The 69,381-nt window shown below is 52.4% G+C and overlaps 1 protein-coding gene and 1 pseudogene across 2 annotated transcripts in view; both read left to right on the top strand.

The window, feature by feature from the left end:
- Positions 1 to 13,080, top strand: part of LOC115136988 (bleomycin hydrolase-like) — a 24,270-nt gene extending 11,190 nt beyond the window's left edge. The window contains exons 5-12 of one of the 2 annotated variants that reach the window (XM_029672945.2): positions 767 to 855; positions 1,138 to 1,230; positions 7,825 to 7,980; positions 8,200 to 8,358; positions 8,486 to 8,553; positions 8,872 to 8,989; positions 9,481 to 9,550; positions 12,768 to 13,080. In XM_029672945.2, the coding sequence (XP_029528805.1) occupies positions 767 to 855; positions 1,138 to 1,230; positions 7,825 to 7,980; positions 8,200 to 8,358; positions 8,486 to 8,553; positions 8,872 to 8,989; positions 9,481 to 9,550; positions 12,768 to 12,919 (905 nt within the window). In that variant the 3' untranslated portion in view covers positions 12,920 to 13,080. Of the gene's footprint in view, positions 1 to 766; positions 856 to 1,137; positions 1,231 to 7,824; positions 7,981 to 8,199; positions 8,359 to 8,485; positions 8,554 to 8,871; positions 8,990 to 9,477; positions 9,551 to 12,767 lie in introns of both variants that reach the window. The other variant, XM_029672944.2, reaches the window with a different exon arrangement.
- Positions 13,081 to 27,162: 14,082 nt separating this feature from the next.
- On the top strand, positions 27,163 to 67,704 carry LOC115137813 (sodium-dependent serotonin transporter-like; annotated as a pseudogene).
- The last annotated feature ends 1,677 nt before the right edge of the window (positions 67,705 to 69,381 follow it).

Raw genomic sequence — 69,381 nt, 5'->3', positions numbered from 1 at the left:
TTAGACATTCTATGTAACTGTGTAATTCTCTGTAATTAGACATTCTATGTAACTGTGTAATTCTCTGTAATTAGACATTCTTTGTAACTGTGTAATTCTCTGTAATTAGACATTCTATGTAACTGTGTAATTCTTTGTAATTAGACATTCTATGTAACTGTGTAATTCTCTGTAATTAGACATTCTATGTAACTGTGTAATTCTCTGTAATTAGACATTCTATGTAACTGTGTAATTCTCTGTAATTAGACATTCTATGTAACTGTGTAATTCTCTGTAATTAGACATTCTATGTAACTGTGTAATTCTCTGTAATTAGACATTCTATGTAACTGTGTAATTCTCTGTAATTAGACATTCTATGTAACTGTGCAATTCTCTGTAATTAGACATTCTATGTAATTGCATGCTATATGTGCCACTTTACGTAATGTGCTTGCTCTTCCCCTTCCACTGTTTTAATGAGTCAGGTTAGTGGTTCAGATCAAGTCTGTGTCCCAACTAGCATCATCTTCCCTATATAGTGCATTACTTTTGACCAGAGCCAATGGGCAAAGCTTTAACGTTGTGGTCCTCTGTGGCTCAGTTGGTAGAGCATGGCGCTTGGAACTCCAGGGTCGTGGGTGCGATTCCCGCTGGGGCCTCCCATATGTAAAATGTATATACGCATGACTGCAAGTCGCTTTTGGATAAAAACGTCTGCTAAATGGTGTGTGTGTGTGTGTATATATTTATCTATTTATTATTATCTTTCCCTGATCATCAGAAAAGTACGGAGTTATCCCAAAGAAATGCTTCCCAGAGTCTCACAGCTCCGAGGCCTCACGGAGAATGAATGACATCCTCAATCACAAGGTAGGTTTACTCACATTTTTACAACATTCTGATTCATAAAGATGTCTTGTGTGGTAATACAACACCGAAACCAAGTCCTCCTGTTTCATACCAAGGCAGTGCGAGCATATACACTCTACTGAAACACCACGGAAAGAGCGCGGAATCCACCTTTTATTTAGGTGTCGTCTGTTTTCTTATAGAAGCCCCAGATAACTAACCCTAACCCGACATGCGCCGCAATGTCACGAGGTAATGAAGTTCCCTGTGCAGTATGTCATGCCAATGTTCCCTGGCTTTCAGCTGAGAGAGTACTGTCTAAGACTGCGGAACATGGTGGCCAGTGATTCCACTAAAGCCGAGCTGTCTGACGCCATGGACACCATGATTGAGGAGGTAAGCGCATGTTAGGGAAAGAGACACACAGCGCACCACACACACACACACTGTTTTCCTCAGTACTTCAATAATGTTGTAGGACTGCATCATTTTCTCCAGGGGGGGCTGTGTAACAGCACATAGATCTGTGCTCCATCCAGGGAGGAAATAGGTCACAAGCTGTAACACGCCTGTATGTATTTAACACGGCAGGTACTGGGTAGGCAAGGACAATAACCATTACAGCTCCAGTTATTATTAGGCAATATTTGATTTCAGATTAGATTTTGGCCATTCAATTCAAATCTTGGCCATTCAAGTCTATCTGTCGCCTGTTGTAGCAGCACACAGAGGGCTACAGGTTGATTCAAAAGGTGTGTGTGTGTGTGTGTGCGTGTGTGTGTAAATAGTACACTACCCAATCTAATACCGTTGACTTGATATTGTATTGACTTTCAGCACACCACTGATTCCTCGATCAAGTCTAAAGTGGGACTGTCAGACAGTTGGGTCGACCCTCCTCTGTTCAGATTGATATCTAGGCCTGATAGTTACATACCACCGCTGTTGGAATTGGTTGTAGCTATATTTCCCCTAATTAGTTTTCTACCTCCAATCAGGATGACATAAGTAGGCTTAGAAATGGAACCGCTTATAAATGTCCAAATAGCGATGACCTTTTTTTTTGTTAAACTGCTTTATCGGTAGTAATGAATTAGGACTATAATCACAGCCCCTCCCAGTGCTGGATAACATTGCGTAACCCAACTCTTACACAGTTAGCAACAATGGCTGTAGTGATAGGGTCTGTACTGTTAATAATCCACTGGTGACGGCATGTGATTCTATACTTCTGGCAGCAAAAGAGAGTGTGTGTGTGTGTGTGTGTGTGTGTGTGTGTGTGTGTGTGTGTGTGTCCACGTGCACTCACACACGCCTCACGGACCTGGTGGCAGAATGTTCCGTAAACAAGATCTTTATCACAACGCTCCTGACATTAAATGGCGTAAGGCAATTTCACTGTGAGAGGAAGTCATAATGTCTCAACATTCCCAGCACCACTTAAGACAGAGGAGCGTGTGTGCGAGCGTGTGTGTGTGCGAGCGTGTGTGTGTGCGAGCGTGTGGCCAGTCAGTCAATATCACACAGCCAAAGAGAGAACATTACATAAAGGATGTATGTAGCTTTTGTGTGGAGTGGTTTTGTTTGCCCCTGACTGCTTGTTTAAATAGATTCTGTGTCTACCTCCCTTACTGCTCTGAATGCCCTACGCTAGCTACAGTCCGCTAGCTACAGTCCGCTAGCTACAGTCCGCTAGCTACAGTACGCTAGCTACAGTCTGCTAGCTACAGTCTGCTAGCTACAGTACGCTAGCTACAGTACGCTAGCTACAGTCTGCTAGCTACAGTACGCTAGCTACAGTACGCTAGCTACAGTACGCTAGCTACAGTCTGTTAGCTACAGTCTGCTAGCTACAGTCCGCTAGCTACAGTCTTCTAGCTACAGTCTGCTAGCTACAGTACGCTAGCTACAGTCTGCTAGCTACAGTCTGCTAGCTACAGTACGCTAGCTACAGTCTGCTAGCTACAGTCTGCTAGCTACAGTACGCTAGCTACAGTCCGCTAGCTACAGTACGCTAGCTACAGTCCGCTAGCTACAGTCTGCTAGCTACAGTCCGCTAGCTACAGTCCGCTAGCTACAGTCCGCTAGCTACAGTCCGCTAGCTACAGTCCGCTAGCTACAGTCTGCTAGCTACAGTCCGCTAGCTACAGTCCGTTCTGATTGTGCAACACTCCCAGCTCTCCATCGTTGCAGTTCTTCTATGACCAAGAGATGTTTTTTTATTTTTTTGTTAAAGTGTTTGTCCACCTGGTAGTAGTTTGTTTAGTGTAACGCAGCTCTGACAGCCAGGGGGAGTGTGGAGAGAGAGAAAGGGGGGATGTTGACCCGGGAGGGTGAGGGGTAACCAGTGCCTCTCGTCCCGTGGGCGTCCGTACAGAGGAGGGCGCGTTGACTGCGCTTCCGGGCTTCTATTTATGCTTGGCATCTTTTGCGACAAGTGAAACATCACTGTTGTGCCGTGATTTAGATTAGCTACTAGCTAGCGAGCCAACAAATTAGCCATAATTAATTAGGCTGGAATACACACTGTCGGCTGTGATCAGTTAGTCGGGTCCTTTTTCATTAATTAACGTCTCTGTGTGCTCGTCACTCAGCATGTTGTGTTGACACAGTAGGCTTGCGTCCCAAATAGCTCCCTATTCCCTTCATAGTGCACTATTTAGGGAAGAGGGTGACATTTGGCACCCGGGTCATTTAAAACATGTCATGTTCAATTACAGAGTATTGCAGTCCTTTTCGGAGTGTTGCATGTGCCTTCTATAGAACTGTCACACATTGCAGTGTTCTGGGTTCATACGACTGCACACACAAACCATGTAAACACCAAGTATGAGAGGTTGTGGGTTTTTGTGTGTTGGTGTGTACTTGCACATGTGTGTGTTTCAATGTATGCTTAGAAGTGGTGCGTGTGTATATTCAGAAGTGGTGTGTGTCTGTGGTTACATTTAAGGTGTGTGTGTGTGTGTGTGTGTGTGTGTGTGTGTGTGTGTGTGTGTGTGTGTGTGAGAGAGCTGATCAAAGCCCCCAGACCCGGCCCTCATTAAGCCAGGGGATGTCAGGCCTACTTTAGGTGGGGAGGGTCTGAGATTGTGCACGCTCCCTGTGTGACGGTGGGCTGGAGACCATCACTCTCTCCCATCCAGGCTCCACATGACAGGCCTGAGAACCAGAGAGGCAAGGCTGCACCACCATGCTACACGCCAGCTTCAAAGACCCGTGGCCTCCCTTTTAATGTCCTGTTCTCTGCAGAAGCACAGGCATATGTACACCGTCACAGGCGTGCAGGAGAGCACAACACAGGGAGACTGTTACAAGTTCACACACATGTACACATGTAAACCACCTCCGACTGCTAGCACACGACCACACGTACTTTGTTACACACACACACACACACACACGTTCCTCACATCCTCTGCTCATTCGGTCCGGTACATGTGGCACTGCGTCATGCAGACGGAATCGTAAACAGTCCTATGCTGCTTCTACTGTATAGAACGTGGCTATCTGGGCGTCGGACATTCTGAATAGAAATTCTCCTTCAGGCACATGTGACTGTGTTCAATATGAGTGCTGTGTTTGTAGATTGTAAGGAGTAATTGATTGGACAGTGAGTTGAGTGACATGATACATTTTAGAGTGGCTATGTACATCCCAAATGGGAACCTATTCCCTATGTAGTGCACTACTGTTGACCAGGACAGAGGGCTCTGGTCAGAAGTAGTGCACTATAAAGGGAATAGGTTCCCATTTGGGACGTAGCCAAGTGTGTTGGCTCAGCGTTGGCTGAAGCAGCAGGTCGCTGTGGGTGGGTTTGTTATTGTGTGGGCTCGTTTGCCAGCGCTGAAAAGCTGCCTGCCACACTTCATAAACTCATATTTCTTAATTTAACAACATTGTTACAATCTGTAATGACCCCATGTGTTTTCTGTTTACAAGGCCAGAAAGTCTCAATCAACCCCAGTCCGATTCTTCTACCCCAGCTGCTCTCTCGAACGGGTCACTTGCATTACAGTTTCATCTAGGCTCTGTGTCCCAGGGCTTTGACTCGAAAGCAGCCGGCCCGTAGTCACAAAGCGTGCGTGAGTTGGAGAGCTGATCCAGGATCAGGTCCATCCTTTTTATTCATTGTGATTCGGAAGGAAAAAACTGATCTTAGTTCAGCACTCCTGCTCTGAGACGCTTTGTACTGGCCTTGGCAGGTTCCGCCCTTCACAGTTACCAGCACAAGGTGTTTTAGTGTGGCGTGCTGTTGTTTTGTTTGTTTATTTCTCTCCTAACGAGCTGATTTCCCTCTGTTTGGGCAACGGGAGGTAAATCAACAAGCAAACAGGCATGCGTGAGCCGAGGAGGAAAGGATGGAGCGAGTGTGTTGCTTTAGCATTGATGCTAACTGGCTGTCGTGCTGCAGGTGCTCCAGTGTTTACTGCCAAGCATGCAAACACATGTTACGTAGGTACGCTCAAAGGCTAGCATGATCCGCTGAGACAGGCCCTATTACAGGCCCTATTACCCACACCTGGGCTTCATCCATGTCACATGACACAAGAATATGATCTGCGGGGGGCTGGCTGTGGATCTAGAAGATCTTCCAAAATCTATTAATTGCTGAGACTGTTCAAATTAAATGGGTTTGCAGGGCTTTTCTGTAGATTATGAGTACAGGGTCTTGTTCATTAGGCACCAAATGGATAAAAACGGGCAGGAAGTGGAATATCTTCAACCTTAAACTTGTCTAATAAGAACGAGCCAGGTCTTAGACTACTGTTAATCCGTCCCGTGTTACTGTCTGGTTTGGCCTTTACGAAGACGGACACTTTCTTATTACAAAGTGTGGTTTAATGTTTATCCCAGGCTATTAATGTCCTCTGGTGCAGGCGGTGCAATTTCCCACTACAAACACGGGTCACTCCGGTTTCCTGTCAATAACAGGGGTTCCCAGCCGCCATCTCAGCTAAGGCCCTAATTCAACCCTGGCCAGGCAGAAAATCAGAAGACGGGTGGCCTTGAAGATGCCCGTCTGCGCTCAGAAACTAAACGGCTTACAAACCCTCAGCAACCAGTCCCCGACAGGCTGCAGGCGTGGGATTCTTTCTGTTGTGTTTTGCGTTCATTCACCAGCTCCGCCCACCCACTGAAGCAGTGTTTTGGAGTGGGAGGGAGAGGAGTTACGTAGTGTACGTCAGAAGATATACTGACAGTGACACAGACATTAAAAAGAAGGCAAGCAGTCTCTAAAGAATCTGGTCTAACATGGTCCAGCAGTCGTAAATCGCCCCTCTCCCCCTTCCATCCTAAATGCAGTGTGTCTGTCCTCAGTGGAAGGGCCAGGGTAGGGTGGCAGGAAGGGAGGGTGGGCCGTCTGCTCCCCACACATGGCCCTATCGGCCTCTGCTTGTCCATGCTGATGGATGGCTCTCTGTGTCCTGAGAGGGAGAGAGCCAACAGGATTGGTTGGATGTCTGTAAGAGATTCGGTAGCCTAGTAGTGAGGAGGACTGTACTAGTGCTGAGAAATGAACCGTGGGTGAACACCGTGAAGGAATACAATGGAAAAAGTCCACTCATAATCAACATTTTAGCGGGTACAGGACAGAAGAGACAGTACCCAGAGTCTTGGCGGTAGTGCTATATACATGATTCTAATGGAGACGTGCCCAGCCCACCCAGTGTCTCGTGCTCATCTTCGCCTGTCTGTTTTGGAGGCAGGTGATTCAATATTGACTCACTGAGGGCTGTGCTACTGCAGCCTGCTGACGTCAGTGGGGCTCTGGCTCATTGTTTTGTGAAGAGCCTCGTTTCACCGGGTCTACATGGGTGCTCTGTTGTGTTTGGACGGGCAGGGGCGTTTATTTAACGAGACGGGGATGTGAGGTGGGACAGGGGCCGAGGGCACGGGGTGAAGGGGCCTGTTTGTGTGTTCGGAGCATCTGGGGCCCGTGCCGGTTAAATTCAGGGCAGGGATGGGCACCGCTGGCATTTAGTCTGCGCCGTGGGGCAACGGGACAGTGAAAACAAACCTGGAGTCTTCAAGGCGCTGTCTTGTCTGTGTGTTGGGAAAGGTGAGGGTCTGGGAATGTGACCTGGTGTGCTGTCTTGTTGAAAATATTTGTATTTATTTAACCTTTATTTAACCAGTTGAGTCAGTCAAATATCACATTCTTAATTTACAACAAGGGCCTGTGTGGGAATAGTTGACTACGATCACCCTGAACACAGGAATGCTATTAGTAGTTAATGTAGTTGACACAGTGGAAAAGTGCAGCAGCAACGGCCCCTGAGTGTCTCTGCTTTGGTGAAGAGCAAAAATAATTCCCCAGCTCTATTTTCACCCTATGAGGAGTTTAATTTGTCTGGACTTTTTTTGTTGCTGAAAATAGTGGGAGTCAATGGGAAGTCCTTGTAAATATATAGAAGTGCGTGTCTGTGTGTATTGTATATGTGTGCTCGTATACTCGCGGTCGGACTTCCTACGTGCCAGTTTGGGAGTTAGCGTGCTATTTTTAAGCCTGTTTGTGATCGGCAGCCTGCCGCAGCATTATCAAAGACAGAAAATGCAGGGGTTTCTCAGACCACCAGAACACCCGGTTAGATAATAGACATAGGATGGCAAGTCCTCCTTAGAGGGACATTCCTGAGATTTGCTGTATCAAGCTTATTCTGAGAACCCTGTCAAAACAGACTGATGAGGCCAGAGGTACACCAGGGGAACACAGTCAGAAGCCACAACGACAGGAAGAACGAGCCCTATAGCCAGGCAGAGTAAGAGGGAATGGGCTTTGGCAGGGTGGATATCCTCCTCACACTACTGTTAAGCTCTTTTTGGTCCCCGAGTTCGAGTTTTACAATGGTGCTTTTTGAGACTATGTGAGGGATATCAATGTGCTGTCTGTGTCTTATAGTGGTAATGTATGACTAACCTAAGTATTTAAAAAAAAAAAAATCTGGTCTGTTTTTCAGTTTTTCTTTCGTGTGTGTGTGCTGCGTACAGGTCTTCCGGGTGGCGAGTGTGTGTCTGGGCAGCCCTCCTGACTCCGTTTGTTGGGAATACAGAGACAAGGACAAGAACTTCCACCGCATGGGCCCCCTGTCCCCTCAGCAGTTCTACAAGGAGCTGGTCAAGCCCCTCTACAACATCCAGGACAAGGTCAACTTTATTGATTCATTTGAATCAAATATCAATATAGGCTTTGTGTCATGCAGACCGGAGTTGATCATAATTCATTATTCCGACTCAGGAAAAACACGGCGCCCCGTTTGTCTCTATTAGACCAGGAACAACAACCTCTCTATGATCATACCCTCTCTCCCTGTGGTACTTGATGAGCTGAGTCTGACCCCTGGTCTCGCTCCCCCGCCACCACAGGTCTGTCTGGTGAATGACCCGCGGCCTCAGAACCCCTATGAGAAGCTGTATAGCGTTGAGTTCCTGGGCAACATGGTGGGAGGACGCAACACTCTGTACAACAACCAGCCCATCCAGCTACTCAAAAAGGCCGCCGCGGACTCCATCAAAGAGGGAGAGGTACTGTGTGGGGGGGTGGGGTGTGTGAACGTGTCCGGGAAGTTAGACGAAGGCTGTGTTTGAGAACTGAGTGAGTATGCAGGGAGACTGCCTGTAACGTCTGTTTCTCTCTCTCTCTCTCTCGTAGGCTGTGTGGTTTGGTTGTGACGTGGGCAAGCATTTCCATGGCAAACTGGGCATCAATGACATGAATGTGTGAGTATTAAGAGAGAGAAGCATACTGCCCTACCAAGCAAAAAGGGCAGTAACTGCTCATTTGTCATTTTTGCTACGGTAAATACATGCCTAATTATGTGGACAAATCCTGCCTCGTATTGTGTTTTTGAGAAAATGGGAGTCATATTAGCAGTAACTGCACTAGGTTACTATGAAACCAAGGTAAATAGCAGTTACTGCCTTTTTTGCTTGGTAGGGCAGTATAATTGCAGCAACATCATATGTATAAGTCACTATCAATCAGATGTGTGTGTGTGTGATCTCATCCTGTCTCTCCCCGTGTTCCCCGTCTCTCAGGTTCAACCATGAGTTGGTGTTCGGGGTGTCCGTAAAGAACCTGTCCAAGGCAGAGAGGCTGATCTTCGGAGACTCCCTCATGACACACGCCATGATCCTCACCGCTGTCACCGACAAGGTAGCACACACACTACACATGCACCGCATTTGAGTGTTTCCCAGTGACTCTGCACCAAAGGCATCCAGTGTGTGTTTACAGTCGTATGAATCGGTTGCAGGATTTAAAATGGCTGTAAATCCCCCCGTAAGTGACCCCAGCTGTCTCCTCCTTCCCCTCAGAACAGCTGGACAGTATTTGGGCCCTAGGCTACACAGCATAGGAGTTACCAGTCCTGCACCCCACTGGGGATCCTGCACTCTTCTCTTATTGATGAACATATTGTATAATCTTCTGTATATATCATCATGTACCATGTACTCCATGAATGACAGGCGTAAAGCAGAAAACAGACTTGTTTGGACTTGTTCTCCATTTGTTTGGTGCATCCCGCCTCCTTATCGGGTAGTACAAAATTGTACACCTTTTGATTTCTCTCTTCTGTCTCTCTCCCTCTCTCTCTCTCTTCATCCCTCTCCCTCTCTCTCTCTCTTCATCCCTCTCTCTAGCAGGAGGAAAAGGATGGAGGTTATGAGAAGTGGAGGGTGGAGAACTCCTGGGGGGACGACCGTGGGAATAAAGGTGAGAGCGCTGAGTTGGCCAGAGGTCAGAGGAGGAGAGGGCCCGTTCTCACGCAGTCTTGTGACGCCTCTCGCAACACGAGAGCCCCTCTAGGTCCGCCTGAGCTGAGCTATGTGAAAGCCCAGACCCCTCGTCTCTCTTCCCTCTCTCACACCACAGGGCTTAGTGTACAATCACAGGGACAGTTGAATTTCCTGTCAGGTCAATTGAATTTGAAGTAGGATTAGGGAAAAAATGCTCCCTCCCCACCCGCCTGGCGTTGTTATGAATTTATAATTGACTTCTGGTGTGCAGGGCTGGTTTTGGTTTGGGGTTAGTTTTGCGGCATCCTCTCATGTCTGGCCCCCTACCGTAGCTTTGTCTGTTAAGGCTATGAACCCAGGAGGAGAGAAAGCGCATCAACGGGGCTTTTTCCCCTACTCAGACAACGGCCCTTTGTCCCTCTCACAACACCGCAGTGCGCCATTTTGTTTCAACCTCCAGACTTCCTCTGTGTGGAAGACTCCGACACTGTCAAACCACAGGCATGGGTTCAGATAGTATTTTTCTTCCATCAAGCGCCGCTAAAACATTTGAAAGGAAACAAATACTGAACCCACCTTACGTTGGGACTGCATGGCTTTTTAATCAAAATATGTAATTACCCCCCCCCCCCCCCTCCGTCTCTCTCTCCCTCCTCCCCCACTCTCTCTTCTCTGTCTCCATCCCTCTACATTCCAGTGCAGATTATTCGGGTTTCTGTTATGTAGTAACAACATTCGGGTCAACGACTTCATGTCATCTGCATATTGAGACTATAAAAAAGTCCTACCACCAAAGCCTCTTCAAATCAACTGTATTTCACGCATATCCCATTCCATAAACATCCAGATGGGCGAAAGCCTTCATATCCGCTCTCGTTTCCCTCGGATGTATTAATAAAGTTATTGAAAACAAACGATATGGAGGGCGGCGGTGGAGAGCACTGTTTGTTTGACAGCTAGAGACTGGGGGGGCTTGTCAACGCCACGACGGACGGAGAAAATGTGTGTTTGTAAGGTTTCGAGGGTTAACATCCCTCCATTTGCCTGTAATATTTTGTTTCCCTCAAGAGGATCCTGCCTAATTAGGTTAACACCGTGGTGCCTGGTACAAACTGCCCAACCCCTTCAAACACCAGGGCTTTTCTCAAGATAGATTATGTTGGCCTTCGAGTGCACTATTTGTATTTTTACACGGTATTATACAAATATGGGAAATGTGGGCCAATCTGACTTGATATTCCCTTGTGACAGATTGTTTATAGGCTAGAGATGCCCTCTTCAACGCACCTCTGGGATTCTGCACCACTCCTATTACAACTACTTCGGTATAGTGAGAAACAACATTTGTCCTGGCTATTGCGATCCCCTTGTTAACATACTCTTTCTATCTGCTATTACAATCTGCTATTACATGTGGGATGGTGACGTCATCGCAGATAGGTTTTGGAAAATAATTGTCTCATTCTCGCGAACTAAGGAGACGATGGAAACGGCCTGTGTTGTTGACGACATTTCAGCTGTACTGTTCTATCTTAGGCAGGACAGCTCATCTGAATTAAACTCCATCCACAGCTCTCCCTGTAAGACGGTGTAGGACACATCTGCAGTCCCCAGTAAGACAAATAATGACGCTATACGAAACCACCACCCGACACACACACACACGCACACGTCTTTCCTGGAAAGGAAGAAGACGCAGATTGAACACACAGAATCAGGGGTGTTGTTTTGAGCTCAGGCACGTTTTTACGTGGTCCTCGTGACGTCATCGACAACTCAACTTTTCAGCGGGGGAGTGATGCGCTCTGAATACTCTGCCTGGGTCCAGAGATGAGAGGAAAGTCAAACAACAGTCACAACCTGGTCTAGTGCCCAGCTCTGACCGTTACACAGTCCTGCATGACCACAGGACTATAGGTTCATTAGGCACCAAACGGAAGAAAACAGTCTGAAACAGGGAGGGACTGCCTGGACTTGTCCAATAAGAAAAGTTTGTTTAAAAAAAAAAGAAATAAAAAAAAATGTTTTCTGCTGCGTGCCAAATTGAACCCGCCCGTGCCTGCTCAAATCCCAAGTCTTCCCCTATCGCCATGTGGACAGATTGGATCTGTTCCTGTCTGTCTGTACTCTGGGTTGTTAGTTTGTTCAGACAGGCCTATTGCCCTTGTAGATAAATTAGAACAATGTATGAGGAATACCCTTTGTCATTAAAAATCCTGCTCTCGCTGGTCTAATCTCTTGACGAAATGTCAAGTGTTTCATATCAAGTGTTTTATATGCTGTTCTTTATGATTTGATGTACTCTCTGTCACCCTTTCTGTGCGAGAGAGGCCATGGCCTGTGTGTGTACGTGTTCTCAGGGCCAAGGTTTGTGATTAGGATCATGTATACTGAAGGTTGTGTTTCTGGGCTTGTTATGAAAATGTATTAGAGCAGGAGGAAGTGGCATTCGAGACATTCTTTAGTCCGTTTTTTTGAGGGGGAGCAGGGTAAAGTGGCCTAATGCTGTGTTAATTAATAAAAGGATGTGTGTGGGACAGTCCCTCCCTTGCAATCTGGAGATTTATCGAGCTGGGGTGTGCGAGTTGACAACTGAAGTGTGGGACAGACTTGGGTTCAAATACTATTCGACATCATTTCAAATACTTTTAGCTTGGCTTACCTGGTGCAATGGAACCAATATAAATGTCCCAAAAGTGCAAACCCAGCCCACCTAGCACTCCATGCAGGCTAAAGCAAACCAGTCCTAGCCATGCATTTGAAAGATTTCAAATCATATTTGAACCCAGGTGTTGTGTGGAACAGACAGACAGGGTGGGGTGGTCCAGGGTGGGGGTCCATCCTTCCCTCCTCCTCTCCCTGTGGAACAATAGGCCGGAGTTCAGGGGTGCTGACGGACGCCCCTCTTATCAGAACTCACACTTCAGAACACTCGCACTCATTGCTTTCAGTATTGGGCAGTCCACTGAAGTACAGAGTGAGTCACTGGTGTAAGCTGTTAGCTAATGGATTTCAGACTGCCTGGTCTTAGAGACGGGTGTTAATCAAGACTAATGATTATTAAAAATAAACTCCAGCAGCTCATAGGTGATCTTGACGCTCCACTGATTGAATGGATCTTATCCCAACATTATCAATACACCTTCATCAGGTCTTTAACTTTATACTTTAACCCAATGTATCTGTGTGTGCAGGTTACCTAATCATGACTGACGAGTGGTTCTCTGAATACGTGTACGAAGTGGTCGTGGACAAGAAGTACCTGGCCCCCGAGGTGCTGGAAGTAATGCAGAAGGAGCCCATCGTCCTTCCTGCCTGGGACCCAATGGGAGCCTTGGCCTTGTAACTATGGAAACAGAGGGTGCCACCCCATCTCACCCGCCTGGTCTCAACCCTGGTCTGTTTGACTCCGCCCCATCTCTCTGGTTTTACTCCTCCATTGACTTCCACCCACCACAGCCTGTTCTCTAGACAAATAATAAAAGTTTGTTTTTTTTACTGGAAAAACACGTCTTCTTTCTGCCATTTTGTTTCGTCCATGTCCTCTTGTACTTCTCTCCGCCACCAGGCACCAGTGGAGTTTATTGCAATTCAGTAGTTTTTTTGTCCCCTCTGGCTTCTTAAATGTTCTGCGGGATGTAGAAAGCTCTGGGGTTGTTTAAAGGTTGTTATGGTCTGTATGTAACATCTCTTTGTTAGGGCTAGTTGAGGGTCACATCCTACGTAAGTTGTCCATCCCAGTCTTTCACCAGAAGACAGACACACACACACACATCCACACCATCAGTCCTAGCTGTATGATTGAGGCCCAGCGTAATGCCGTCCCTTCCTCTCTGCTAGCTTCCCTAGGTCAGAGGTCAACCTAGAGCGGCCAGAGTGAAGTGTGTGAGTTAGGCAGGGGTATCAGGAAGAAGCGTACCAGTCACCAATCCGGAGAGTTATCGTTCACTGACAGCCCCTCTCTGAGAAAGGGACGTGCCGGTTCAGCAAATCAGCGTCCAGGGCTGCATAATAGCACATCTATGACAGGTTCAGTCAGAGTTCAGTGGTGGTGATCAGACTAGTATGTTTTGGTGAGTAAGCAGTAGGGGAATCTCAACTCACACACACTCAGTTGATGTGGATAAAGACATCGGTGATTACGCACAAGCTCCCCCTAGGAACTCGCCGTCTACCCTGCTTTACTGTGAGCTCTGCCTGGAATGAGGGATGACAGACGGGCTGGCTGGAGCTCGAAGGTAAGGTGTCTGGAAGGGTCAGCTCAGTCCCCTGGAACCCAGGCCGTGTGAAGCCTAGCACAGCCCTCCACTCCGACCCCACTATAAAATCATTACAAGTTCCAGAGATCTCCTGAAACGACATGCGGGAACGGCCTGTAATTGAGTTTCCAAGAACCCCGACCCCTGAATTCCAACCCCCCTGAAGTCTTACTTTTCACCAGGTCTCCTCTGTTGGCACATAAAACTTGTTATTGATAATCCCCTTTGGACGACTCATTTTCTATGCTTTGTTAGTTTGGCCCGCTGTTATCTGCAGCATCCATCTTGATGCTTTGTCATAGCTATGAATATTCCAGTGCAGGTTTCTCCTGTCTGCAGGGAGCACTGCATAAGTGGACCACATGGAGGCGAGAACCATACAGGTCTATATTGACAGCCCTCTCACCTTAGGATCATGTCGATGGATCGTCTCAGAGGGGGAGTGCTGATCTCAGATCAGTTTTGCCTTTCAGATCATAGCGACTGGGGACCTGATCCTAGATCAGCACTCCTATTCTGAGATACTTTGTGAGTACCGACCCAGGGCCTGTATTCATGAAGCCTCTCAGAGTAGGAGTGCTGGCAAGAAAAAGTATGGAATTACCTGGATTTCTGCATAAATTGGTCCTAAAATTTGATCTGATCTTAATCTAAGTCACAATAACAGACAAACACAGTCTGCTTAAACTAATAACACACAAATTAATGTATTTTTCTTGTCTATATTGAATACACAATTGAACCATTAACACTGTAGGTTGGGAAAAGAACCCCAAGACTAATGACTTATCCGAAAGCTAATTGGAGTCGGGAGTCTGCTAACCTGGAGTCCAATCAATGAGACAAGATAGGGCAAGGCAGCTCTAACCAACATAACCTATGTAAAACACTCACACATTCTGAGTTTGCTATTCACAAGAAGCATTGCCTGATTACTCGAATAAAAGAGATCTCAGAAGACCTAAGATTAAGAATTGTTGACTTGCATAAAGCTGGAAAGGGTTACCAAGTATTTCTAAAAGCCTTGATGTTCATCAGTCCACGGTAAGACAAATTGTATTTAAATGGAGAAAGTTCAGCACTGTTGCTACTCTCCCTAGGAGTGGCCGTTCTGCAAAGCTGACTGCAAGAACACAGCACAGAATGCTCAATGAGGTTAACAAGAATCCTAAAGCGTCAGCTAAGACTTACAGAAATCTCTAGAACATGCTAACATCTCTGTTGACGAGTCTACAATACGTTAAACACTAAACAAGAATGGTGCTGTTATCCATAAGAAACATTGCCGCACGTCTGAAGTTTGCAAAAGTGCATCTGGATGTTCCACGCCGCTACTGGCAAAATATTCTGTGGACAGATTAAACTACAGTTGAGATGCTTGGAAGGAACACACAACACTATGTGTGGAGAAAAAAAGGCACAGCACACCAACATCAAAACCTCATCCAAACTGTAAAGTATGGTGGAGGGAGCATCATGGTTTGGGGCTGCTTTGCTGCCTCAGGGCCTGGACAGCTTGCTATCATCAATGGAAAAATGAATTCCCAAGTTTATCAAGACATTTAGCTGGAGAATGTAAGGCTATCTGTCAGCCAATTGAAGCTCAACAGAAGTTGGGTGATGCAACAGGACAACGACCCAAAACACAGAAGTAAATCAACAACAGAATGGCTTCAACAGAAGAAAAAACGCCTTCTGGAGTGGCCCAGTCAGAGTCCTGACCTCAACCCGATTGAAATGCTGTAGCATGACCTCAAGAGAGCGGTTCACACCAGACTTCCCAAGAATATTGCTGAACTGAAACAGTTTTGTAAAGTGGAATGGTCCAAAGTTCCTCCTGACCGTTGTGCAGGTCTGATCCGCAGCTACAGAAAACGTTTGGTTCAAATCAATATCAGATGTATTTATATAGCCCTTCGTACATCAGCTGATATCTCAAAGTGCTGTACAGAAACCCAACCTAAAACCCCAAACAGCAAGCACTGGAGGTGTTGAAGTACGTTGGTTAGGAACAACTCCCTAGAAAGGCCAAAACCTAGGAAGAAACCTAGAGAGGAACCAGGCTATGAGGGGTGGCCAGTCCTCTTCTGGCTGTGCCGGGTGGAGATTATAACAGAACATGGCCAAGATGTTCAAATGTTCATAAATGACCAGCATGGTCAAATAATAGGTCTGGGACAGGTAGCACGTCCGGTGAACAGGTCAGGATTCCATAGCCGCAGGCAGAACAGTTCAAACTGGAGCAGCAGCACGGCTGGTTGAGGTTATTGCTGCGAAAGGAGGGTCAACCAGTTATTACATCCAATGTTTCACGGAATTCACGACACAAGCGGTTCACAAAATGTTTCGTGTTAGGCTATAAAAACAGATTTGATCAAACAATAGATCATTCATTGTGTAACAATGACCATTGGAATTGCAAACAGACGAAGATCGTGAAAGGTAAACGATTTATTTTAATGCAGTTTGTGATTATGTTACGCCTGTATTGGTTGAAATGTTTTTTTTTTTATGTGGCTCTATGCTCAGATAATCGCATCTTATTCTTTCGCAGTAAATCCTTTTTTAAATCTGACAACGCAGTTGGATTAGCAAGATTCTAGGCTTTCGATATATGTGAGACACTTGTATTTTTATGAATGTTTAATATGACTATTTAGTATGTAGCGATCACCGTATGTTGCGGAATTTCAGCCCGCTAGCGGGTTCCGTGCTCCGAGGGGTTTAACTGACATGCCTGGTAAAATAAAAAACTTCTCCAAAGAAACCAAATCCCCCAGGATCGAGATACATTTGTTAAATGCAATGTGTCTATCAAAACAAATAGTAGGAGGAGTTAGTCAATCTGGAACATTTCAAGAAATGTGAAAGTATCTTCAGGTGCAGTCGCAAAAACCAAAAAGCGCTATGATGAAACTGGCTCTCATGAGGACCGCCACAGGAAAGGAAGACCCAGAGTTACCTCTGCTGCACATGATAGCTACATTGGAGTTACCAGCCTCAGAAATTGCAGCCCAAATAAATGCCCCACAGAGTTCAAGTAACAGACACATCAACATCAACTGTTCAGAGGAGACTGAATGAATCAAGCCTCCAGGGTCGAATTGCTGCAAAGAAACCACTACTAAAGGACACCAATAAGAAACTTGCTTGGGCCAAGAAACACGAGCAGTGGACATTAGATCAGTGGAAATATGTCCTTTGGTCTGATGAGTCCACATTTGAGATTTTTGGTTCCAACTGCTGTGTCTTTGTGAGACGCAGTAGGTGAACAGATGATCTAGATGAAAATCAGATCAAATTTGATGACCAATTTATGCAAAAATCCAGATATTTCCAAAGGGTTCACATACTTTTTCTTGCCACTGTATACAGTAGACGGGGGACCTGATCCTAGATCAGCCCACCTACTCAGAGGCTTGAATGACTTACACAATAGAGGAGCACCACAGTAAAACTGTCAGATCTCGTTCCATTATTCCTCGGGGAGGTTGACGTTAATCTCTCCGCTGAGTTTGTTCGGTATGTTTAGCGCCGTTGAGTTTGGAGGTGATGGAATGTTTTTTTTTTTTACATAGGGCGCTAGAACCCGTGGCTTTAAGAGTTGAGCGTTACACACACACAGACACACACGCACGCGCGCGCGGTCATGGACACACACAGGCAGAGTTAGTTTCCATGTGAGGGGCTTTGGGGCCAGCTGGGCCCAGGATTGGGATGTAATAGAGAGGCTGTTAAGGGGTTTTTAGGTGCTGTACCTTGTCCTTGGCAGCACTGAGCAGCAAATATGTAGTTTAGCCCCTCCAAGAAATTCCACTTATTTTTTCAGGGCTTTGTTCGATGACTGACCTGATCGTGATGGGAGTCTGGATGGTGAATCTCATTCAACACTTAAATACGTAGCCTTCTTATTCAAGACGAATACTATAATACCATATATTATAATACAATACCCTTCAGTTCTGCTACTTTCCCTGCCTCTTATGGACTGATAGCTGTCCTGACGTCACCACTACCAGGACTTTACGTCACTACCAAGGATTTATCTGGGTTCAAAGTCCTAATGCCTTTGTTTTACAGCAACTTAAAAACCCTTTGTAGAGGACGGATTGCTCCTCTTGATTTATTTCTCAGCCTCGTCTCGTGTGTGTGAGAGACGGGGATTAACCTGCTGCAGCTTGGGAAATAGATTGGAGTGATTCGCACTCGCAGCAGCACCACCACCACCACACTGGTGTTGTGTTCTGTGTCTGACTCTCTCTCTCTCTGTGGTCCTCTAGTGACTGGACTTGAAGTCTCTAACCTGGAGACTTCAGCCTGACACAGGGGGCTTCATTGCACAGACACACAGTGTATGACACAGTCTTATGCAGGTGGTTGTAAGAGGAGTCAGGGATAGCTACACTGCCGCTCAGTTTCTTTCCCCCTTCAGAAATATGCGTCTTGGATTTAGGAGCAAGAGATCCCTGCACTGGCAAAAGCTGTGTGTGTGTGTGTCTAATCAAGGCAAAGTCGAATGTGGCCTTGGGTAAAACCAGCTCTGTCCAGTGTGTATCTGTGCCCTGCCTCTCCTGGATGCTGAGTCGGGACTTGGAGTGAGCTGGATGCCTACGGACAGCAGAGCTGGTCGCTGGTCCCAGCAGCATCCCACTTCACCCCAGGTAAGACACATCTCTCTTTCTCCCTCTCACCCACCACTCTAAGCTATCCTCACCTTGGAACTGACCTATTGTAGGATTGCTTTTTCTCCAATTCCACAGACTTTCAGCAGTCTTAAGATGAACACACATTCATATGGGTTTGTGTACACGGAATAGAATGAAACTGAACATTTTAACTGGGATATAATAAACTCAACAAAAAAAGAAACAGCCCTTTTTCAGGACCCTGTCTTTTCAGAGATAATTCGTCAAATTCAAATAACTTCACAGTTCTTCATTGAAAAGGGTTTTAACCACTGTTTCCCATGCTTGTTCAATGAACCATAAACAATTCATGAACATGCACCTGTGGAACGGTTGTTAAGACACTAACAGCTTACATTCGGTAGACAATTAAGATCACAGAACTTAGGACACTAAAGAGGCCTTTCTACTGACTCTGAAAAATACCAAAAGAAAGATACTCAGGGTCCCTGCTCATCTGCGTGAACGTGCCTTTTGCATGCTGTAAGGAGGCATGAGGACTGCAGATGTGGCCAGGGCAATAAATTGCAATGTCCATACTGTGAGACGCCTAAGACAGCGCTACAGGGAGACAGGACGGACAGCTGATGGTCCTCACAGTGGCAGACCACGTGTAACAACACATACACAGGATCGGTACATCCGAACATCACACCTGCGGGACAGGTACAGGAAGGCATCAACAACTGCCCGAGTTACACCAGGAACACACAATCCCTCCATCAGTGCTCAGACTGTCCGCAATAGGCTGAGAAAGGCTGGACTGAGGGCTTGTAGGCCTGTTGTAAGGCAGGTTCTCACCAGACATCACCGGCAACAAAGTTGCCTATGGGCACAAACCCACCGCCACTGGACCAGACAGGACTGGCAAAAAGTGCTCTACTGACGAGTCGCGGTTTTGTCTCACCAGGGGTGATGGTCAGATTCGCATTTATCGTTGAAGGAATGAGGGTTACACCGAGGACTGTACTCTGGAGGTGGAGGGTCCGTCATGGTCTGGGGTGGTGTGTCACAGCATTATCGGACTGAGCTTGTTGTCATTGCAGGCAATCTCAACGCTGTGCGTTACAGGAAAGACATCCTCCTCCCTCATGTGGTACCCTTCCTGCAGGCTCATCCTGACATGACCTTCCAGCATGACAATGCCACCAGCCATACTGCTCATTCTGTGCGGGATTTCCTGCAAGACAGGAATGTCAGTGTTCTGCCATGGCCAGCGAAGAGCCCGGATCTCAATCCCATTGAGCATGTCTGGGACCTGTTGGTTCGGAGGGTGAGGGATAGAGCCATTCCCCCCAGAAATGTCTGGGAACTTGCAGGTGCCTTGGTGGAAGAGTGGGGTAACATCTCACTGCAAGAGCTGGCAAATCTGGTGCAGTCCATGAGGAGAAGATGCACTGCAGTACTTAATGCAGCTGGTGGCCACACCAGATACTGACTGTTACTTTTGACCCCCCCCCCTTTGTTCAGGGACACATTATTCCATTTCTGTTAGTCACATGTCTGTGAAACTGGTTCAGTTTATGTCTCTGTTGTTGAATCTTGTTATGTTCAGACAAATATTTGTACATGTTAAGTTTGTTTCTTTTTTGAGTTTACATACTGTATGAATACACAACAACATGATATGTTTTTCCCAGCCTCTCATACAGCCATAAAGTAATGGTTCCATATCTATAAATCATCGGTTCTCAAACTTGGATGGTCTTGCTGTTTAGTGTTAGGAAACTCACCAGGGACAATCAATGGAGATTACTGTAGGCCTGTTTGATAGGGTCCAGGTAGTGCTTGTTTGAGCCCTTCACACCTGCTGGGGATTATTGCTGTTAGTTATTCTATTATTCATCCTCTTGCGAATCATATACCATTGTGGTGTATGGCTTGCTATAATGACCGCAATACGTTCTATATGTTTGTCCCAAATTGAACAGAACCCTTAATCCAAGCCCTGTTGTTGTCATGGTGAGACTGAGTGAGTGCAGTTCCTCTGAGCTGTACCAGAGGGAGCTCTTCTCTCCCTGAGCCGGCGTCAGCCGGGACAATCCCAGTCTGTTGTGTCGATGAGAAGTGCTCTGTCTAGACAGACTGAGGGCCTAGAGGGAGAGGAGAGACTGGTAGGGCTGACTGTGGTGCTGAGAAGAGGAGGGTGAGAGGGAAGTGGGAGAGGGTGGAGAGAGCGATTGTGGCGAGGGAGAGTGTCTCAGGGGGTTGGGTTGGGTTGTAAGCAAAAAGACACATTTCCGTTCTCTGGGGAGGGCAGTGACAGGGAGAGAAACGAAATGTGGTCGTTTCAACCCAGCTTTGTTGAATACACTGACTAAGTCATTCTGGATAAGAACTTCTGCTAAATGTAAATGGAGAGGGCAGGGAGAGAGTGAGAGGAGGAGGAGGGCAGGGAGAGAGTGAGAGGGGGAGGAGGGCAGGGAGAGAGTGAGAGGGGGAGGAGGGCAGGGAGAGAGTGAGAGGGGGAGGAGGACAGGGGAGAGTGAGAGGAGGGGGAGGAGGGCAGGGAGAGAGTGAGAGGGGGAGGAGGGCAGGGAGAGAGTGAGAGGGGGAGGAGGGCAGGGAGAGAGTGAGAGGGGGAGGAGGGCAGGGGAGAGTGAGAGGGGGAGGAGGACAGGGAGAGAGTGAGAGGGGGAGGAGGGCAGGGAGAGAGTGAGAGGGGAGGAGGGCAGGGAGAGAGTGAGAGGGGAGGAGGACAGGGAGAGAGTGAGAGGGGGAGGAGGGCAGGGAGAGAGTGAGAGGGGGAGGAGGGCAGGGAGAGAGTGAGAGGGGAGGAGGGCAGGGAGAGAGTGAGAGGGGGAGGAGGGCAGGGAGAGAGTGAGAGGGGAGGAGGGCAGGGAGAGAGTGAGAGGGGAGGAGGGCAGGGAGAGAGTGAGAGGGGGAGGAGGGCAGGGAGAGAGTGAGAGGGGGAGGAGGGCAGGGAGAGAGTGAGAGGAGGAGGAGGGCAGGGAGAGAGTGAGAGGGGAGGAGGGCAGGGAGAGAGTGAGAGGGGAGGAGGGCAGGGAGAGAGTGAGAGGGGGGAGGAGGGCAGGGGAGAGAGTGAGAGGGGAGGAGGGCAGGGAGAGAGTGAGAGGAGGAGGAGGGCAGGGAGAGAGTGAGGGGAGGGGGGAGGGGAGAGGCAGGGAGGGAGAGTGAGAGGGGGAGGAGGGCAGGGAGAGAGTGAGAGGGGGAGGAGGGCAGGGAGAGAGTGAGAGGGGAGGAGGGCAGGGAGAGAGTGAGAGGGGAGGAGGGCAGGGAGAGAGTGAGAGGGGGGGAGGAGGGCAGGGAGAGAGTGAGAGGGGGAGGAGGGCAGGGAGAGAGTGAGAGGGGGAGGAGGGCAGGGAGAGAGTGAGAGGGGGAGGAGGGCAGGGAGAGAGTGAGGGGGAGGAGGGCAGGGAGAGAGGAGAGGGGGAGGAGGGCAGGGAGAGAGTGAGAGGGGGAGGAGGGCAGGGAGAGAGGAGAGGAGGAGGAGGGCAGGGAGAGAGTGAGAGGGGGAGGAGGGCAGGGAGAGAGTGAGAGGGGGAGGAGGGCAGGGAGAGAGTGAGAGGGGGAGGAGGGCAGGGAGAGAGTGAGAGGGGAGGAGGGCAGGGAGAGAGTGAGAGGAGGAGGAGGGCAGGGGGAGAGAGTGAGAGGGGAGGAGGAGGAGGGCAGGGAGAGAGTGAGATGGGGAGGAGGACAGGGAGAGAGTGAGAGGGGGAGGAAGGCAGGGAGAGAGTGAGAGGGAGAGGAGGGCAGGGAGAGAGTGAGATGAAGGGGAGATTAGGATCCTAACTTGCTGATAGAGGGGAGCTGCCAGTGATTGTAATTGAAGAGATGAAATGATCCCATGGCTCCCTCCCTGCCTACAGTATCCACTGCCCTGGTCCTCTTGTGTTTTCTGGCTAATCTTACTCTCTCTATCCATCTCCCTCTCTCTGTCTGTCTCTACCGCCCTCCCTACCTTCCTCTTTCTCTACCTCTTTCTCGCTTTCCTTCTTTCTCTCTGTCTGTCTCTACCGCCCTCCCTACCTTCCTCTGTCTCGCTTTCCTTCGTTCTCTCTGTCTGTCTCTACCGCCCTCCCTACCTTCCTCTTTCTCTACCTCTGTCTCGCTTTCCTTCTTTCTCTCTGTCTGTCTCTACCGCCCTCCCTACCTTCCTCTCTCTCTACCTCTGTCTCGCTTTCCTTCTTTCTCTCTGTCTGTCTCTACCGCCCTCCCTACCTTCCTCTGTCTCGCTTTCCTTCGTTCTCTCTGTCTGTCTCTACCGCCCTCCCTACCTTCCTCTCTCTCTACCTCTGTCTCTCTTTCCTTCTTTCTCTCTGTCTGTCTCTACCGCCCTCTCTACCTTCCTCTGTCTCGCTTTCCTTCTTTCTCTCTGTCTGTCTCTACCGCCCACCCTACCTTCCTCTGTCTCGCTTTCCTTCGTTCTCTCTGTCTGTCTCTACCGCCCTCCCTACCTTCCTCTCTCTCTACCTCTGTCTCTCTTTCCTTCTTTCTCTCTGTCTGTCTCTACCGCCCTCCCTACCTTCCTCTGTCTTGCTTTCCTTCTTTCTCTCTGACTGTCTCTACCGCCCTCCCTACCTTCCTCTGTCTCGCTTTCCTTCTTTCTCTCTGTCTGTCTCTACCGCCCTCCCTACCTTCCTCTCTCTCTACCTCTGTCTCGCTTTCCTTCTTTCTCTCAGTCTGCCTTTCTATTTACCCCTTGATCGCAACACATTTTCCACGCGGCACACGGACAGTTCAGGTGTTAATGAGAGTCAATTTAGTCAGAGGAAACTGCCACACACTTTTGAATAGTTCAAAGGTTAAGATGCGTATCCTCAAGTCAACAGGAGGTCAAGAGGCCCCAGTAACCATACATGAATGGAATCATAATGGATCAATTCCGTTAAGTAGACTTTTTAGATATGAAATGATAGGTAGCAATGCTATCTCCTAGCCAGTAGGGTGAGGTTCGCTATCTGATCTGCCGAGTTCAGACCGGGAGATAGTGGGGAGCATCTCCAACAAAGAGGCAAGGAGAGGGAGTTGACCCTACTTGGCATGTTCCAAACATTTCTTCATCTGGATGTATCCCACCTTACCAAGGAAGTGGGAAACATGCCTATTACTCTGAGGGTTGGGGAGTGGAGACGTGTCAGTTGATTGTGTTTCAGACCGATGCAGCAGAGGCCTTTCAGACTGCTGCTACCTAATGGCTCCCTAAAGGTCTGGCTTTTAGAGTGATCTTGGTTTGCGTTGGTCGGGAGGGGCACGAGGTGGGCACTGGTAAATCACATGGCCAACAGCACCGTAGTTCTTCATATGCTTCTTGTGAGTGCTTGTTTAAATTGTCGTGTGTGTGTTGGTGTGTGTGTGTGTGTGTGGGTGTGTTGGGTGTTGTTGATTTTCCCAGGGGATCAGCACACTATCCTTCCATCTATAGTTCAGTGTATGGGTTCCTGTCGCAGACTACTTCCTACCGCTTGGTGATTGGCTTGTTATTTTTAGTCCGGAGAGCTGAATGAGATTGAAGATGCATTTGGCCTGCTTATCTGTTGCTCTTCTGCGTTGCTGTGTAACGTGCAACGCTGCTCATCCAGCACTTCTAACTAACTCTCCTCATTACATCATGGCATCATTCACTTATTGTTTGCAATATTTTGTTATTTTGAGAGGAAATGCGGAGCCTACAACTCAACTCCTCTTTTTGGCCTGGAGATGTTTGGGAAACCACACAATAATTTTCCCAGGTGGAATGAGACAACCACCGCAAATGGAGGAAGAGGGGGTCAATAGGTCAATGGTGAAGGAGGATACGGTCCGGTTGAGAGTGACAGCTCCTTCAGAGAAACCCTTCACCACTGCCAAATACATCTTGATAAGCTTTTCAGCCGCAAACCACTCATAATGTCACTCTTAGATGTCTCCCTATGTTGTCTTGAAAACCAATTCTCTGGTCAAGCCAACACATACTGCAGTTCTGGGTCAGTCTTAGTTTTGTCGACATGCACTCTCAGGACGTTTTATCCCCTAGCAGCACAGGCTGGCTTTCTGTTTCTGGTTTCTGGACTCTACCTTTTAATGTTCAGGGTCAACCATTACAACGATTCAGTTGACGAGAAACAGCTAAATGATTACCGTTGAACATTTCAGTCTGTAGACTCTGTGGAGCTGCTAGAGCTTTTTCGTCAGGCTGTCTGTGAATGTGTCTGTCTGTGAATGTGTCTGTCTGTGAATGATGTCTGTCTGTGAATGATGTCTGCGAATGATGTCTGTCTGTGAATGATATCTGTCTGTGAATGATGTCTGTCTGTGAATGATATCTGTCTGTGAATGTGTCTGTCTGTGAATGATGTCTGTCTGTGAATAATGTCTGTGAATGATATCTGTCTGTGAATGTGTCTGTCTGCGAATGTGTCTGTCTGTGAATGTGTCTGTCTGCGAATGTGTCTGTCTGTGAATGATGTCTGTCTGTGAATGATGTCTGTCTGTGGATGTGTCTGTCTGTGAATGATGTCTGTCTGTGAATGATGTCTGTCTGTGAATGATATCTGTCTGTGAATGATGTCTGTCTGTGAATGATGTCTGTCTGTGAATGAAATCTGTCTGTGAATGATGTCTGTCTGTGAATGATGTCTGTCTGTGAATGATGTCTGTCTGTGAATGATATCTGTCTGTGAATGATGTCTGTCTGCGAATGTGTCTGTCTGTGAATGTGTCTGTCTGTGAATGTGTCTGTCTGTGAATGTGTCTGTCAGGGAATGTGTCTGTCTGAGAATGAGTCTGTCTGAGAATGAGTCTGTCTGTGAATGAGTCTGTCTGTGAATGAGTCTGTCAGGGAATGTGTCTGTCTGCGAATGTGTCTGTCTGCGAATGAGTCTGTCTGTGAATGAGTCTGTCAGGGAATGTGTCTGTCAGGGAATGATGTCTGCGGGGATTCTCCGGGCTTTGGTCACAGCTAGCCATGAGGACGAGGGGATGCTTTGACTGCTTCATTGTCTTTAATATTCCACAGCTGATTATAGGAGCGTAGATTGCAGTCCGGAGATGACAGGCAGCTAACAGATGTCTGGAACTTTATCTAGGTTGTCATAAAAAATATATATATAAAATAATTCCCACATAGATGTAAAATGGAAGTAAGCAGTAAGAAAATATGATTGTGTATAGGAAAGAGAGAGAAGGAGAAAGAGGGAGGCAGAGAGAGAGAGTGGAGAAAGAGGGAGACGGAGAGAGAGAGCGGAGGAAGAGGGACACAGAGAGAGAGAGAGTGGAGGAAGAGGGACACAGAGAGAGAGAGAGTGGAGGAAGAGGGACACACAGAGAGAGAGTGGAGGAAGAGGGACACAGAGAGAGAGAGAGTGGAGGAAGAGGGAGACAGAGGGAGACAGAGAGAGAGAGAGAGAGGAGAAAGAGGGAGACAGAGAGAGAGAGAGTGGAGAAAGAGGGACACAGAGAGAGAGTGAGAGAGAGAGAGAGAGAGTGGAGGAAGAGGGACACAGAGAGAGAGAGAGAGAGAGTGGAGGAAGAGGGACACAGAGAGAGAGTGGAGGAAGAGGGACACAGAGAGGGAGAGAGAGAGAGAGAGAGAGTGGAGGAAGAGGGACACAGAGAGAGTGGAGAAAGAGAGAGAGAGTGGAGGAAGAGAGACACAGAGAGAGAGAGAGAGAGAGTGGAGGAAGAGGGACACAGAGAGAGAGTGGAGGAAGAGGGACACAGAGAGAGAGAGAGAGAGAGAGAGAGAGAGAGAGAGAGAGTGGAGGAAGAGGGACACAGAGAGAGTGGAGAAAGAGAGACACAGAGAGAGAGAGAGAGAGAGTGGAGGAAGAGGGACACAGAGAGAGAGAGAGAGAGAGTGGAGGAAGAGGGACACAGAGAGAGAGAGAGAGAGAGAGAGAGTGGAGGAAGAGAGAGAGAGTGGAGAAGAGGGAGAGGAGGAAGAGGAGGAAGAGGGACACAGAGAGAGAGAGTGGAGGAAGAGGGACACAGAGAGGAGAGAGAGAGAGAGAGAGAGAGAGTGGAGGAAGAGGGACACAGAGAGAGTGGAGAAAGAGGACACAGAGAGAGTGGAGGAAGAGGGACACAGAGAGAGTAGAGGAAGAGGGACACACAGAGAGTAGAGGAAGAGGGACACAGAGAGAGTGGAGAAAGAGGGAGAGAGAGAGAGTGGAGGAAGAGGGACACAGAGAGAGTGGAGGAAGAGGGACACAGAGAGAGTAGAGGAAGAGGGACACAGAGAGAGTGGAGGAAGAGGGAGACAGAGAGAGAGAGTGGAGGAAGAGGGACACAGAGAGAGTAGAGGAAGAGGGACAGAGAGAGAGTAGAGGAAGAGGGACACAGAGAGAGTAGAGGAAGAGGGACACAGAGAGAGTAGAGGAAGAGGGACACAGAGAGAGTAGAGGAAGAGGGACACAGAGAGAGTAGAGGAAGAGGGACACAGAGAGAGTAGAGGAAGAGGGACACAGAGAGAGTAGAGGAAGAGGGACACAGAGAGAGTAGAGGAAGAGGGACACAGAGAGAGTAGAGGAAGAGGGACACAGAGAGAGTAGAGGAAGAGGGACACAGAGAGAGTGGAGGAAGAGGGACACAGAGAGAATAGAGGAAGAGGGACACGGAGAGAGTAGAGGAAGAGGGACACGGAGAGAGTAGAGGAAGAGGGACACAGAGAGAGTAGAGGAAGAGGGTGTAAGAAAGTCCACCGGGGTGTAGGGGGAGTGTCTGTACGTGTTCTTCAGAGGGACGGTGGTGAGTACCACCCTGACACAGACCCCCACATAACTACGGAACCACTGCACGGTAGGGCTGCATTCTGGACATTGTGTGTGTGTGTGTGTGTGTATGTGTGCGTGTGCGTGTGCGTGTGCGTGTGCTTCTCAATGGTTCTATGCATATATGTGTTTGTGCCAGACCAAACTTCAACGTGTGTATAGTGTTTGAGTGCTCTACTGGGCAAACAGTCTGTCTTGATGTGTTTACGCACGCTTACCATAGCACGTTTACGCAACGGTAGAGCATCATGTAAGTTGTAGATGGAAAAAGTTCCATTGGGTTTTACCTCGTGTGTTACACTCTTTCTACCTCATCATATTTGCTAGTGTGTTCTGTTTACATCCTGTATTTATTTACTTTATTAGTACTTTAACACTCCTAGAAGAATGAAGCAATTCTCACTAGTAATGTGGACTTGCAGTTGAATTATCTGATTTGAAGCGTGTCTGATTTGAAGCGTGTCTGATTTGAAGCGTGTCTGATTTGAAGTAATGTCGACCAAAGAGCATGCACCATAGACACTAGATACGGTGGTGATAGGGATGGAGATCATGTGTTATGTGTTCTGGTTCCTCGTTGTCTTACACGAAAACAAGAACCTTCCCTCGAGAAACCCCCAATTGTGATTTATTTCTATTTTGTCCCAGAGACGGCTTGAGTTGATTCCTTGTCCGCTACTCATTATTTCTGCTAAACATCATTTGTTTGTCTCTGTAACAGAACAATAATGCTCAGAGCTGAATTGTGTTTGTTAATGTAATGTAAAGTGGTCAGTGGCGGACATAGGAAGCCCCCCCCCCTATATTAAAGTCTTTTAATGTCATGTTTTTAATGTCAAGTGTACAGTACAGTGAAATGCCTCTCTTGCAAGCTTACGCTATGATAACCTTGACAAAAGTGCATTTTCTTCATAGCTCCAAATTGCTCCTATTTTCCAAACTTGTCGGATTCTTGTGGGATCTGATCGCAATGATATTCCAGATATGTTGCTCAACGATTTCATCCTCAGCTGGACTTTCTTTGATTAAGAAGCGGTTGTTTGACGTTACTCAGTGACGAGCTGATGTAAGTGCTACACGGCAACCCAGAGAGGAAAAGATACAGAACTTTAGAGCAAGTTTCATTTCCCTGATGAGTTTGAGCTAATTGTTACCCCCAGTATTTCAGCTGCACTTTACCAGGAAGTACCTCTTTGGGGTGTCACACTTTGCACTCTGTCTTCCAGCTGTTCTTGTCTCATCTTCATTTCTGTATATCCATCGAGACTGCATCCACAGTCCTGGATGTCAGTCCAGGTGCCCTATGCGGCTTGGATAGGAGCATTCTGCGTGACTGATAGGGGTATGGACTGGAATTCCATGGAGAATTGCTGGACAATGACTTTTAATCGGGATAAGGGCATTCCATTTGAATGAACTCTTTCCCATTCAATTCCAATTGAAGCAAACGAGTATAAACGAGGCGATTTGCGCAAAAAAAAAAAAAACGTTTTTTTTCCTTCTTCCTTTTTTTCAGTTGAACTAATTTCTTACTCAAATCATGGGACTTCTTAAGCGGGTTATGTGGTCAACGTTTGTCAATAAAAACAAATGGCCAAATGAAAAATGTGAGTCAATGTATTATAGTGCATATTTAATACATGTTCTTTTTTGATTGATGTTCATGGCCGCTGCCAATTTTTACGACGCACAATTATATAGATATTTTTTCTTCCAGTGTGAAATTCAAACATAGACAACGCGGTAGGATTTAGAGCCTCTCAGGAGAGATGTAGAAAATAGCTCCCTAGTAATGTGAATAAATACATTGTAGGAAAAGGAAGGCCCGTAAATAAAAGGATAGCATGTGGTTTCAGTGACAGTTAACCATCATTACACGGAGCTCTCCTAATGTTCCATTATATAAAGTACACGACTTTATTCAATGACCTTATTGTGAGTCTGTACATTACAGCACTATTATTGGACACTAGTACACTACGTTTTCAGTCTACTGCTAGACTTATAGTCTGTCTAACATCTATGTGTATATGGATTAAATGAAAGGTACATGATAATGACCCATGAAGGGTAGTTACAGTGACAATACATGTATTTAAACAAACAGGCAACACAATGGAACTGACTGGAGAAATTCTCCCGTTGGGTACTTCTGCATATAACTGTGGTAAATATCTACTGTGACCACACTGAAAAGTAGTTCAACATACAAATACATTTAAAAAGTAGTTCAACATACAAATTAAAAAGGGGTTAAAAATTCAAAGTAGTTAAATATTTTATTTTCTGTAAAAAAAAAATTGTAAAAAAAATTCTTAATTTGATTTAACCAGTCATTTGAATTTCGTAAATCATGATATCTTGATTATACTCATACTGTCAAAAGGAAAACGAGGACAAAGTGCTGTACAAGAAGAATATGTGGAACGTACATGTTTTCTTGTAGAAAATATGTGTTACCAGGGTATCAAGTAACAATTTTCAGGAAGTCTGTTGGTTTCTGGATGCATTTCCCCCGATCAACTCGTTCCACCCTGCCTTAACACACCGACTGCACGTTGACTTGATCTATCAAACTATGTACTTCTTCTAACTCTGTTTCTCTTCCTTTCAAATCTTGTTGCTGCCTGTATATCCCCCCCCCCCCCCCCCCTTTCGTCTAATGTATGTGGTGAGGTTCAAGTTTGGTATTTTATCTCCAAATGTATAGAGACCCAAGAAATCAGATGTGATTGTAGCTTCGGGCAGTTACAACAATGTCAAGAAAGAAAATAAACCAACGTGTTCTAGCAGAATCCCCTCAGGCCTTATTTGGCAGGGACTTTCACATTTCACATTTCCCCCAGTGTTTCACACTTTTAACCCCATAGTGACGTATTACCAGTCAGTCTCAGTGACTTCACCCATTTGTCTCCGTCTTTCCCCGTGTGAACTAATCACTCAGGATATTCCAGAGAAGCCCAAAGCAAAAAGACCACAAACCATTAGAGGGGAAAAAATACACAGGTAATTCACAATGGTAAATAACACCGGTGATGTTGTGTTTGTGTTGCAGTCTGGTACCGGTTGTGGCCCCGCTGGCGTTTGTCATAAAAGGTGGTGGTGCCAGGCAAAGAGTCCCACCTGGCCCAGTCACACCTGCTCTCTCTCTCTCTCTCTCTCTCTCTCTATCTCTCTCTATGCTACCCCTCATCCCCTGATGGGCACCTCATCACACCGTGCCAAAAAGTCCACTGTCTCTGCTAACAACCACACCACGCCCCTAACCACCGGCCATCGCCATGGAGATGACGCAGTCAATGGTGATGGACAGAGAGAACGAAGGGGGAGAGAAAGAGAAAGGGGAGGAGTCATCGCAGGAGAACGGCAGACTCATGCTGGCTGACGGAGGGGTGGCAGAGAAGGGGGACCCCAAAGTGAACTCTGGTGGGGGGTCAGGAGGGGTGTCCAACGGGTACCCCACGTCCACAGCACAGAGCCCAAAGGAGGGAGCGGAAGGTGTACCCACAGGGGCCCCCAGGACTCTAGTGGTCCAGCAGACCAGTCTGGACCGGCCCCGGGAGACCTGGAGCAAGAAGATGGACTTTCTGTTGTCTGTGATTGGCTACGCCGTGGACCTGGGAAATGTGTGGCGCTTCCCCTACATCTGCTACCAAAACGGCGGAGGTGAGACCTGTTCATTGGAGCACGCTGTTGCAAAAAGCTCAAATAAGCATTTCTTATTGGACAATTCTAGGTACTCCCTCCTTCTTTCAGGCTGTTTTCTTCCGATTGGTGCCTAATGAACACGACCCAGGTTGAGGGAAAATGTAACACTGGAAAGGAAAGAATCTGTAGCTGGGGAAGGGGAGGTTGAGGAAATGGACAGATACAACAAAACCATCTACAGTATACTGGTAACAATAAACATTAATGCAGATTGAAAATAGTTTTTCACCCAACGTCTTTCCACAAATAATCATATAGCTAGACAAAGAACCATAAAACAGGGATAAATCGGACAGAGCGTCTGGAAAATACAGACCATTCAAACCAACCAAAACGTGGATCAAAGTAACATTTACACCTTGGAAAGAAATAGCGCTGGGTAAATATATGTTAAACCTGATGTCTTCTGTAATGAAGACAACCATAAATAAATGTTCCTCTAATGTCCCCAGATGTTTACAAGGGAACTCTGTTGTCCTCCCTGCTTTTCTACAACTCTCCCCCTCACATCAAATACAGGCCTCCGATTCCATTTTATTGAATTTGCAATAACAAAATCTTTGCAATATCCTGTTTCTCTGTTACGAGGGAAAGAGAGAGAGAGAGAGAGATGGGAGACAGGGGGACACTTGATAGAAGCAACACTATTAATTGTTGTTCTTTGTATTTCTCTCTTTCTCTCCCCCTCTCTCTCTCTCTCCTCTCTCTCTCTCCCCCTCTCTCTCTCTCTCTTTCTCTCTCTCTCTCTCTCTCTCTCTCTCTCTCTCTCTCTCTCTGACGCTCTCTCTGGCTCTCTCTCTGACTCTCTCTCTGACTCTCTCTCTCTCTCTCTCTCTGACTCTCTCCCTCTCGCTCTCTCTGACTCTCTCTCTCTTTCATTGCTTAATAACCTGTCTCTTAGCCCCAGCTACTCAATCAACAGTTATCTTTGCTTTCATGTCAACCACACAGATATACATTCCTAATCAAATAGAGAAAGAGACAGGGCTTGTCTGGACTGGAGCCTATCTCCCTGGTAGTCTCCAGGGTTCTGCATGTCTTTTTTCTCTCTCTGACATGTCCAATTCCTCCCCTCACTCCCCTTGGCCTTTAGGGTCAGGTGCAGGTCGGTGTTGAATGTTCCAGATGTTGTTGTCAGATGAGGTGTGTAGACATCCGACAAAGAGTGCAGCTATGAAACATGTGGAGTTTATATTTTTGACTCATGAATGAAAGGATTTTTACTCAATATACTCCAACACCCTCTTTTTTTCTCTCGCTCTCCCCCTACCCCTTTATCTACCCCCCTCTGTCTATCTCCTCATCCCTCTCTCTCCCCACACTCCCCTTCTCCCCTCTGTCTTTTACCTGTTGTCCCAGGTGCCTTCCTGCTGCCCTACATGTTGATGGCGGTATTCGGCGGCGTGCCTCTGTTCTACATGGAGCTGGCTCTGGGGCAGTTCCACCGCAGCGGCTGCATCTCCATCTGGAAACACATCTGCCCCATCTTCAAGGGTAAGAAGAGAGGAGGGGAGAAGAGAGGAGAGGAGGGGAGGGGTGGATTTGACACATTTTGTTAACACAATGACGCTTGGCAAAACTATTTTTATAAGTGTTATGGAGAAGAGATGAGTTAGGGGAGAAGAGATGAGTCGGGGGACAAGGGATGAGTCGGGGGAGAAGGGATGAGTCGGGGGAGAAGGGATGAGTCGGGGGAGAAGAGATGAGTCAGGGAGAAGGGATGAGTCGGGGGAGAAGGGATGAGTCGGGGGAGAAGGGATGAGTCGGGGAGAAGGGATGAGTCGGGGAGAAGAGATGAGTCAGGGGAGAAGGGATGAGTCGGGGGAGAAGGGATGAGTCTCGGGAGAAGAGGTGAGCCGGGGAGAAGAGATGAGCCGGGGGGAGAAGAGAGGAGCCGGGGAGAAGAGAGGAGTCGGGGAGTTGAGGAGTCTGGGGAGGAGAGGCGTCGGGAGGGGGAGGGGAGAGGAGAGGAGTCGGGAGAGCAGAGGAGTCAGGAGGGGAGAGGAGTTGAGAGGGTAGGAGTCATGAGAGGAGAGGAGTGGAGTGGAGTCGGGGAGGAGAGGAGTGGAGTCGGGGGAGGAGAGGAGTGGAGTCGGGGAGGAGTGGTGTCAGGGAGGAGAGGAGTCGGGGGAGGAGAGGAGTCAAGAGAGAAGTCCGGGAGGAGAGGAGTCGCGGGAGAAGTCGGGGGAGAAGTCGGGGAAGGAGAGGAGTCAGGAGAGAAGACGGGGAGGAGAGGAGTCAAGAGAGAAGTTGGGGGAGGATAGGAGTCGGGGAGGAGAGAAGTCAGGAGAGAAGTCGAGGGAGGAGAGGAGTCAAGAGAGAAGTTGGAGGAGGATAGGAGTCGGGAGGAGAGAAGTCAGAGAGAAGTCGAGGGAGGAGAGGAGTCAAGAGAGAAGTTGGAGGAGGAGAGGAGTCGGGAGGAGAGAAGCCAAGAGAGAAGTCGGGGAGGAAAGGAGTCAAGAGAGAAATCCGGGGAGGAGAGGAGTCAAGAGAGAAGTTGGGGGAGGAGAGGAGTCAAGAGAGAAGTTGGGGGAGGAGCAGAGTCGGGAGGAGAGAAGTCAAGAGAGAAGTTGGGGGTGGAGAGGAGTCGGGGAGGAGAGAAGTCAAGAGAGAAGTCGGGAGGAGAGAAGTCAGGAGAGAAGTCGGGGGAGGAGAGGAGTCAAGAGAGAAGTTGGAGGAGGAGAGGAGTCGGGGAGGAGAGAAGTCAAGAGAGAAGTCGGGGAGGAAAGGAGTCAAGAGAGAAATCGGGGAGGAGATGAGTCAAGAGGAGTCCGGGGAGGAGAGGAGTCAAGAGAGAAGTCCGGGGAGGAGAGGAGTCGGGGAGGAGAGAAGTTGGGGGAGGAGAGGGGTCGAGAGAAGTCCGGGAGGAGAGGAGTCGGGAGGAGAGGAGTCGGGGAGGAGAGGAGTGGAGTCGGGGGAGGAGAGGAGTGGAGTCGGAGAGGAGTGGAGTCGGGGAGGAGAGGAGTCGAGAGAAGTCCGGGAGGAGAGGAGTCCAGGGAGGAGAGGAGTCGGGAGGAGAGGAGTCGGGGAGGAGAGGAGTCGAGTCGGGGGAGGAGAGGAGTGGAGTCGGGGAGGAGAGGAGGAGTCTGGGGAGGAGAGGAGTCTGGGGAGGAGAGGAGTGGAGTCGGGGGAGGAGAGGAGTGGAGTCGGGGGAGGAGAAGAGTGGAGGGAGTCGGGGAGGAGAGGAGGGAGTCGGGGAGGAGTGGAGTCGGGAGGAGTCGGGAGGAGAGGAGTCAAGAGAGAAACCGGGGACGAAAGGAGTCCGGGAGGAGAGGAGTCAAGAGAGAAGTTGGGGGATGAGAGGAGTCGAGAGAAGTCCGGGAGGAGAGGAGTCCGGGAGGAGAGGAGTCAAGAGAGAAGTCCGGGGAGGAGAGGAGTCGGGGAGGAGAGGAGTCGAGAGAAGTCCGGGGAGGAGAGAAGTCGGGAGGAGAGGAGTCGGGGAGGAGAGGAGTGGAGTCGGGGAGGAGAGGAGTGGAGTCGGGAGGAGAGGAGTAGGGGAGTCTGGGAGGAGAGAAGTCAGGAGAGAAGTCGGTGGAGGAGAGGAGTCAGGAGAGAAGTCGGGGGAGGAGAGGAGTCGGGAGGAGAGGAGTCGGGGGAGGAGAGGAGTCGAGAGAAATCCGGGAGGAGAGGAGTCCGGGAGGAACGGAGTCAAGAGAGAAGTTGGGGAGGAGAGGAGTCGGGAGGAGAGAAGTCAAGAGAGAAGTTGGGGGAGGAGAGGAGTCAAGAGAGAAGTTGGAGGAGGAGAGGAGTCGGGAGGAGAGAAGTCAGGAGAGAAGTCGGGGAGGAGAGGAGTCAAGAGAGAAGTTGGAGGAGGAGAGGAGTCGGGAGGAGAGAAGTCAAGAGAGAAGTCGGGGAGGAAAGGAGTCAAGAGAGAAATCGGGGGAGGAGATGAGTCAAGAGGAGTCCGGGAGGAGAGGAGTCAAGAGAGAAATCCGGGAGGAGAGGAGTCGGGGAGGAGAGAAGTTGGGGGAGGAGAGGGGTCGAGAGAAGTCGGGAGGAGAGGAGTCGGGAGGAGAGGAGTCGGGGAGGAGAGGAGTCGAGAGAAATCCGGGGAGGAGAGGAGTCCGGGAGGAACGGAGTCAAGAGAGAAGTTGGGGAGGAGAGGATTCGGGAGGAGAGAAGTCAAGAGAAAAGTTGGGGGAGGAGAGGAGTCAAGAGAGAAGTTGGAGGAGGAGAGGAGTCGGGGAGGAGAGAAGTCAGGAGAGAAGTCGGGGGAGGAGAGGAGTCAAGAGAGAAGTTGGAGGAGGAGAGGAGTCGGGGAGGAGAGAAGTCAAGAGAGAAGTCGGGGAGGAAAGGAGTCAAGAGAGAAATTGGGGGAGGAGATGAGTCAAGAGGAGTCCGGAGAGGAGAGGAGTCGAGAGAAGTCCGGGAGGAGAGAAGTCGTGGAGGAGAGGAGTCGGGGAGGAGGAGTGGAGTCGGGGGAGGCGAGGAGTGGAGTCGGGGGAGGAGAGGAGTGGAGTCGGGGAGGAGAGGAGTAGGGGAGTCTGGGAGGAGAGAAGTCAGGAGAGAAGTCGGTGGAGGAGAGGAGTCAGGAGAGAAGTCGGGGAGGAGAGGAGTCGGGAGGAGAGGAGTCGGGGGAGGAGAGGAGTCGAGAGAAATCCGGGAGGAGAGGAGTCCGGGAGGAACGGAGTCAAGAGAGAAGTTGGGGGAGGAGAGGAGTCGGGAGGAGAGAAGTCAAGAGAGAAGTTGGGGGAGGAGAGGAGTCAAGAGAGAAGTTGGAGGAGGAGAGGAGTCGGGAGGAGAGAAGTCAGGAGAGAAGTTGGGGAGGAGAGGAGTCAAGAGAGAAGTTGGAGGAGGAGAGGAGTCGGGAGGAGAGAAGTCAAGAGAGAAGTCGGGGGAGGAGAGGAGTCGGGGGAGGAGAGGAGTCGGGAGGAGAGGAGTCGGGGGAGGAGAGGAGTCGAGAGAAATCCGGGAGGAGAGGAGTCCGCGGAGGAACGGAGTCAAGAGAGAAGTTGGGGGAGGAGAGGAGTCGGGAGGAGAGAAGTCAAGAGAGAAGTTGGGGGAGGAGAGGAGTCAAGAGAGAAGTTGGAGGAGGAGAGGAGTCGGGAGGAGAGAAGTCAGGAGAGAAGTTGGGGGAGGAGAGGAGTCAGAGAGAAGTTGGAGGAGGAGAGGAGTCGGGAGGAGAGGAGTCAAGAGAGAAGTCGGGGGAGGAAAGGAGTCAAGAGAGAAATCGGGGAGGAGATGAGTCAAGAGGAGTCCGGGAGGAGAGGAGTCAAGAGAGAAGTCCGGGGAGGAGAGGAGTCGGGAGGAGAGAAGTTGGGGAGAGAGGGGTCGAGAGAAGTCCGGGAGGAGAGGAGTCCAGGGAGGAGAGGAGTCGGGGAGGAGAGGAGTTGAGTCGTGGGAGGAGAGGAGTGGAGTCGGGGAGGAGAGGAGTCGAGAGAAGTCCGGGAGGAGAGGAGTCCAGGGAGGAGAGGAGTCGGGGAGGAGAGGAGTTGAGTCGTGGGAGGAGAGGAGTGGAGTCGGGAGGAGAGGAGTCTGGGGAGGAGAGGAGTCTGGGGAGGAGAGGAGAGGAGTCGGGGGAGTAGAGGAGTAGAGTCGGGGAGGAGAGGAGTGGAGTCGGGGGAGGGGAGGAGGAGACCGGAGAGGAGTGGAGTCGGGGGTGAGGAGAAGAGTGGAGTCGGGGAGGAGAGGAGTCGAGAGAAGTCCGGGAGGAGAGGAGTCCAGGGAGGAGAGGAGTCGGGGAGGAGAGGAGTTGAGTCGGGGGAGGAGAGGAGTGGAGTCGGGGATGAGAGGAGTCTGGGGAGGAGAGGAGTCTGGGGAGGAGAGGAGAGGAGTCGGGGAGTAGAGGAGTAGAGTCGGGGAGGAGAGGAGTGGAGTCGGGGGAGGGGAGGAGTGGAGACCGGAGAGGAGTGGAGTCGGGGTGAGGAGAAGAGTGGAGTGGTCGGGGAGGAGAGGAGGGAGTCGGGGAGGAGTGGAGTCGGGAGGAGTCCGGGAGGAAAGGAGTCAAGAGAGAAACTGGGACGAAAGGAGTCCGGGAGGAGAGGAGTCAAGAGAGAAGTTGGGGGATGAGAGGAGTCGAGAGAAGTCCGGGAGGAGGGGAGTCCGGGAGGAGAGGAGTCAAGAGAGAAGTCCGGGAGGAGAGGAGTCGGGAGGAGAGGAGTCGAGAGAAATCCGGGGAGGAGAGGAGTCCGGGAGGAACGGAGTCAAGAGAGAAGTTGGGGGAGGAGAGGAGTCGGGAGGAGAGAAGTCAAGAGAGAAGTTGGGGGAGGAGAGGAGTCAAGAGAGAAGTTGGAGGAGGAGAGGAGTCGGGAGGAGAGAAGTCAGGAGAGAAGTCGGGGGAGGAGAGGAGTCAAGAGAGAAGTTGGAGGAGGAGAGGAGTCGGGGAGGAGAGAAGTCAAGAGAGAAGTCGGGGAGGAAAGGAGTCAAGAGAGAAATCGGGGGAGGAGATGAGTCAAGAGGAGTCCGGGGAGGAGAGGAGTCAAGAGAGAAGTCCGGGGGAGGAGAGGAGTCGGGAGGAGAGAAGTTGGGGGAGGAGAGGGGTCGAGAGAAGTCCGGGAGGAGAGGAGTCGGGAGGAGAGGACTCGGGGAGGAGAGGAGTGGAGTCGGGGTGGGGAGGAGTGGAGTCGGGGGGAGGAGAGGAGTCGAGAGAAGTCCGGGGAGGAGAGGAGTCCAGGGAGGAGAGGAGTCGGGAGGAGAGGAGTCGGGGGAGGAGAGGAGTCGAGTCGGGGGAGGAGAGGAGTGGAGTCGGGAGAGAGGAGTCTGGGGAGGAGAGGAGTCTGGGGAGGAGAGGAGAGGAGTGGAGACCGGAGAGGAGTGGAGTCGGGGTGAGGAGAAGAGTGGAGTGGAGTCGGGAGGAGAGGAGGGAGTCGGGGAGGAGTGGAGTCGGGAGGAGTCCGGGAGGAAAGGAGTCAAGAGAGAAACTGGGACGAAAGGTGTCCGGGAGGAGAGGAGTCAAGAGAGAAGTCCGGGGAGGAGAGGAGTCGCGGAGGAGAGGAGTCGAGAGAAGTCCGGGGAGGAGTCCGGGGAGGAAAGGAGTCAAGAGAGAAGTTGCGGGAGGAGAGGAGTCGAGAGAAGTCCGGGAGGAGAGAAGTCGGGAGGAGAGGAGTAAAGGGGAGGAGAGGAGGGAGTCGGGGGGAGGAGAGGAGTGGAGTCGGGAGAGGGGTTGAGTCGGGTAGGAGAGGAGTGGAGTCAGGTAGGAGAGGAGTGGAGTCGGGAGGAGAGGCATCGGGAGGGGGAGGGGAGTGGAGAGGCGTCAGGAGGGGGAGAGGAGTCAGGAGGGGAGAGGAGAGGAGTCAGGAGGGGAGAGGGGTCGAGAGGGGAGGAGTCAGGAGAGGAGAGGAGTCGGGGGAGGAGAAGAGTGGAGTCGGGAGAGGAGTTGAGTCGGGTAGGAGAGGAGTGGAGTCAGGTAGGAGAGGAGTGGAGTCTGGGAGGAGAGGGATCGGGAGGGGGAGGGGAGTGGAGAGGCGTCAGGAAGGGAGAGGAGTTGAGAGGGAGGAGTCAGGAGAGGAGTGGAGTCGGGGGAGGAGAGGAGTCAGGAGGGGAGAAGAGTCGAGGAGAGGGTAGGAGTCAGGAGAGGAGTGGAGTCGGGAGAGGAGGAGTCGGAGGAGGCGAGGAGTGGAGTCGGGGAGGAGACGAGTGGAGTCGGGAGGAGAGGAGTCTGGAGAGGATTGAAGAGAGGAGTCAGGAGGGGAGAGGAGTCAGAGGGGAGGAGTCAGAAGAGGAGTGGAGTCGGGGGAGGAGAGGAGTGGAGTCAGGGGAGGAGGATTCGGGGAGGAGTGGAGTCGGGTAGGAGAGGAGTGGAGTCAGAGAGGAGTGGAGTCGGGGGAGGAGTGGAGTCAAGTCGGGAGGAGAGGAGTGGAGTCAGGGGAGGAGAGGAGTCGGGGGAGGAGAGGAGTGGAGTCGGGGGAGAGGAGTCAGGGAGGGGAGGAGAGGAGTGGAGTCTGGAGAGGAGTTGAGTGGAGTCGGGAGGAGTTGAGTCGGGGGAGTGGACTCGGGCGGAGTGGAGTCGGGGGAGGAGAGGAGTCAGGGGAGGAGAGGAGTCCGGGAGGAGAGGAGTCAAGAGAGGAGAGGAGTCGGGGGAGGAGAGGAGACAAGAGAGAAGTTGGGGGAGGGGAGGAGTCAAGAGAGTAGTTGGGGGAGGAGAGGAGTCGGGGGAGGAGAGGTGTCAGGGGAGGAGAGGAGTCAAGAGAGAAATCGGGGAGGAGATGAGTCAAGAGGAGTCCGGGAGGAGAGGAGTCAAGAGAGAAGTCCGGGAGGAGAGGAGTCGGGGAGGAGAGAAGTTGGGGGAGGAGAGGGGTCGAGAGAAGTCCGGGAGGAGAGGAGTCGGGAGGAGAGGACTCGGGGGAGGAGAGGAGTGGAGTCGGGGGTGGGGAGGAGTGGAGTCGGGGAGGAGAGGAGTCGAGAGAAGTCCGGGAGGAGAGAGGAGTCCAGGGAGGAGAGGAGTCGGGGAGGAGAGGAGTCGGGGGAGGAGAGGAGTCGAGTCGGGGGAGGAGAGGAGTGGAGTCGGGGAGGAGAGGAGTCTGGGGAGGAGAGGAGTCTGGGGAGGAGAGGAGAGGAGTCGGGGGAGTAGAGGAGTATAGTCGGGGAGGAGAGGAGTGGAGTCGGGGGAGGAGAGGAGGAGACCGGGAGAGGAGTGGAGTCGGGGTGAGGAGAAGAGTGGAGTGGAGTCGGGAGGAGAGGAGGGAGTCGGGGGAGGAGTGGAGTCGGGAGGAGTCCGGGAGGAAAGGAGTCAAGAGAGAAATCCGGGGACGAAAGGTGTCCGGGGAGGAGAGGAGTCAAGAGAGAAGTCCGGGGAGGAGAGGAGTCGCGGAGGAGAGGAGTCGAGAGAAGTCCGGGAGGAGTCCGGGAGGAAAGGAGTCAAGAGAGAAGTTGCGGGAGGAGAGGAGTCGAGAGAAGTCCGGGAGGAGAGAAGTCGTGGAGGAGAGGAGTCGGGGGAGGAGAGGAGGAGTCGGGGAGGAGAGGGAGAGGAGTCGGGAGAGGGGTTGAGTCGGGTAGGAGAGGAGGAGTCAGGTAGGAGAGGAGTGGAGTCGGGGAGGAGAGGCATCGGGAGGGGGAGGGGAGGAGAGGCGTCAGGAGGGGAGAGGAGTCAGGAGGGGAGAGGAGAGGAGTCAGGAGGGGAGAGGGGTCGAGAGGGGAGGAGTCAGGAGAGGAGAGGAGTCGGGGAGGAGAAGAGTGGAGTCGGGAGAGGAGTTGAGTCGGGTAGGAGAGGAGTGGAGTCAGGTAGGAGAGGAGGAGTCTGGGAGGAGAGGGATCGGGGGGGGAGGGGGAGTGGAGAGGCGTCAGGAAGGGAGAGGAGTTGAGAGGGGAGGAGTCAGGAGAGGAGTGGAGTCGGGGAGGAGAGGAGTCAGGAGGGGAGAAGAGTCGAGAGGGTAGGAGTCAGGGAGAGGAGGAGTCGGGAGAGGAGTGGAGTCGGAGGAGGCGAGGAGTGGAGTCGGGGAGGAGACGAGTGGAGTCGGGGAGGAGAGGAGTCTGGAGAGGATTGAAGAGAGGAGTCAGGAGGGGAGAGGAGTCAAGAGGGAGGAGTCAGAAGAGGAGTGGAGTCGGGGGGAGAGAGGAGGAGTCAGGGGAGGAGGATTCGGGAGGAGTGGAGTCGGGTAGGAGAGGAGTGGAGTCAGAGAGGAGTGGAGTCGGGGAGGAGGAGTCAAGTCGGGAGGAGAGGAGGAGTCAGGGGAGGAGAGGAGTCGGGGGAGGAGAGGAGGGAGTCGGGGGAGAGGAGTCAGGGGGGGAGGAGAGGAGTGGAGTCTGGAGAGGAGTTGAGTGGAGTCGGGAGGAGTTGAGTCGGGAGGAGTGGACTCGGGCGGAGTGGAGTCGGGGGAGGAGAGGAGTCAGGGGAGGAGAGGAGTCCGGGAGGAGAGGAGTCAAGAGAGGAGAGGAGTCGGGGGAGGAGAGGAGACAAGAGAGAAGTTGGGGGAGGGAGGAGTCAAGAGAGTAGTTGGGGGAGGAGAGGAGTCGGGGAGGAGAGGTGTCAGGGGAGGAGAGGAGTCGAGAGAAGTCCGGGAGGACAGGAGTCCGGGGAGGAGAGGAGTCAAGAGAGGAGAGGAGTCAAGAGAGAAGTTGGGGGAGGAGAGGAGTCGGGGGAGGAGAGGAGTGGAATTGGGGGAGGAGAGGAGTGGAGTCGGGGGAGGAGGAGTCGAGAGAAGTCCGGGGAGGAGAGGAGTCCGGGGAGGAGAGGAGTCAAGAGAGAAGTACGGTGAGGAGAGAAGTTGGGGGAGGAGAGGAGTCGAGAGAAGTCCGGGGAGGAGAGAAGTCCGGAGAGGAAAGGAGTCAAGAGAGAAGTCGGGGAGGAGAGGAGTCGAGAGAAGTACTGGGAGGAGAGGAGTCGGGGAGGAGAGGAGGGGAGTCGGTGGAGGTGAGAAGTCGGGAGGAGTCGGGGGAGGAGAGGAGGGAGTCGGGGGAGGAGAGGAGGAGTCGGGGGAGGAGAGGAGTGGAGTCAGGGGAGGAGTGGAGTCGGGGGAGGTGTAGAGTCGGGGAGGAGTGGAGTCGGGGAGGAGAGGAGTAGGGGGAGGAGAGGAGTGGAGTCCGGAGAGGAGTGGAGTCGGGGGAGGCGAAGAGTGGAGGGAGTTGGGGGAGAGGAGTGGAGTCGGGAGGATTGGTGTCAGGGAGGAGAGGAGTCGGGGGGAGGAGAGGAGTCAAGAGAGAAGTCCGGGGAGGAGAGGAGTCGCGGGAGAAGTCGGGAAGAAGTCGGGGAAGGAGAGGAGTCAGAGAGAAGACGGGGAGGAGAGGAGTCAAGAGAGAAGTTGGGGGAGGAGAGGAGTCGGGAGGAGAGAAGTCAGGAGAGAAGTCGGTGGAGGAGAGGAGTCAGGAGAGAAGTTGGGGGAGGAGAGGAGTCAAGAGAGAAGTTGGGGGAGGAGAGGAGTCGGGAGGAGAGAAGTCAAGAGAGAAGTCGGGGAGGAGAGGAGTCGAGAGAAGTCCGGGAGGAGAGGAGTCCGGGAGGAGAGGAGTCAAGAGAGAAGTACGGTGAGGAGAGAAGTTGGGGGAGGAGAGGAGTCGAGAGAAGTCCGGGAGGAGAGAAGTCCGGAGAGGAAAGGAGTCAAGAGAGAAGTCGGGGGAGGAGAGGAGTCGAGAGAAGTACGGGGAGGAGAGAAGTCAGGGAGGAGAGGAGTCGGGGGAGGAGAGGAGGGGAGTCGGGGGAGGAAAGAAGTCGGGGAGGAGTCGGGGGAGGAGAGGAGTGGAGTCGGGGGAGGAGAAGAGTGGAGTGGAGTTGGGGGAGAGGAGTGGAGTCGGGGAGGAGTGGTGTCAGGGAGGAGAGGAGTCCGGGAGGAGAGGAGTCGCGGGAGAAGTCGGGGAGAAGTCGGGGAAGGAGAGGAGTCAGGAGAGAAGACGGGGAGGAGAGGAGTCAAGAGAGAAGTTGGGGGAGGAGAGGAGTCGGGAGGAGAGAAGTCAGGAGAGAAGTCGGTGGAGGAGAGGAGTCAGGAGAGAAGTTGGGGGAGGAGAGGAGTCAAGAGAGAAGTTGGGGGAGGAGAGGAGTCGGGAGGAGAGAAGTCAAGAGAGAAGTTGGGGGTGGAGAGGAGTCGGGGAGGAGAGAAGTCAAGAGAGAAGTCGGGAGGAGAGAAGTCAGGAGAGAAGTCGGGAGGAGAGGAGTCAAGAGAGAAGTTGGAGGAGGAGAGGAGTCGGGAGGAGAGAAGTCAAGAGAGAAGTCGGGGGAGGGAAGGAGTCAAGAGAGAAATCGGGGTAGGAGATGAGTCAAGAGAAGTCCGGGAGGAGAGGAGTCAAGAGAGAAGTTGGGGGAGGAGAGGAGTCAAGAGAGAAGTTGGGGGAGGAGAGGAGTCGGGGAGGAGAGAAGTCAAGAGAGAAGTCGGGAGGAGAGAAGTCAGGAGAGAAGTCGGGGAGGAGAGGAGTCAAGAGAGAAGTTGGAGGAGGAGAGGAGTCGGGGGAGGAGAGAAGTCAAGAGAGAAGTTGGGGGTGGAGAGGAGTCAGGGAGGAGAGAAGTCAAGAGAGAAGTCGGGGAGGAGAGAAGTCAGGAGAGAAGTCGGAGGAGGAGAGGAATCAAGAGAGAAGTTGGAGGAGGAGAGGAGTCGGGAGGAGAGAAGTCAAGAGAGAAGTCGGGGAGGTGTAGAGTCGGGGGAGGAGTGGAGTCGGGGAGGAGAGGAGTAGGGGGAGGAGAGGAGTGGAGTCCGGAGAGGAGTGGAGTCGGGGGAGGAGAAGAATGGAGGAGTTGGGGGGAGAGGAGTGGAGTCGGGAGGATTGGTGTCAGGGAGGAGAGGAGTCGGGGAGGCGAGGAGTCAAGAGAGAAGTCCGGGAGGAGAGGAGTCATGGGAGAAGTCGGGAAGAAGTCGGGAAGGAGAGGAGTCAGGAGAGAAGACGGGGAGGAGAGGAGTCAAGAGAGAAGTTGGGGGAGGAGAGGAGTCGGGAGGAGAGAAGTCAGGAGAGAAGTCGGTGGAGGAGAGGAGTCAGGAGAGAAGTTGGGGGAGGAGAGGAGTCAAGAGAGAAGTTGGGGGAGGAGAGGAGTCGGGGACGAGAGAAGTCAAGAGAGAAGTCGGGAGGAGAGGAGTCGAGAGAAGTCCGGGAGGAGAGGAGTCCGGGAGGAGAGGAGTCAAGAGAGAAGTACGGTGAGGAGAGAAGTTGGGGGAGGAGAGGAGTCGAGAGAAGTCCGGGAGGAGAGAAGTCTGGAGAGGAAAGGAGTCAAGAGAGAAGTCGGGGGAGGAGAGGAGTCGAGAGAAGTACGGGGAGGAGAGAAGTCAGGGAGGAGAGGAGTCGGGGGAGGAGAGGAGGGGAGTCGGGGGAGGAGAGAAGTCGGGGAGGAGTCGGGGAGGAGGAGAGGAGGAGTCGGGGGAGGAGAAGAGTGGGTGGAGTTGGGGGAGAGGAGTGGAGTGGGGGGAGGAGTGGTGTCAGGGAGGAGAGGAGTCCGGGGAGGAGAGGAGTCGCGGGAGAAGTCGGGGAGAAGTCGGGGAAGGAGAGGAGTCAGGAGAGAAGACGGGGGAGGAGAGGAGTCAAGAGAGAAGTTGGGGGAGGAGAGGAGTCGGGGAGGAGAGAAGTCAGGAGAGAAGTCGGTGGAGGAGAGGAGTCAGGAGAGAAGTTGGGGGAGGAGAGGAGTCAAGAGAGAAGTTGGGGGAGGAGAGGAGTCGGGGAGGAGAGAAGTCAAGAGAGAAGTTGGGGGTGGAGAGGAGTCGGGGAGGAGAGAAGTCAAGAGAGAAGTCGGGGAGGAGAGAAGTCAGGAGAGAAGTCGGGGAGGAGAGGAGTCAAGAGAGAAGTTGGAGGAGGAGAGGAGTCGGGAGGAGAGAAGTCAAGAGAGAAGTCGGGGAGGAAAGGAGTCAAGAGAGAAATCGGGGTAGGAGATGAGTCAAGAGAAGTCCGGGAGGAGAGGAGTCAAGAGAGAAGTTGGGGGAGGAGAGGAGTCAAGAGAGAAGTTGGGGAGGAGAGGAGTCGGGGGAGGAGAGAAGTCAAGAGAGAAGTCGGGGGAGGAGAGAAGTCAGGAGAGAAGTCGGGGGAGGAGAGGAGTCAAGAGAGAAGTTGGAGGAGGAGAGGAGTCGGGAGGAGAGAAGTCAAGAGAGAAGTTGGGGGTGGAGAGGAGTCAGGGAGGAGAGAAGTCAAGAGAGAAGTCGGGGAGGAGAGAAGTCAGGAGAGAAGTCGGAGGAGGAGAGGAATCAAGAGAGAAGTTGGAGGAGGAGAGGAGTCGGGGAGGAGAGAAGTCAAGAGAGAAGTCGGGGAGGAGAGGAGTCGGGGAGGAGAGAAGTTGGGGGAGGAGAGGGGTCGAGAGAAATCCGGGAGCAGAGGAGTCGGGAGGAGAGGAGTCGGGGAGGAGAGGAGTGGAGTCGGGGGAGGAGAGGAGTCGAGAGAAGTCCGGGAGGAGAGGAGTCCAGGGAGGAGAGGAGTCGGGGAGGAGAGGAGTCGGGGGAGGAGAGGAGTCAAGAGAGAAGTTGGGGGAGGAGAGGAGTCGGGGAGGAGAGAAGTCAAGAGAGAAGTTGGGGGTGGAGAGGAGTCGGGGAGGAGAGAAGTCAAGAGAGAAGTCGGGAGGAGAGAAGTCAGGAGAGAAGTCGGGGGAGGAGAGGAATCAAGAGAGAAGTTGGAGGAGGAGAGGAGTCGGGAGGAGAGAAGTCAAGAGAGAAGTCGGGGAGGAAAGGAGTCAAGAGAGAAATCGGGAGGAGATGAGTCAAGAGGAGTCCGGGAGGAGAGGAGTCAAGAGAGAAGTCCGGGAGGAGAGGAGTCGGGAGGAGAGAAGTTGGGGGAGGAGAGGGGGTCGAGAGAAGTCCGGGAGGAGAGGAGTCGGGAGGAGAGGAGTCGGGGAGGAGAGGAGTGGAGTCGGGGAGGAGAGGAGAGGAGTCGAGAGAAGTCCGGGGAGGAGAGGAGTTGGGGGAGGAGAGGCGTCGAGTCGGGGGAGGAGAGGAGGAGTCGGGGAGGAGAGGAGGAGTCGGGGAGGAGAGGAGTCTGGGGAGGAGAGGAGTCTGGGAGGAGAGGGAGAGTCGGGGGAGGAGAGGAGAGGAGTCGGGGAGGAGAGGAGTGGAGTCGGGGGAGGAGAGGAGTGGAGACCGGAGAGGAGTGGAGTCGGGGAGGAGAAGAGGAGAGGAGTCGGGAGGAGAGGAGGGAGTCGGGGAGAAGTGGAGTCGGGGGGGAGGAGTCTGGGGAGGAGAGGAGTCAAGAGAGAAATCCGGGGACGAAAGGAGTCCGGGGAGGAGAGGAGTCAAGAGAGAAGTTGGGGAATGAGAGGAGTCGAGAGAAGTCCGGGGAGGAGAGGAGTCCGGGGAGGAGAGGAGTCAAGAGAGAAGTCCGGGGAGGAGAGGAGTCGGGGAGGAGAGGAGTCGAGAGAAGTCCGGGGAGGAGAGGAGTCCGGGGAGGAAAGGAGTCAAGAGAGAAGTTGCGGGAGGAGAGGAGTCGAGAGAAGTCCGGGAGGAGAGAAGTCGTGGAGGAGTGGAGTCGGGGAGGAGAGGAGGAGTCGGGAGGAGAGGAGTAGGGGAGTCTGGGAGGAGAGAAGTCAGAGAGAAGTCGGTGGAGGAGAGGAGTCAGGAGAGAAGTCGGGGGAGGAGAGGAGTCAAGAGAGAAGTTGGGGGAGGAGAGGAGTCGGGAGGAGAGAAGTCAAGAAAGAAGGCGGGGAGGAGAGGAGTCGGGAGGAGAGGAGTGGAGTCGGGGAGGAGAAGAGTGGAGTGGAGTTGGGGGGAGAGGAGTGGAGTCGGGAGGAGTGGTGTCAGGGAGGAGAGGAGTCCGGGAGGAGAGGAGTCGTGGAGAAGTCGGGGGAGAAGTCGGGGAAGGAGAGGAGTCAGGAGAGAAGAGGGGGAGGAGAGGAGTCAAGAGAGAAGTTGGGGGGAGGAGAGGAGTCGGGAGGAGAGAAGTCAGGAGAGAAGTCTGGGGAGGAGAGGAGTCAGGAGAGAAGTTGGGGGAGGATAGGAGTCAAGAGAGAAGTTGGGGGAGGAGAGGAGTCGGGAGGAGAGAAGTCAAGAGAGAAGTTGGGGGTGGAGAGGAGTCGGGAGGAGAGAAGTCAAGAGAGAAGTCGGGAGGAGAGAAGTCAGGAGAGAAGTCGGGGAGGAGAGGAGTCAAGAGAGAAGTTGGAGGAGGAGAGGAGTCGGGAGGAGAGAAGTCAAGAGAGAAGTCGGGGAGGAAAGGAGTCAAGAGAGAAATCGGGGTAGGAGATGAGTCAAGAGAAGTCCGGGGGAGGAGAGGAGTCAAGAGAGAAGTTGGGGGAGGAGAGGAGTCAAGAGAGAAGTTGGGGGAGGAGAGGAGTCGGGGGAGGAGAGAAGTCAAGAGAGAAGTCGGGGAGGAGAGAAGTCAGAGAGAAGTCGGGGAGGAGAGGAGTCAAGAGAGAAGTTGGAGGAGGAGAGGAGTCGGGAGGAGAGAAGTCAAGAGAGAAGTTGGGGGTGGAGAGGAGTCAGGGAGGAGAGAAGTCAAGAGAGAAGTCGGGAGGAGAGAAGTCAGGGAGAGAAGTCGGAGGAGGAGAGGAATCAAGAGAGAAGTTGGAGGAGGAGAGGAGTCGGGAGGAGAGAAGTCAAGAGAGAAGTCGGGGGGAGGAGAGGAGTCGGGGAGGAGAGAAGTTGGGGGAGGAGAGGGGTCGAGAGAAGTCCGGGAGCAGAGGAGTCGGGAGGAGAGGAGTCGGGGAGGAGAGGAGGAGTTGGGGGAGGAGAGGAGTCGAGAGAAGTTGGGAGGAGAGGAGTCCAGGGGAGGAGAGGAGTCGGGGAGGAGAGGAGTCGGGGGAGGAGAGGAGTCGAGAGAGAAGTTGGAGGAGGAGAGGAGTCGGGAGGAGAGAAGTCGGGATGAGAGAAGTCAAGAGAGGAGTTGGGGGAGGAGAGGAGTCGGGAGGAGAGAAGTCAAGAGAGAAGTTGGGGGTGGAGAGGAGTCGGGGGAGGAGAGAAGTCAAGAGAGAAGTGGGGGAGGAGAGAAGTCAGGAGAGAAGTCGGGGAGGAGAGGAGTCAAGAGAGAAGTTGGAGGAGGAGAGGAGTCGGGGAGGAGAGAAGTCAAGAGAGAAGTCGGGGAGGAAAGGAGTCAAGAGAGAAATTGGGGGTAGGAGATGAGTCAAGAGAAGTCCGGGAGGAGAGGAGTCAAGAGAGAAGTTGGGGGAGGAGAGGAGTCAAGAGAGAAGTTGGGGGAGGAGAGGAGTCGGGGAGGAGAGAAGTCAAGAGAGAAGTCGGGGAGGAGAGAAGTCAGAGAGAAGTCGGGGAGGAGAGGAGTCAAGAGAGAAGTTGGAGGAGGAGAGGAGTCGGGAGGAGAGAAGTCAAGAGAGAAGTTGGGGGTGGAGAGGAGTCAGGGAGGAGAGAAGTCAAGAGAGAAGTTGGGGGAGGAGAGAAGTCAGGAGAGAAGTCGGAGGAGGAGAGGAATCAAGAGAGAAGTTGGAGGAGGAGAGGAGTCGGGAGGAGAGAAGTCAAGAGAGAAGTCGGGGAGGAGAGGAGTCGGGGGAGGAGAGAAGTTGGGGGAGGAGAGGGGTCGAGAGAAGTCCGGGAGCAGAGGAGTCGGGAGGAGAGGAGTCGGGGAGGAGAGGAGTGGAGTCGGGGGGAGGAGAGGAGTCGAGAGAAGTCCGGGGAGGAGAGGAGTCCAGGAGGAGAGGAGTCGGGGAGGAGAGGAGTCGGGGGAGGAGAGGAGTCGAGAGAGAAGTTGGAGGAGGAGAGGAGTCGGGGGAGGAGAGAAGTCGGGGATGAGAGAAGTCAAGAGAGAAGTTGGGGGAGGAGAGGAGTCGGGAGGAGAGAAGTCAAGAGAGAAGTTGGGGGTGGAGAGGAGTCGGGGAGGAGAGAAGTCAAGAGAGAAGTCGGGAGGAGAGAAGTCAGGAGAGAAGTCGGGGAGGAGAGGAATCAGAGAGAAGTTGGAGGAGGAGAGGAGTCGGGGAGGAGAGAAGTCAAGAGAGAAGTCGGGGGAGGAAAGGAGTCAAGAGAGAAATCGGGGTAGGAGATGAGTCAAGAGGAGTCCGGGAGGAGAGGAGTCAAGAGAGAAGTCCGGGGAGGAGAGGAGTCGGGAGGAGAGAAGTTGGGGGAGGAGAGGGGTCGAGAGAAGTCCGGGGAGGAGAGGAGTCGGGAGGAGAGGAGTCGGGGGGAGGAGAGGAGTGGAGTCGGGGGAGGAGAGGAGAGGAGTCGAGAGAAGTCCGGGAGGAGAGGAGTTGGGGGAGGAGAGGAGTCGAGTCGGGGGAGGAGAGGTGGAGTCAGGGGAGGAGAGGAGTCGGGAGTCGGGAGGAGAGGAGTCTGGGGAGGAGAGGAGTCTGGGGAGGAGAGGAGTAGAGTCGGGGGGAGGAGAGGAGAGGAGTCGGGGAGGAGAGGAGGAGTCGGGGGAGGAGAGGAGTGGAGACCGGAGAGGAGTGGAGTCGGGGTGAGGAGAAGAGTGGAGTGGAGTCGGGGAGGAGAGGAGGGAGTCGGGGAGGAGTGGAGTCGGGGAGGAGTCTGGGGAGGAGAGGAGTCAAGAGAGAAATCCGGGGACGAAAGGAGTCCGGGAGGAGAGGAGTCAAGAGAGAAGTTGGGGAATGAGAGGAGTCGAGAGAAGTCCGGGGAGGAGAGGAGTCCGGGGAGGAGAGGAGTCAAGAGAGAAGTCCGGGGAGGAGAGGAGTCGGGGGAGGAGAGGAGTGGAGAGAAGTCCGGGAGGAGAGGAGTCCGGGAGGAAAGGAGTCAAGAGAGAAGTGCGGGAGGAGAGGAGTCGAGAGAAGTCCGGGAGGAGAGAAGTCGTGGAGGAGTGGAGTCGGGGGAGGAGAGGAGTGGAGTCGGGAGGAGAGGAGTAGGGGAGTCTGGGAGGAGAGAAGTCAGGAGAGAAGTCGGTGGAGGAGAGGAGTCAGGAGAGAAGTCGGGGGAGGAGAGGAGTCAAGAGAGAAGTTGGGGGAGGAGAGGAGTCGGGAGGAGAGAAGTCAAGAAAGAAGTTGGGGAGGAGAGGAGTCGCGGAGGAGAGGAGTCGGGAGGAGAGGAGTCGGGGGGGAGGAGAGGAGTCGAGAGAAACCGGGAGGGGAGTAGAGAAGTCGGGGGAGGAGAGGAGTCGGGGAGGAGAGGAGTCGGGGGAGGAGAGGAGTGGAGTCGGGGAGGAGAGGAGTCGAGAGAAGTCTGGGGAGGAGAGGAGTCGGGAGAGAGAGGAGTCGGGGGAGGAGAGGAGTCGAGAGAGAAGTTGGAGGAGGAGAGGAGTCGGGAGGAGAGAAGTCGGGGATGAGAGAAGTCAAGAGAGAAGTTGGGGGAGGAGAGGAGTCAAGAGAGAAGTTGGGGGAGGAGAGGAGTCGGGAGGAGAGAAGTCAAGAGAGAAGTTGGGGGTGGAGAGGAGTCGGGAGGAGAGAAGTCAAGAGAGAAGTCGGGAGGAGAGAAGTCAGGAGAGAAGTCGGGGGAGGAGAGGAGTCAAGAGAGAAGTTGGAGGAGGAGAGGAGTCGGGGAGGAGAGAAGTCAAGAGAGAAGTCGGGGGAGGAAAGGAGTCAAGAGAGAAATCGGGGGAGGAGATGAGTCAAGAGGAGTCCGGGGAGGAGAGGAGTCAAGAGAGAAGTCCGGGAGGGAGAGAGGAGTCGGGAGGAGAGAAGTTGGGGGAGGAGAGGGGTCGAGAGAAGTCCGGGAGGAGAGGAGTCGGGAGGAGAGGAGTCGGGGGAGGAGAGGAGTGGAGTCGGGAGGAGAGGAGTCGAGAGAAGTCCGGGGAGGAGAGGAGTCCAGGGAGGAGAGGAGTCGGGGAGGAGAGGAGTCGGGGAGGAGAGAAGAGTCGAGTCGGGGAGGAGAGGAGTGGAGTCGGGGGAGGAGAGGAGTGGAGTCGGGGAGGAGAGGAGTCTGGGGAGGAGAGGAGTCTGGGGAGGAGAGGAGTAGAGTCGGGGAGGAGAGGAGTGGAGTCGGGGGAGGAGAGGAGTGGAGTCGGGGGTGAGGAGAAGAGTGGAGTGGAGTCGGGAGGAGTCTGGGGAGGAGAGGAGTCAAGAGAAATCCGGGGACGAAAGGAGTCCGGGAGGAGAGGAGTCAAGAGAGAAGTTGGGGGATGAGAGGAGTCGAGAGAAGTCCGGGGGAGGAGAGGAGTCCGGGGAGGAGAGGAGTCAAGAGAGAAGTTGGGGGAGGAGAGGAGTCGGATGAGGAGAGGAGGCGGGGAGGAGAGAAGTCAAGAGAGAAGTTGGGGGAGGAGAGAAGTAGGGGGAGGAGAGAAGTCAGGGAGGAGAGAAGTCAAGAGAGAAGTTGGGGGAGGAGAGAAGTAGGGGGAGGAGAGAAGTCGGGGGAGGAGAGAAGTCGGGGGAGGAGAGGAGTCAGGAGAGGAATGGAGTGGCATATCCAGAGAGACAGATAATATGAACTCTCCGACCCCTTCAGCACGTTCCTCATGAAAGTCTCTGCATCCCCTTGTTGTGATGATGTCCAGCTCTCTGTAATGGAAATTGTCACATTTCCCACAGAAATGCCAGCATGCTAAGAAACGTGATGTTATGTAAATCTCTGTTGTTTCCAAATGTCATCTCCGACTTGAGTTGAACTTGAGTTAGCTTGAAATAGACAGAGCAAGTGAACATCGACCAGCGCCACAACACAGAACACACCTTCATCTCAATCTTTCTTCTCATCTGGTCGGAGTCTGGTCATAGTGGTAGTGTAATCAGTCCAATGCCGGGGTCCACCACTTGCCTCGTCGCTCTCTCTACCCTACTCTCTGCCTCCTCTTATTCATACCTGTGTTAATCCTAACGTAAAAACAAACTCTCCTCTCTCCGTCACAAACTCTCTCCTCTCTCCGTCACAAACTCTCTCCTCTCCATCACAAACTCTGTCCTCTCCATCACAAACTCTCTCCTCTCTCCATCACAAACTCTCTCCTCTCCGTCACAAACTCTCTCCTCTCCGTCAAACTCTCTCCTCTCCATCACAAACTCTCTCCTCTCCGTCACAAACTCTCTCCTCTCTCCGTCACAAACTCTCTCCTCTCCATCACAAACGTTCTCCTCTCCATCACAAACTCTGTCCTCTCCATCACAAACTCTCTCCTCTCTCCATCACAAACTCTCCTCTCTCCGTCACAAACTCTCTCCTCTCCATCACAAACTCTCTCCTCTCCGTCACAAACTCTCTCCTCTCCATCACAAACGCTCTCCTCTCCATCACAAACTTTCTCCTCTCATCACAAACTCTCTCCTCTCCATCACAAACTTTCTCCTCTCCATCACAAATTTTCTCCTCTCCATCACAAACTCTCTCCTCTCCATCACAAACTTTCTCCTCTCCATCACAAACTCTCTCCTCTCCATCCGCCAGTTATTATCTTCACCATCTAGATGGTGATTATAGGACATTATAAACGGGCTGTACAGGTTCATGACAAGTCTGACGATGCATTATAATAACTGCATTGTAATGCATTATACCTGTACAGTCGTTAATTCTCTCTCTCTCTCTCTCTCTCTCTCTCTCTCTCTCTCTCTCTCTCTCTCTCTCTCTCTCTCTCTCTCTCTCTCTCTCTCCCTCCCTCCCTCCCTCCCTCCCTGTAGGTGTGGGCTTCGCCATCTGCATCATAGCGCTGTACATTGCGTTCTACTACAACACCATCATGGCGTGGGCCCTGTACTACCTGCTGGCGTCGTTCCGGCCCACCCTGCCCTGGACCACGTGCTCCAACCCCTGGAACACGGTCAACTGTCTCCGCTACCTGTCCACCGACAGCAATGTCACCTGGACCAACACATCCACCTCGCCCGCCGAGGAGTTCTATACGTAAGTCAAGACCATGTAAGTGCAAAAGGCAGGGCGGAGGGACGAGCACAGAGATGCCAGCGACAGCGAAGGAGAGAGGGGTAGACGGCATGATGGGCTCGATAGAGAAGAGGGAGTCGAGATGGGCAGAGTGACTGGATGGGTGGATGAAAGGCAGGTAGGGAAGTTGGACAAGTGGAGGGAGATAAGGACGTGGCGCCAAACCGCACTTCTTAACACCTGCCCGCTTAACCCGGAAGCCAGCTGCACCAATGTGTCGGAGGAAACACCGTTCAACTGATGACTGAGGTCAGCCTGCAGGCGCCAGGCCCGCCACAAGGAGTCGCTAGAGCGCGATGAGCGAATAACCCGGACGCCGCTGGGCCAATTGTGCGCCGCCCTATGGGACTCCCGACTTAATCTCTACTTTTAACAGAGCTGATACAGCACAGTTGAAATCAGTCATTGACAGAGACATGGTGGCCTAGCAGGAAGAATGGAGGCTGGTGGGAGGAGCTATAGGAGGATGGGCTCATTGGAATGGAACAGAGTCAAATGTGGTTTCCATATGTTTAATGTGTTTGATACCGTTCCATTCCAGCCATTACAGTGAGCCCGTCCTCCTATAGCTCCTGTCCAACATGTAAGTTGAAATAATTGTATGTCAAAACCCCTCTGTGTGTGTGTGTGTGTGTGACTTGTTCCACAGCCTTTTTGAGAGAGGCCGAGAGTTCTTTTAGCCAAGTTAACTTATACCCTTCTTCAGTTGTTTTATTTAGTTAATTTAACCTTTATTTAAACAAGGCACGTCAGTTGGATCAGCATCACGCATCTACAATATGTTTGTTCAGTTTGTAGCCTTGTCGTTTTCATTTGATCCATCTCTTGCCTACTCCCTTCTCCATCTCTTGCCTTCTCCATCTCTTGCCTACTCCCTTCTCCATCTCTTGCCTTCTCCATCTCTTGCCTACTCCCTTCTCCATCTCTTGCCTACTCCCTTCTCCATCTCTTGCCTACTCCCTTCTCCATCTCTTGCCTTCTCCATCTCTTGCCTACTCCCTTCTCCATCTCTTGCCTACTCCATCTCTTGCCTACTCCCTTCTCCATCTCTTGCCTACTCCATCTCTTGCCTACTCCCTTCTCCGTCTCTTGCCTACTCCATCTCTTGCCTACTCCCTTCTCCATCTCTTGCCTACTCCATCTCTTGCGTACTCCCTTCTCCATCTCTTGCCTACTCCATCTCTTGCCTACTCCCTTCTCCATCTCTTGCGTACTCCCTTCTCCATCTCTTGCCTACTCCATCTCTTGCCTACTCCCTTCTCCATCTCTTGCCTACTCCATCTCTTGCCTACTCCATCTCTTGCCTACTCCATCTCTTGCCTACTCCCTTCACGTCCTTCCTTTATGACCCTGGAAATCAAATAAAAACTTGCACAGTGTGTTTATTTAGCGTACCGAAGCTAAATACGCTTTCAGAATGCCATCAAATGATGCTCATACTGTACGTACCTGCTACGAGCAGCCTGCCAACCTCAGATGAACGAGTGCTTTTCCTTTTCTCTCTTGATCATTTCCATGTAAATGGCTCCTTTCTCTGTTATTCTGTCTCATCCCCCTCTTCTCAACCTTCTTTCCCTCATCTCCCCATCTCTCCATCTCCCCTCTCCCCATCTCCTCTCCCCCTCTCCCCATCCCCCTCTCCCCATCTCCCTCTCCCCTCTCCCCATCTCCCCTCTCCCCATCTCCACCTCTCCCCCTCTCCCTCTCCCCATCTCCCCCTCTCCCCTCTCCCCATCTCCCACTCTCCCCATCTCTCCATCCCCTCTTCTCAACCTTCTTTCCCTCTCTCCCCATCTCCCCCTCTCCCCATCTCCCCTCTCCCCCTCTCCCCCTCTCCCCATCTCCCCCTCTCCCACTCTCCCCATCTCCCACTCTCCCCATCTCTCCATCCCCTCTTCTCAACCTTCTTTCCCCCATCTCCCCCATCTCCCCATCTCCCTCCCTCTCCCCATCTCTACATCCCCTCTTCTCAACCTTCTTTCCCCCCTCTCCCCCATCTCCCCATCTCTCCCCATCTCTCCCCATCTCTACATCCCCTCTTCTCAACCTTCTTTCCCCCTCTCCCCATCTCCCTCTCCCCATCTCCCTTCTCCCCATCTCTACATCCCCTCTTCTCAACCTTCTTTCCCCCTCCCCCATCTCCCCCCTCTCCCCATCTCTCCATCCCCTCTTCTCAACCTTCTTTCCCCCTCCCCCATCTCCCACTCTCCCATCTCTCCATCCCCTCTTCTCAACCTTCTTTCCCCTCTCCCCTCTCCCCTCCCCCATCTCCCACTCTCTCCATCTCTCCATCCCCTCATCTCAACCTTCTTTCCCCCTCTCCCCATCTCCTCTCCCCCATCTCCCCCTCCCCCATCTCCCTCTCCCCATCTCTCCATCCCCTCTTCTCAACCTTCTTTCCCCCCTCCCCCCATCTCCCTCTCCCCATCTCCCTCCCCCATCTCCCATCTCCCCATTTCTACATCCCTCTTCTCAACCTTCTTTCCCCATCTTCCCATCTCCCCTCTCCCACTCTCCCCATCTCCCCATCTCCTCCTCTCCCCATCTCTACATCCCCTCTTCTCAACCTTCTTTTCCCCCTCTCCCCATCTCCCCATCTCTCCCTCTCCCCATCTCTACATCCCCTCTTCTCAACCTTCTTTCCCCCTCTCCCATCTCCCCTCTCCCCTCTCCCCATCTCCCTTCTCCCCATCTCTACATCCCCTCTTCTCAACCTTCTTTCCCCCTCCCCCCATCTCCCCCCTCTCCCCATCTCTCCATCCCCCTCTTCTCAACCTTCTTCCCCCTCTCCCCATCTCCCACTCTCCCCATCTCTCCATCACCTCTTCTTAACCTTTTTCCCCTCCCCCATCTCCCACTCTCTCCATCTCTCCATCCCCTCTTCTCAACCTTCTTTTCTCCCCATCTCCCCCTCCCCCATCTCCCCTCTCCCCATCTCTCCATCCCCTCTTCTCAACCTTCTTTCCCCCATCTCCCCATCTCTCCCCATCTCTCCATCCCCTCTTCTCAACCTTCTTTCCCCTCTCCCCATCTCCCCATCTCCCCTCCCCCCCATCTCCACTCTCCCCATCTCTCCATCCCTCTTCTTAACCTTTTCCCCCCCTCCCCCATCTCCCACTTCTCCATCTCTCCATCCCCTCTTCTCAACCTTCTTTCTCCCCATCTCCCCCCCCATCTCCCCTCTCCCCATCTCTCCATCCCTCTTCTCAACCTTCTTTCCCCTCTCCCCCTCCCCCTCTCCCCCTCCCCCATCTCCCACTCTCTCCATCTCTCCATCCCCTCATCTCAACCTTCTTTCCCTCTCCCCATCTCCCCTCTCCCCATCTCCCCCCATCTCCCTCTCTCCCATCTCTCCATCCCCTCTTCTCAACCTTCCCCCCTCCCCCATCTCCCCTCTCCCCATCTCCCCCTCCCCCCATCTCCCATCTCCCATTTCTACATCCCCTCTTCTCAAACTTCTTTCCCCCATCTCCCCATCTCCCCATCTCCCCATCTCCTCCTCTCCCATCTCTACATCCCCTCTTCTCAACCTTTTTCCCCCCCTCTCCCCATCTCCCCCATCTCTCCCCTCTCCCCATCTCTACATCCCCTCTTCTCAACCTTCTTTCCCCCCTCTCCCCATCTCCCCTCTCCCCTCTCCCCATCTCCTTCTCCCCATCTCTACATCCCCTCTTCTCAACCTTCTTTCCCCCCCTCCCCCCATCTCTCCATCCCCTCTTCTCAACCTTCTTTCCCCCCTCCCCCATCTCCCACTCTCCCCATCTCTCCATCACCTCTTCTTAACCTTTTCCCCCTCCCCCATCTCCCACTCTCTCCATCTCTCCATCCCCTCTTCTCAACCTTCTTTCTCCCCATCTCCCCCTCCCCCCATCTCCTCTCCCCATCTCTCCATCCCCTCTTCTCAACCTTCTTTCCCCCATCTCCCCATCTCCCCCTCTCCCCATCTCTCCATCCCTCTTCTCAACCTTCTTTCCCCCTCTCCCCATCTCCCCATCTCCCCCTCCATCCATCTCCACTCTCCCCATCTCTCCATCCCCTCTTCTTAACCTTTTCCCCCTCCCCCATCTCCACTCTCTCCATCTCTCCATCCCCTCTTCTCAACCTTCTTTCTCCCCATCTCCCCCTCCCCCCATCTCCCTCTCCCCATCTCTCCATCCCCTCTTCTCAACCTTCTTTCCCCCTCTCCCCATCTCCCCCTCCCCCATCTCCCATCTCCTCTCCTCTCCCTGATTGGACCCCCTTCTCCCCATCCCTCTCTCTCACCCCTCCCTCTCCTCATCCCTCTCCCCTGATCCCTCTTTAACCTCTCATCCCTCTCCTCGCCTCATCCCCCTCTCTCTTTACCCTCCTCTCTTCATCCATTTTGCTCATCCCTCTCTGTTCCGTATAGGCGTCAGGTACTGCAGGTACACCTGTCTCCAGGTCTGCACCAGCTAGGCAGTGTGAGTTGGCAGCTGGCTCTCTGCCTCCTGTTCATCTTCACCATCGTCTACTTCAGCATCTGGAAGGGAGTCAAGACCTCTGGCAAGGTGAGCAGAGGGATGGACAAACAGTAGATGATAGTCGGTAAATACTGTGAAATCTGTTTCTCACTGATGTCTTTTATTCATACGTGCCCATCTCTCTTTCCCTCTCTCTCTACCTCTCTCTTTCCCTCTCTTTCCCTCTCTTTCCCTCTCCCCCACCCATCCTCTCTCTCTCTCTCTCTCTCTCTCTCTCTCTCTCTCCCCCCCTCTCTCCCCCCACCCCCTCTCTCTCTCGCTCCCTCCCTCCCCCTCTCTCTCACTCCCCCACCCACCCCTGTCTCTCTCCCTCCCCCCACCCTCTCTCTCTCTCTCCCCCCACCCCCTCTCTCTCTCTCTCCCCCACCCTTCTCTCTCTCTCTCTCTCTCTCGCTCCCCCTCTCTCTCCCCCACCCTTCTCTCTCTCTCTCTCTCGCTCCCCCCCTCTCTCCCCCCACCCTTCTCTCTCTCTCTCTCTCTCGCTCCCCCTTCTCTCTCAGGTGGTGTGGGTGACAGCCACCTTCCCCTACCTTGTCTTGCTGGTGCTGCTTGTTCGTGGGGCCACTCTGCCCGGGGCCTGGAGGGGCGTGGTCTTCTACCTCAAACCTGATTGGGGAAACTACTCAGCACCACAGTGAGTTAGCCAACTATTGGTGTAGGTTTCCAGCCAATCTTGTGTCATCATACAACATGCTGACACCGAATCTTTCTGCCTGATGTCTTCCTAATCTCTAGTTTGCCTCTCACACTCTCCCTCTCCCCCCCTCTCTCTCCTCCCCCTCTCTCCTCTCTCTCTCTCTCTCTCTCTCTCTCTCTCTCTCCCCCCTCTCTCTCTCCCCCTTTCTCTCTCCCCCTCTCCCTTTCTTTCTCCCACTCTCCCCCCTCTCTCGCCCTATCTCTTCCTCTCACTCCCTCCTCTCTCTCCCCCTCTCTCTCTCACCATCTCCCTTTTCTCTCTCTCTCCCTCTCGCTCCCCTCTCACCCCTCTCCCTCTCCCCCCTCTCGCCCTCTCCCCCTCTCTCCCCGCTCTCTTTCTCTCTCCCCCTCACTCTCTCCCCCTCCCTTTAACTCTCCATCTCTCTCCCTCTCTCTCTCCTTCTCTCTCCCCTCTCTCCCCCCACCCCTCTCTACCTCTCCCCTCACTCTCTCTCCCCCGCTCTCTCTCCTTCTCCCCTCTTCCCCTCTCTCTCTCCTCTCTCTCCCTCTCTCTCTCCTTCTCTCTCCCCTCTCTCCCCCACCCCTCTACCTCTCCCTCACTCTCTCTCTCCCCCTCCCTTTAACTCTCCCTCTCTCTTTCCCTATTTCTCTCCCTTTCTCTCTCCCTCTCCCTCTCTCTCTCTCTCTCTCTCTCTCCCTCTCCCCCTCTCTCTCCCCCTCTCTCTCTCCCCTTTCTCTCTCCCCCTCTCCCCTTTCTTTCTCCCACTCTCCCCCCTCTCTCGCCCTATCTCTTCCTCTCACTCCCCTCCTCTCTCTCCCCCTCTCTCTCTCCCCATCTCCCTTTTCTCTCTCTCCCTCTCGCTCCCCTCTTCTCCCCCCTCTCTCCCTCTCCCCCTCTCTCCCGCTCTCTTTCTCTCTCCCCCTCACTCTCTCCCCTCCCTTTAACTGTCCATCTCTCTCCCCCTCTCCCTTTCCTCTCTCCCTCCCCCTCTCCCTTTTCTCTCGCCCCCCATCTTGCCCTCTCTCTCTCCCTCCCCATCTCCTTCTCGCCCCTCTCTCTCTCCCCCGCTCTCTCTCTCTCTCTCTCTCCTTCTCCCTCTTCCCCCTCTCTCACTCCCTCTCTCCCCCTCTCTCTCTCCATCTCTCTCCCTCTCTCTCCTTCTCTCTCCCCCTCTCTCCCCCCACCCCTCCTCTACCTCTCCCCTCACTCTCTCTCCCCCTCCCTTTAACTCTCCCTCTCTCTTTCCCTATTTCTCTCCCTTTCTCTCTCCCTCTTTCCTCTCTCTCCCTCTCTCCTCTCCCTCCCTCTCTCCTCTCTCTCTCCCCCTCTCTCTCACAGGTATGGATTGATGCTGCAGCTCAGATCTTCTTCTCTCTGGGGCCAGGTTTTGGGGTGCTCCTGGCCTTTGCCAGCTACAACCCCTTTCACAACAACTGCTACAAGTCAGACTCCATTTCTCTTGATACAGTACAATCTGTTTATGAACCTGCCATGTGAAATGTATTTATGTTGCCTGTGACTTGTTGTTAATCCTCTCTCTTCTCCTATCACCCTCTTTCTGTCTCTATCTTTCTCCCTCTCTCTCTACCTCCCTCCTTTTCTCTTCCCCTCTCACCATCCCTTTATCCCCCTCTCTCAGGGATGCGTTGGTGACCAGCTCGGTGAACTGCCTGACCAGTTTCCTCTCTGGGTTTGTCATCTTTACTGTGCTCGGCTACATGGCTGAGATGCGCAAAATAGGCGTGGAGACCGTAGCCAAGGATGCTGGTAAATCAATCAAATCCCAAATTGAAAATCGACTTTTCATATGTAGCAGTTGTTGTACGATTTATTTATTTGACATCAGGGCCCATATTCATAAGAGTCTCAGAGTAGGAGTGCTGATCTAGGATCAGGTGTCCTCTTCCTTCGCTTGTAATCTTATTCAATATGATCTTAAAGGCCCAGTGCAGTCAAAAACATGATTTTGCTGTGTTTTATATATATTTCCACACTATGAGGTTGGTATAATACTGTGAAATAGTGAAAAGGATGATAATGCCCTTTTAGTGTAGGAGCTGTTTGAAAAGAGCTCCTGAAATTTCTGCCTGTTCTGCTGGGATAGAGGTTTGGCCTTCCATGTTGACATCACCAATAAGAAAGAGCACCAAACCTCTACCAATAACAGCTAGTTTTCAGTTTTCCCCTCCCCACTCAGACCACTCCCAGACAGTCCTTGCTAAATTCTTGTTTGAGAAATTGCTCTTTGCTAGAAAGTAGGAGTGGGTGACCAGATCCTAGATCCAGCACTCCTACTCTGAGACGCTTTGGGAACACAGGCCCAGATAGTTCAGAGGTTATATGAGGTCAGACATCTGGCAAGTGAGTACAGACCAGACCGTGGAGAGTCCTAAGGTAAGAAAGAGAGTTCAAAGAGAGGACATAACAAATTATCTGCTACGGTTCTAGTTACTCTCGCCTCCATCAAGACAGGACTAAGTGCTCACTATTCCTTTTTGATCAAGGCCCAACACCATATATAACATCCTCAGGGACCCGTATGGAAATAATTACGATGCCTTAAGTGGTTTCAAACATGAAAGAGGACAGTTAAGATGCTACATTTCCACCATGCGTGTGTGTGTGTGTGTGTGTGTGTGTGTTTGTGTGTGTGTGTGTGTGTGTTCCCTTTCCTAACGTGTTGACTGTCTGTCTTCTGCCAGGTCCCAGTCTGCTGTTCATCATCTATGCTGAAGCCATCGCCAACATGCCCGCTGCCACCTTCTTCGCCATCATCTTCTTCCTCATGATCATCATGCTGGGGCTGGACAGCACGGTCAGTGGCACACACACACACACAGTATGCACACAGAATTATTAGACTGGTTTTCAAATCGATTAAAGTCTGTTTTTGATCAGTTCTCCTTTCTTACATAAATGTACTTCTATTATGTGTACTAGTTTATTGAGTGTGTTGAGTGTGTATTCAGCCAGGCTCTGAGTGTGGGTGGTGGTGGGGGGGGGGTGTACTGTCAACAGAACTTATTGTTATGCATAAGGGACAGTTTGTGTCTTTCTGTCTGGGTTTGCCTGTTTATAGAGATTCTCTCTCTCTCTCTCTCTCTCTCTCTCTCTCTCTCTCTCTCTCTCTCTCTCTCCTCTGAGTTACTCCTCTGAGTTACTCATCTACTGGCTCCTACTCCTTCTCTCTCCCTCTCAATTAAATTTCAATTTAATGTCTCTCCCATCTTGTCTCCCTGTGTAGTTTGCCGGTCTGGAGGGGGTGATCACAGCCATGCTGGATGAGTTCCCCCAATTGTTGTCTAGGAGGAGGGAGTTGTTTGTCCTGGGTCTGGTGTGTGTCTGCTACCTGGGAGCGCTCTCCACCCTCACCTACGTGAGTCTCCACTCTACCTAGCCTCGGTCCCACTCCCTCGCAGCCTCGGTCCCTCTCCCACTCAGCCTCGGTCCTTCTCTCACTCAACCTCGGTCCCTTTCACACTCAGCCTCGGTCCCACTACCACGCAGCCTCGGTCCCACTCCCACGCAGCCTCGGTCCCGCTCCCAACCGGGCTCGGTCCCTCTCCCACTCAACCTCAGTCCCTTTCCCACTCAGCCTCGGTCCCACTCCAACCTGGCCTCGGACCCACTCCCACTCGGCCTCGGTCCCACTCTCACGCACTCTCGGTCCCACTCCAATGCGGCCTCGGTACCACTCCCACGCGGCCTCGGTCCCACTCCCACGCGGCATCGGTCCCACTCCCACTCGGCCTCGGTCCCACTCCCACTCGGCCTCGGTCCCTTTCCCACTCGGCCTCCGTCCCACTCCCACGCGGCATCGGTCCCACTCCCACGCGGCCTCGGCCCCACTCCCACGTGGCCTCGGCCCCACTCCCATGTGGCCTCGGTCACACTCGGCATCGGTCCCACTCGGCCTCGGTCCCTTTCCCACTCTGCCTCGGTCCCTCTCCCACTCGGCCTCGGTCCCTCTCCCACCAAGCCTCGGTCCAACTCCCACGGAGCCTCGGTCCCACTCCCACCCAGCCTTGGTCCCACTCCCACGCAGCCTCGGTCCCTCTCCCAATCATCTCTGTCCCACTCCACCCAGCCTTGGTCCCACTCCCACGCAGCCTCAGTCCCGCTCCCACGCAGCCCCACTCAGCCTCGGTCCCACTCCCACTCGGCCTCGGTCCCACTCCAACTCGGCCTCGGTCCCACTCCAACTCGGCCTCGGTCCCACTCCCAGGCGGCCTCGGTCCCACTCCCACCTGGCCTCGAACCCACTCCCACTCGGCCTCGGTCCCACTCCCACTTGGCCTTGGTCCCACTCCCACGCAGTCTCTGTCCCACTTGGTTTCTGTCCCACTCGGCCTCTGTCCCACTCCACGTGGTCTCGGTCCTCGGGCCCACTCAGCCTCGGTCCCACTCCCACTCTGCCTCTGTCCCACTCCCACGCAGCCTCTGTCCCACTCCCACGCAGGCTCAGTCCCACTCCCACCCAGTCTGTCCCACTCTACCTAGCCTCGGTCCCACTCCCACGCAGCCTCGGTCCCTCTCCCACTCAGCCTCGGTCCTTCTCTCACTCAGCTTCGGTCCCTTTCACACTCAGCCTCGGTCCCACTACCACGCAACCTCGGTCCCGCTCCCAACCGGGCTCGGTCCCTCTCCCACTCAACCTCGGTCCCTTTCCCACTCAGCCTCGGTCCCACTGTCACGCGCTCTCGGTCCCACTCCAATGCGGCCTCGGTACCACTCCCACGCGGCCTCGGTCCCACTCCCACGCGGCATCGGTCCCACTCCCACTCGGCCTCGGTCCCTTTCCCACTCGGCCTCCGTCCCACTCCCACGCGGCATCGGTCCCACTCCCACGCGGCCTCGGCCCCACTCCCACGTGGCCTCGGCCCCACTCCCATGTGGCCTCGGTCCCACTCGGCATCGGTCCCACTCCCACTTGGCCTCGGTCCCTTTCCCACTCTGCCTCGGTCCCTCTCCCACTCGGCCTCGGTCCCTCTCCCACCAAGCCTCGGTCCAACTCCCACGGAGCCTCGGTCCCACTCCCACCCAGCCTTGGTCCCACTCCCACGCAGCCTCGGTCCCTCTCCCAATCATCTCTGTCCCACTCCACCCAGCCTTGGTCCCACTCCCACGCAGCCTCAGTCCCGCTCCCACGCAGCCCCACTCAGCCTCGGTCCCACTCCCACTCGGCCTCGGTCCCACTCCAACTCAGCCTCGGTCCCACTCCAACTCGGCCTCGGTCCCACTCCCACGCGGCCTCGGTCCCACTCCCATCTGGCCTCGAACCCACTCCCACCCACCTCGGTCCCACTCCCACTCAGCCTCTGTCCCACTCCCACGCAGCCCCACTCAACCTCAATACCACTCCCACCCAGCCTCGGTCCCACTCCACCCAGCCTCGGTCCCACTCCACCCGCCTTGGTCCCACTCCCACTCGGCCTCGGGCCCACTCCCACGCAGCCTCGGTCCCACTACCACCTGGCCTCGAACCCACTCCCACTCGGCCTCGAACCCACTCCCACTCGGCTTTGGTCCCACTCCCACGCGGCCTCTGTCCCACTCGGCCTCTGTCCCACTCCCACGTGGCCTCGGTCCTACTCCTACTCAGCCTTGGTCCCACTCCCACCCGCCTCGGTCCCACTCCCACTTAGCCTCTGTCCCACTCCCACTTAGCCTCTGTCCCATTCCCACCCAGCCTCAGTCCCACTCCGACCCAGCTTTGGTCCCGCTCCCACTCCCACTCCCACTCCCACCCAGCCTCAGTCCCACTCCCACCCAGCCTCAGTCCCATTCCCACCCAGCCTCAGTCCCACTCCCACCCAGCCTCAGTCCCACTCCCACCCAGCCTCGGTCCCACTCCCACCCAGCCTTGTTCCCACTCCCAAGCAGCCTCGGTCCCACTCCCACGCAGCCTCGGTCCCACTCCCACCCAGCCTTGTTCCCACTCCCACCCAGCCTCGGTCCCACTCCCACGCAGCCTCTGTCCCACTCCCACGCAGGCTCAGTCCCACTCCCACCCAGTCTCAGTCCCACTCCCACCCAGCCTCGGTCCCACTCAAACACAGCCTCGGTCCCACTCAGCCTCGGTCCCACTCCTACTCAGCCTCGGTCTCACTCCACCCACCTCGGTCCCACTCCCACTCAGCCTCTGTCCCACTCCCACGCAGCCTCGTCCCACTCCCACGCAGCCCCACTCAACCTCAATACCACTCCCACCCAGCCTCGGTCCCACTCCACCCAGCCTCGGTCCCACTCCACCCAGCCTCGGTCCCACTCCACCCGCCTTGGTCCCACTCCCACTCGGCCTCGGTCCCACTCCCACTCGGCCTCGGGCCCACTCCCACGCAGCCTCGGTCCCACTACCACCTGGCCTCGAACCCACTCCCACTCGGCCTCGGGCCCACTCCCACGCAGCCTCGGTCCCACTCCCACCCAGCCTTGTTCTCACTCCCACCCAGCCTCGGTCCCACTCCCAAGCAGCCTCGGTCCCACGCAGCCTCGGTCCCACTCCCACGCAGCCTCACTCCCACTCCCACGCAGCCTCACTCCCACTCGGGAAACAAGTCGAAAATAAGCTCCGGTGGAACATCAGCAGTATATACTGTATAAATATCTCTATAGCTTTTGTCTCTTTTGTCTCTGTGGCTTGTTTCCCAACACCCATGCGTTTCTCTGGAAATCTGTTTTAGGGAGGTGCGTTTGTGGTGAAACTGTTTGAGGAGTACGCCACAGGACCTGCTGTCATCACTGTGGTCTTCCTAGAAGTCATCGCTGTTTCCTGGTTCTACGGTAAACGGCTGACAATGATATTGTTGACAAGGCTCACATAGTCTGACATTCTTTGGATTCAGCTTTTTTTGTTTGTTGTTGATTTAAGGGATGTGTGTTTGTGATTGGTTTGTAGCCTGTCTGCCCTAGACTGTCTGCCCTAGACTGTCTGCCCTAGACTGTCTGAACTAGACTGTCTGCCCTAGACTGTCTGCACTAGACATTTCTAATTTGGGACAATGAAGACACTGGATTGATTGATTGATTTCTATTCCATATTGAGACTAAAGTGTGTGTTTCATTGTGTGTCTGTGTCAGGCACCAGTCGTTTCTGCGCTGATGTCAATATGATGCTGGGCTTCTCCCCTGGACTATTCTGGAGGGTGTGCTGGGTAGCCATCTGCCCCATCTTCCTACTGGTGAGCCCCCCCCCTTCACACACAGACACACAAACACTGGCACTATATTCCTATTCGAAACACAACCACATCTATGTCTCATCTCTCCTCAGTTCATCATTGTCAGTTTCCTGGCGTTCCCCCCGGAGGTCAAGTTGTTTGACTACATCTACCCACCCTGGACCACAGTTCTGGGCTACTGCATCGGAGTGTCCTCCTTCATCTGTGTACCAGCCTACATGGTGTACCACCTGCTCACTGCCAAAGGGACCTTTAAACAGGTAAGAGCCTCCAGAGGGCTTGGTGAGGGCCTCTCCCCCTCCAGTCCCCCTCCAGTCCCCCTTCCATCCTACTAACAGAGAACACAATCAAAGGGAGAGATGCAGAGAGTAGGAATACAAGCCACCACGGCTTCCAGAACATACGGTTCAGACACTCGCGCGTGCAAGCACAAAACACACACAAACACACACGCTAACATAGACAAGCAACAGACACCGCAGCACCTGCACACTGTCACGTTGCCAAGCCAGAAAACAGCTCCTTGTTTGAGAAGCCAGACCAACATCAAACAGCCTTGTACACACAGCACCTCCCTCCCTCCTCTCCCTGCCTTTGATGAACCTGTCATCCAATAAGCCCAGTGTTTGCCCCAGTGCCTCACCGCACAATGGGACTGAAAGACAGTGTCAGCAGAGGGGTGTGTGTGTGTGTTACGTGTGTGTTCTGGTCGTACATTTGTGTTAGTGTGTGTGTGTGTGTTACGTGTGTGTTCTGGTCGTACATCTGTGTTAGTGTGTGTGTGTGTGTTACGTGTGTGAGCGTTGTATGCCTAACCTGCCGCTGCGGCCAGTGAGTGTAGACAGACGGATCAAAGGAGGTCAGGATGACATGAAGTCTGTGTGACAGCGCTCAATAACAACGATCTGTCGGGTTACGCCACAGTTTTACCAGGCACCACTTCTTGCGCTCAGACTACCAGAAATCTGTCACTTTCAATGGAAGCAGACGCAGGAAAGTCCTTATGAGTGGAGCGACTGTGCAATAACCAATCCGAGGAAAGGAGTGTCTCGCTCGATAGCTTTGACACTGTGCTGGATAGGCTAACAGCCAACGTGCCAAAGATTCCACACGAAAACTTCTAGTGTTACAAGGTGAACCCAACCCTCAATGACAGTGGCTTAGATTAAATAACTCTGGTGTCCCCTCCTACCCCTCTCTTCTCTGTCCTGCCCTTCCTCCCTTCCTTATCCCTCAGCGTCTCCTGAATGGCATCACCCCTGTACCCAGTGGGCCTCACAGTGACATTATCATCACCCACGCCGTCTGACTACACCACCCTCTGCTGGACATAGAGCACAACTGCAGGACGGGGAGGGTTCACCCAAGCCCCCCCCCACACTTCTCCTCCAGAACCCCCACAGCAGACTACCGAAGCACAGAGGCACCCTGTTTATCCCACTTACCCCAGGGCTGAGGTGGGGGCGCTGGGCCACACTGTCTGCAGCATCCCACACCCCTCCTCCGTCGTCTCCCTCCTGGCTCATTCTGTTAGCGGCTAATGTCGTCACTGGTTTCATACTGGGCCACGCTGGTCAGAGCATTTCAACCAGACAGAGGTTTTTTAGATGCCACAGCACAATGGCATGTGTACTGTTATTGAAGCGTAATGTTGCCTTTCAAGTCTATACCTGTCCATTACAATTGGAATCCATCCACACAGTATGAGGCATAAACATACACGCTTCCTTGTCTCTGATCTGTCAGGTCCACGAAACAATGTTTATATCACGAGCAAACATCTCATCTCGCGGCTTCGTTCGACGTTATATCCTTGTTTCATGAGTTCTGCTTTCAGATGTTTAGCTGGGCATTGATTGCAAAATGCAGGTATCTTTTTTAAGCTTCTCTATGAAACCAAATATTCCATGGATATTTCTACAGGTATTTCCAGATGTGAGCTGTTTTAGGAGGACTTGGTGGGAGCTTGTCAGTGTTTCTGAATGGAATGGCTGAACCTATGAAGGGCCTTGATGATGAGTGTCAGAGCGTCTCCATGACGCACTGCAGTACTGATTATGCTCTGTAAGGTAGCCACTTCTTTAGCTGCCGTATGGAAGGCTCTGGTGCGCACATGCGCAGGCCCTGTGCAGATCAGAAGGAGGGGGTTAATATTATCGCAATGTAAGATGTATGTTTTTTTTAAATAATTATTATTGCTGTCAAATCTATACGCTCGTGTGTTTGTTTATCTCATTTACTATAAACGGACATGCTGATTTTAGTTTGATTTAGTTTCTTAATATGTAAAACACCATTTCCACGCTAACTGCCTAGATCGGGAACCCAGTATTGAACACAACTATGTTCATCTCCTTCATCTCCGTCTCTCAGTCTTCAAGGATGTGTCTAAAAACAGGTATCGGCCTTTACTTTCGACCAAATAGTCTGTTGTGTGTTGGAATGGGAGTCGTAGTATGACGTGTGTATTAAGTGAGTCTTGGTGTCGGTATGTGTCTCTTTGTTCTGTGAATACTTGTCTACTCTCTTGAATGGATTATGTTTGTGTGTGCATCAGACCAGGGTGCAAATACTATAGGGAATCTTTCAAGTACTTTGTGTTTTCTTTGGCCTGCCTAGTGCCAGATGGGCGGGGTTTGTTTTAGCCTGCCTCGTGCCAGATGGGCGGGGTTTGTTTTAGCCTGCCTCGTGTCAGATGGGCGGGGTTTGTTTTAGCCTGCCTCGTGCCAGATGGGCGGGTTTTGCAGGATTGCGACTGTTCTATTGGTTCCGTTGAACCAGGCAGGCTCAATCAAATCTGAAGTATTTGAAACGATTTCAAATAGTATTTTAACTGGGGATTTGGGTACGTGTGTCTAAGCGTGCATACCTTGTGAGCGTGCATACATGAGTGTGCGTGTATACACGTGTGTGTGTGTGTGTCAGCGTGCATGTGTGTGTACATTATGAACTGAAGTAGCAGTGTCATACTCTGTCAACTTTGTCAGTGTGTGTAACCTGTGTGTGTGTAACCTGTGTGTGCATGCCAGTGTGTGTAACCTGTGTGTTCATGCCAGTGTGTGTAACCTGTGTGTGTGTAACCTGTGTGTGCATGCCAGTGTGTGTAACCTGTGTGTTCATGCCAGTGTGTGTAACCTGTGTGTTCATGCCAGTGTGTGTAACCTGTGTGTGTGTAACCTGTGTGTTCATGCCAGTGTGTGTAACCTGTGCTTCAGCTTGCGTCTGCGATGTGACCTTGTCTTGTTCCTCTCCAAAATATCCAATGAAGATGATAAAACCACTCCCTCGTACCTCTCGAGCCTATATAATGTATGATCTATGTATGTCTGTTAAAGATTGTATTGGGAAATAAACCTGTATAGAAGAAAGATATACATATTATATGAATTAATAAATAAATAAAGTGAAGATGTAAATGAGTAGCTATGCCTCTTGCATTTTTTCCCCCCCCACAATGCTTTTGTAATACTGTTTTGTATGTTTTGTAACATTGTAACACTTGAATTGGGTTCATTTCTGAGATTATTTAAGGAATGAGGTAGTTTAATGCAGAGGGCACAGTTAGACAGTCCATTTTCTGCTATACATATTCCACCACTAAGGGCAGTAGCTAGGGCCAGGTGCTTGAAGCACCAGAAAGGCTTGATAAGTGATTGCTCAAAGGAGTGGGTGATTGGCAGGTAATTAGTTATTGGGAGATGGGTCAAAGATGATTGATTATATTGACAAGATAGACAGCAACACAATTAGACCCAAACAAATCATGAGAAAACAAACAGATAATCACTTGACACATTGGAAGGAATTAACAAGAAAACTGCGCAAACTAGAATGCTATTTGGCCCTAAACAGAGAGTACACAGTGGCAGAATACCTGACCACTGTGACTAACCCAAACTTAAGGAAAGCTTTGACTATGTACCGACTCAGTGAGCATAGCCTTGCTATTGAGAAAGGGCAGACCTGGCTCTCAAGAGAAGACAGGCTATGTGCACACTGCCCACACAATGAGGTGGAAACTGAGCTGCACTTCCTTACCTCCTGCCAAATGTATGACCATATTAGAGACACATGTTTCCCTCAGATTACACAGATCCACAAAGAATTCAAAGACAAACCCGATTTTGATAAACTCCCATATCTACTGGGTGAAATACCACAGTGTGCCATCACAGAAGTAAGATTTGTGACCTGTTGCCACAAGAAAATGGCAACCAGTGCCCAAACACCATTGTAAATACAACCCATATTTATGTTTATTTATTTTCTCTTTCGTACTTTAACAATTTGCACATTGTTACAACACTGTATATATACATAATATTACATTTATAATGTCTTTATTCTTTTGGAACTTCTGTGAGTGTAATATTTACTGTTCATTTGTATTGTTTATTTCACTTTTGTATATTATCTACTTCACTTGCTTTGGCAATGTTAACATCTGTTTCCCATGCCAATAAAGCCCCTTGAATTGAATTGAATAGTCGAGGGACCGCTCTAACAATGGAAATACATGTCCTCAAAGATGGAAGGTAGGCGGGATCAGGTGGGACAATTCTAGCCAATGAGAGGGCACATAAGCGTGTGAACAACAGGCACAACTCTGATAAAGGCAGCGGTCCAAACACTTAAAAGACACAGCCTCGTCCACTTACCCTTGCCTTATGCCCTTGGGGGAATCCCCGTCGCCATCTTGGAGGGAGGTCTAAATGATTAGCCAAACAAGGGAAGTTAGCAACGTAAGTCCCTCAGTCCTCGTCCCTCAGTCCTCGTTTTTAGTCGGCTTTGAGAGTGTACAATTATGTTCACTCCGGGGCCCTGAAACTCCCTATAATTCAATTTGTGACGATTGTACATCCGCTAAGAAAACTGTGAAAACTTAAAAACAGCATCAATGGAGAAGTCAACATACAAGTATAAGTAAAAACGAATGCAAATAAGTCAACAAAAATGTTGCTACTACGTAAAAAATGTAATACTGTTTTGTTTGGTTATCTTTTGGAAATTGTAGAAATAAGGCATTTCCCTTCTTCAGAAGTTCCAGCAAGGCAGGGTAACGTTAGTTAGCTAATTCATTTGCTAGC

The sequence above is a fragment of the Oncorhynchus nerka genome, linkage group LG11, assembly GCF_034236695.1.
Source record: "Oncorhynchus nerka isolate Pitt River linkage group LG11, Oner_Uvic_2.0, whole genome shotgun sequence".
Taxonomy (NCBI): Eukaryota; Metazoa; Chordata; class Actinopteri; order Salmoniformes; family Salmonidae; genus Oncorhynchus; species Oncorhynchus nerka.
The sequence above is the reverse complement of the archived record's forward strand: the minus strand, read 5'-3'. Positions and strand labels throughout refer to the sequence as shown.